This window comes from Crassostrea angulata, chromosome 6 (genome assembly GCF_025612915.1).
Source record: "Crassostrea angulata isolate pt1a10 chromosome 6, ASM2561291v2, whole genome shotgun sequence".
In the NCBI taxonomy this organism is placed as follows: Eukaryota; Metazoa; Mollusca; class Bivalvia; order Ostreida; family Ostreidae; genus Magallana; species Magallana angulata.
The window spans coordinates 38,592,932-38,655,932 of NC_069116.1; the positions used below are offsets into that span (position 1 = coordinate 38,592,932).

At 33.9% G+C, this 63,001-nt stretch overlaps 2 protein-coding genes across 4 annotated transcripts; both read left to right on the forward strand.

Annotated features, from left to right (window-relative positions):
* The first annotated feature begins 6,047 nt into the window (after positions 1–6,047).
* On the forward strand, positions 6,048–30,596 carry LOC128187902 (Golgi apparatus protein 1-like). Of its 2 annotated transcripts, none has more exons than XM_052858579.1 (25): positions 6,048–6,436; positions 8,656–8,688; positions 8,791–8,877; positions 9,435–9,650; positions 10,479–10,724; positions 10,958–11,141; positions 11,788–12,029; positions 12,372–12,493; positions 12,829–12,930; positions 15,403–15,559; positions 17,867–18,010; positions 18,775–18,927; positions 19,325–19,438; positions 19,834–19,922; positions 21,102–21,216; positions 21,621–21,713; positions 22,312–22,383; positions 23,002–23,061; positions 24,087–24,216; positions 24,520–24,662; positions 24,795–24,896; positions 25,744–25,908; positions 26,267–26,387; positions 26,779–26,885; positions 27,385–30,596. In XM_052858579.1, exons 1-25 carry the CDS (start codon positions 6,053–6,055, stop codon positions 27,550–27,552), a joined length of 3,549 nt encoding a protein of 1,182 aa, XP_052714539.1. In that variant the 5' UTR covers positions 6,048–6,052; the 3' UTR covers positions 27,553–30,596. The 2 variants fall into 2 exon arrangements, with proteins under 2 accessions (XP_052714539.1, XP_052714538.1); XM_052858578.1 differs by lacking the exon at positions 15,403–15,559 and adding an exon at positions 16,560–16,743.
* A 1,258-nt stretch (positions 30,597–31,854) lies between these two features.
* LOC128188869 (uncharacterized) lies at positions 31,855–53,861 on the forward strand. 2 transcript variants are annotated; one of them, XM_052860175.1, is made up of 25 exons: positions 31,855–31,956; positions 32,429–32,489; positions 32,775–32,832; positions 33,075–33,131; positions 33,481–33,563; positions 34,105–34,157; positions 34,615–34,636; positions 34,846–34,877; positions 35,494–35,552; positions 35,699–35,910; positions 36,032–38,103; positions 38,355–38,674; positions 39,199–39,327; positions 39,424–39,533; positions 39,685–39,775; positions 41,194–41,310; positions 42,751–42,838; positions 43,082–43,195; positions 45,990–46,029; positions 47,788–47,931; positions 48,393–48,532; positions 49,650–49,753; positions 51,210–51,310; positions 52,016–52,141; positions 53,005–53,861. In XM_052860175.1, exons 2-25 carry the CDS (start codon positions 32,446–32,448, stop codon positions 53,150–53,152), a joined length of 4,464 nt encoding a protein of 1,487 aa, XP_052716135.1. In that variant the 5' UTR covers positions 31,855–31,956; positions 32,429–32,445; the 3' UTR covers positions 53,153–53,861. The 2 variants fall into 2 exon arrangements, with proteins under 2 accessions (XP_052716135.1, XP_052716136.1); XM_052860176.1 differs by having other exon boundaries at positions 31,859–31,904.
* Positions 53,862–63,001: the final 9,140 nt, after the last annotated feature.

A 63,001-nucleotide genomic window follows, 5' to 3' on the forward strand; every position in this document is an offset into this window, starting at 1 on the left:
GAAGCTGTCAAATCTTTCCCGAAACCGAAAAATACAACTGACATCAGAGCATTTTTGGGACTTGCGAATTATTACTGCAAATTCATTCACAGTTTTGCAGACATTGCTACCCCCCTCAACAGGCTACTAGTTAAGGGAACAAAATTTTGTTGGGACGAACCGTGTCAAAAGGCATTTGACAAACTCAAACAACTACTTACTGAAGCACCCATTTTGGCATTCCCCGATTTCAATAAAACATTTATCTTGTACACGGATGCTTCAGGATTCTCAATTTCTTACATTTTGGGACAGAAAGATGCTAAAGGGCGAGAGACCGTTGTAGCTTACGGTGGACGCGCACTCAGACCGGCCGAGAGAAATTGGTCGATATCTGAAAGAGAGTGCCTGGCTTTAGTAGAGGGAATCAAACACTATAGAATTTATTTAGCAAATAAGAAATTTCAGGTTTTCACAGATCATAGTGCAATCACGTTTGTCAAGAAATTGAAAGAGGTAGAAACAAATAGCAGATTGGCTAGATGGGCTATATTCCTTCAGGGTTATCAGTTTGATATTACTCATAAGAAGGGTAGAATACACTCAAATGCAGATGCTCTCAGTAGACGTGAGTATCCACAGGAACAAAACATTGCAATGATCCAGGGTGAGATCAAGACAAAGAACATGCAGGTTCAGACAGAGGCCATTTACACAGATTTTGATCCACTGGCTTGTGTGAATGAAATATCAACAGTCTCGAAAGAGGAGTTGATAGAATTTCAAAAGAATGACTCTGATTTTGAAGACATTATTAGGTACATTGTAGACAAAGAACTTCCAAACAGAGGACGTGTTGACAGGAGAGTCGTCCTAGAGTCTCAAGACTATGTTTTAGATGAAGGTGTTCTATATCATTTCTATTACCCAAAAGGTAGAGGTCATTGCGTTGACAGACTGGTCAAACAGCTAGCTGTACCACATCAGCTGCGAGATGACGTGTTAAGGTCCTATCACGACTCCTTGCTCGGAGGTCATCAAGGCAAAGATAGAACATATCAGACAATACGCTACAAGTACTTTTGGCCTTCGCTACATGCAGATATTAGCACGTATGTTCAAACGTGCATTTCTTGTCAGCGTGCAAAGGATGACAAACATAAACACCCAGCTCCCCTCAGACCTCTACCAGTACACGATGTGTTTTCAAGGGTTCATCTTGACTTGCTAGGTCCATTAAAAACAAGTCCAGAGGGATACACGCACGTGTTAGTCATCACGTGTGCATTTTCAAAGTGGACAGAGGCATTTCCCCTCAAAGATATTTCGGCTATTGCAGTAGCAGATATTTTCTTTCGAAAAATTATTTGTAAATATGGCAGTCCCGACTCAATTCTTACAGATCGTGGACAACAATTTATGTCAAAAGTTTTGACCGAGATTTGCAAAATTTTTGAAATTACAAAATTAAAAACGTCGAGTTACAGACCTCAAACAAATGCAGCAGTAGAAAGAGCAAATGGTTCTATTTTGACTAAACTTAGAACTTACACTGATGCAGAACAAACAATTTGGCCAAAACTGCTAGACCCAATTACGTTTGCTATGAATACAACGATAGCTACAGAGTCCACCCAGTACAGCCCTTACTATCTAATGTTTGGACGAGAATGCAGAACACCCTTAGATACATCTTTAAACCCTGCAGAAGTTGTCGGCGAAAATGCCAAGGCGTACATTGACAGTTTACATGCCGAACTCAGAAAAGCTAGAGAATTAGCGGCGAAAAATATTGAGGAAGCTCAGGAAAAATACAAAGCGCAGCATGACAAGAGAGCGGTACCCCCAGAATTTAGCATACGCGATAAAGTATGGCTAAGGACTAAGAAGAAAAAGATTGGTCTGTCTCCTAAACTCTGTGACAAATGGATTGGTCCTTTCTACATTATGGCAGACAATAGAAACAACACGTACAATCTTAGATGGTGTGTGAATAACACTGAGTTAAAGTCTGCGGCGCACGCGGATGATCTGAAATCTTTTCATGATCCTGAAATCCGCCCGACAAACAGACTTGATCCGCTCCAAGAAGAGGATGAGGAGGTGAGTTCAAGCGATGATGAGTCGACATCGTCGGATAATGACCAGGATATCGAGAATAATTCCGACGCGAAAGACGAGAGTTCGGACGATGATGAGCGCCGATATAATGTAGAGAAAATCATTAATGACAAAATCATGCGCGGAAAAAGATATTTTCGAATAAAATGGGAAAATTTCAGTAGTAAAGATAATTCGTGGGAACCGGAAGAAAACATTCCGAATGCGTTAATACAAGAGTACTTTCGAGTCAAAAGTGAGCGTAGGAGGCAAAGACGGCATAGAAATTGATCAAGTCTAAATTCTGATTTATTAAAAATCCATAAATAATAAAATTTTTTTGTCAAACAGGCTTAGTATATGGACTCGTCACCCATATTCTGACTCTGTTAACGGTTTAGCGAGCAAGAAGTGACGAGCTTGGTCGTCTAAACTCAGACACAGCTTCAATAAACAAAAAGAAAAGTCTCACAATTTTTTTTATATAATTAAATACATGATGTATAGGCCAAACTAGAAAAATCAAATATTTCACAACTTACTGCAAGTGATGCACAGGTCCTATGTTGTTGACTTTTCTAATTAATAATGAGGTAATTTTAACTTCTATAAAAAAAAAAATCGTAGAATTGTTACTGTCTGTTGTCTCCCATTTCCAAGTTATTGATCTACATAGTCAATTCATGTCATCAGTCTTGAACATTTTTTTTTCTCAGGTTAAATATAGGTCAGTAATATTGATACTGTGACTTGAAGTGCTGGTGTTTTCTTTAGAAAATAAATTAAATTGTCATTGAATAACGGTTAAAGTGTCAGTCAAACAGCGACAGTGTTTATGCAAATGGTCATGCTTTCGTGTTATACATGTATTTTTTTGTCTTAGTATTGTCATAAAATATCAATTGCTGATTAGGGTGTTACTACAGAATATTTAAAATGTGTGGGATTTCATTGATTTCCGATAAAATTGAACGGTCATAACTACATGTATTACCAAGATTTATACTTTCTAATGGATCATTTTACGGAAGCTCCAGGACCTTGAAATTCCTACCGTGGACACATGCGACGTCACTGTGATACCTTCCACGCTTGTTTCCGGATAAAACTGTGAACTATGATATGTTCGAGCGGAAAATGCCTTCTTTAGATAGATGAAGAACGTGCAGTTTTTTTCTAAACGCATTTGAAATAAGAAGGCTTTATAGAATAATTGTTTTGAAACTGATTATGAACAATCTTTGAATAATATCAATCATTTGTAATCATATGCATTTTTTTTTCATGTTTATGCTCCACTCCGTTCCATACATTTTTTCTCCTTTACTCAATTTTTGTGACCCAATATGTTGCACCCACCCAATTTTTTTTTCTTTTAATAACTCAATTAATTTGCATTTTTTGTTCCTCTTTATTTAGTTTCATTCTCTACTACGATATATTTTGTATGGTTCTTTCTTTAATTTTTACGGATTCGGAGAATCCTTTGGGGACAAGAGGGTATTATCACCATGTAAAATGTATATTTTACATGTTCCGAATATTTTCTATAGTTTAGCTTGTTGGTAAATTAACGTTGTTTACTCTTCTTAATTATCGTGAAATTCCTCCTGACTGTGATGTGATAGAATGTAAATTAATGTTTATCAAACGCCTTAACTGTAACAAAGAAATAGGACATCAAAGTAATCAAGTGTAGCTTTGGGAAAGATACTTATTAGAAAGGCGGGATTGAAGGACAATGGTTTCAACTAAGAAATGTGTGTTTGACACTAATAGAGTTAATGCAATTACATAACAATTAGCGGATTAACGCAGGTGAATAAATGGGCGTTTACCTGGACGATGGTCACTTAAGATCAAGAAATATATTCTCTGATTGGGTGATTTATACATGTCAATTATTTAGAGGGTCACGCCAGTAATATAATATTATATGTTTTAGAGATGATTGTAAGTTAGTTGAATAGAGTCAGAGTTCGATAGATAGAGGTTAAGAGTCAAGATACAAGTCGTCCGTCTAATCCGTTACGTTTTCCCTCACTGTCATATGTAGGTTAACATTAAGTTAGAATTATTAATAAGCGAGTTCCCCCTTTTTAATGTGTACGGAGTGGAGAGTAACTGTTTGTATAATTGTGTTATTAACTGGAATAAATGTGGAAAATACAGCGAGTGTTGAGCTAATTCCCTAGTAATCGCCCGGTACAGAAAATACCCCATACGGTACAAACCCGGCGGTTATACTATTGACCGGCGGTCCAATAGATCGCAGTCTATTGACCGGCGGTCTAATAGATTGCAGTCTATTGACCGGCAGTTCAAAATAGACGCAAATATTTAATTTGTAATAATACAACAAAATCCCTTTGATAAGGTAATAATTCAAACTAACTTCACACCTATGGTGTTCCGATGGGGCCACTTCGACCTTCGCACTTTCGCCTATAGGGCGAAGATGCGAAGTTGCGACGGTGAAACCGACCGTATTTTATCACTTCATAATATACGGCTCCTTGTTTTCCTAAGAATAAGTTAAAAAAAAAATCGAGTTTAATGGGACAATGTCAATGAAGTTTAAAAAAAAAGATAACCATGTTAGTTTGTGTTATTATAAACATGGAAAAGTAGTTCAACACACTAGCTAGTATAACCAATTACTCAAAGGTGGTTGATAAATCACAAGCAAGACTAAATTTGGTTTCTGGGATTCATACGTTACACCATCATAGGCGTTGGAATTTACAATATTTTTGCAAAGCTAGACATAACTATCAGGGACGTAGTATCAGGGAGAGGCCAGTCCCACACTTTTTCTCGCAGCAAACATCATTTTTAAAATTTTAATTAAAAAATCAAAGTAGATTGAAGGTTGAAGCTATAGGTATACTACACTACGCTACACCACCCCCTCCCTCCCATGAAATAGTAATTTCATGATTTTTGATGCTACGCTCTACCCCCCCCCCTTTACTTTCAATTTTCTTCCGATGCCACTGACCATTGAACCAACTGGGTTTCATCATACTAGACCGTTGGAATCAGTCTATTGTAGAAAAATCTCACTCGTATCCAAAAACGTTGATATAAATAAAGACTCAGAAATTGCAATGTTTTCCTGTGCCAAAAGAAGTGTCATTCAGGCTGGCACCTTCAACATTTTTAGGAGGGATGCGAGCCCCCCCCCCCCCCCCCCCCTTTAAATCCGCCACCGAAAATGTACTGTAATATGCTGGCAAAAACATTTGTAAAACAACAACAACAAAGTTATTTACAAATGTGATATTATACGAATGGACATATATGTCATTGCCAGTAGCCGCATGAACTTCCTTTGAAAATCCCGACTCGTCTAGACTTTACTTGCATGTGCATTGTGTGCGGTCAAGCGGAAAATTATTTCTTATAGTATAGTGTTTGGTTGCATATTTCACCTTTGTAGCAACTGTTATTAATTAATTAATTCATTAATTAATTTATTTATTTTAGAAAATAATAGAGCGCCGGGGAATCGCGGGAGGGGTGGGGTAGAACGGTAACCGTTACCCCTCAACATATCCTCGTCGCATCCGCATTGCTATTAATGTGATCAATGTATCAACTAGAAAATATACCATTCAAATGATTACCACAGTTTGGCTTTAAAAAAATAAACTATTAAAAAAATTAATGGACGATGGATGAAAAAAAAAATGGAAAAATTATTTCGGGATTGTTCTTTCGCATGGTTATTATTTTAAGTTTTACAAACCGGAACTTATTTACTTTTGTATTATTGCGCAGTATATATTCCAAGTTTAAGGGGGTCCAAGAAAATTAAATAATTGATAAATTGCCAGTCATACTAAAATAAACGGCAACATAAATAATTCAGCATATAGCTATACAATTTTCACTTAATTCATTAACATATGACGATAGCCATCTGTGGAGTGATATTAGACACAATGACGTAAAAGGCACTTCCTCCAATATGGATGTTAGTGAGCGACGTGTAATGATGCTGAGGTTCACAGTGTTTGTATTTTTACTTATTCGTGTAAATGGACAAAATGTAGATGGAAGAGCTGCAAATATACACCCTGGTAATAAAATAGTCAATGAAATAGCAGGCGACATTCATAGAACAGGAGCGATTGACGAGAAACATGCTAGCTCTCTCCGTAGACAGACTCATCAACCAATTCCACCAGTGGATAAAAGTAAATTGAGTGCCGCTAAGCCCGAAGGTGTAAAACCTCCAGCTATTAGGCTTTCTGAGACTAAGGAGTGTGCAAACGATATTATAAAACACTGTAATCCGAAAATATATAAGAATAATTTCGCCATTCTGGATTGCTTACAAAATGACTTGAAGGTAAACACGCACTTCATAGGATTTTGCATGCTTAATTAAAAGAAAACAATGACATTTAATATGATAAATAGCGCATTTGATATTCATGAATATGATGCTCATGGTGTCATGAGTCAATTACAAAGTTGAATTTTGTGAATGGTGTATGCCATTTCACTTCTTGTAAAAAAAAAAAAAAAGATGTGAAATGTGTGATATTTTATACTTTGCAAATATCAGTTATAACAGCATTGTAAATGATAATGCAGTGACTTTTGGTATGGAGTAGAATTTAACTTAGACATATATGGATTCAATCATTTTGTCAACCTGATGTCAGAAAAGTTTCTTATAGCATACTACACTCACCCAAGTTTCTGCTTCCCCACTTTTTGGGTAATATCTCAATAATTAATATGTAAATGGTGTGACTGTTGGACCGAGCACAGGTTTAAAACAGTGCAATTTTATATTAATAAAACAAAATTTATTTGAAATACACACAGTAGGATTTGCCTGGTTGCCAACTCAAATCATTAGCCAAATTAAACTAAACATCCCATGCTCAGTCTACATTATGACGTCGTGTTTCATAAGTAACAGATACGTGATCTGAAATTTGTTTATTTCTTCTTTCATTGTTTATCAAAGATTTTTAGCCCCTGATTCAACTCTGATTTTCACTGATACCATTAATCCTTGCTTTGTCCACCTCTCGCTGCGCTTGGTATAAATACCTTTGTACCTAAATTATATTCTTCATTAGAATGAAAATAGTTCAGATTATCTGTTATGAAACACTCCCTCTACCACTCCAGGTTTCGATACAAAACCAAAAATGGAAAGTCTACAGGGAATTTGCATTGCAAAAGACATTAAATTAGCCCGAATGATAATATTAAAAAATTGTGCAAGGTGTCCTGAGTACTTTTGAATGGATATAAGATGTTAACATATCGTATTTTAAATATCCTAATGATGTTTTACCGTTCCTGTGAAATTCTCCATGTAAAAATGGATGATATATTGATGAAGAAATCTTGGATTTTTCCCCTTTTATCAATTTGAATTGTACTTCATTGACAGATATATTTATTTTAATAAAAAATCATTATAAGTGATGGAAGAAATCACTTCGGACTGACTATAAACATTTAATTTCAAATGTATTTGACACACCTTGTAAAACAAATGTTTCTATGAATATGAAAAATGCTGGACAATTTCACTACCAGTGTGCACAACTGAGGGAATGACAACAACTACCAGGGAATTTACAGTTTGAAAACATGTACAGTGTGCATCGCATAATTTCCTTGTCAAAATCTTTTACCTTTGATTTAGTCAAATTTTTTAAATATTCCCTTGCATATTTTATACAGGGTTATTTTCGCCCTGTGTAATTTTCGCCTATATACATTTGCAAACAGTTTTGCCTCGTCTTGAATTCACCCAGATGCAGTTGTGTTAACGGAAATATTATTTGTAATATAGAGTTCAACCAGTCTTATATTAGCCCTCTGACAATAAGGGCGAAAGGGGCGAAAATAAAACGGGGGCGAATATTTCCCTTTTTACAGTATTTGGGCATATGTTTACCCCCTTTTGTAAATTATAGATTTTTGAAACATAGTCACCAGTACTGAATTCTCCTTGTTTATTTAGGTTTACAATTAGAGTGAAATATATTCCAACAACTTACAAAAGTATTTTTTTTTTTAAATTTTACGTGTACCTTAATCAATTTTACTTTACATCTGACATAAAAGATCTTGTTTGTATATTTGGTATTGTGACCTGCCACCTGTTGAATACATTGGTGACTCATGTGTGGTCAATTATTTATATATTCGATTTCCAGTAACATGAATAAAGCATGCACATGTTTCATGTAAAAAAAAATTACAATTTATTAAGTTAACATAGAAAAGGTAATGAGGTAATGAAGAGAAAAATTTTATTACATGAAATTGTCCAAATGATATATTGACAAGTCAGGGTTATGGCAATTTTATGATTATAAGAATAAAGTAGGTAAGTTTTAAGATGACTGAATGAACTCATTATAGTTATAGTAATGACAACAGCCAATTAAAATGTCTACTATTCAGCTGAAAATCAAAGATAACCTAAAGTTCTTAAAGACTGATTATATATATTTTTTACATTATTTAATGTACAGTATAGTGTTCACACATTATGAATATGAAATTATTTCTATTTTTCTTGTTTATTTTTAGATTATGGATGATCTATCATCAGATTGTCAGCATGTAAGTTAAAAAACCCCAAAAAACCCAAAATACACAGATGTTATTAAAATGAATATTTTTATCCTTTTAAAATTACACATTAATCTAACCTTTCATTTTCAGTATATTTGGGTATACAAACGCAATTTAACAAAGGATGACAGATTTGATTACGCAGCTCAAGAAGTTTGTAAAAGCGAGTTAAGTCAGGTGAGGTTTTATTTTGTTCCTTAGATAGGTATATTTTTGCTGTGTTATTTTAAAGTATTGATCATGGTTTCTAGCTATATTGTAAAAGCTTCAAATAACTCTTTCATGCCTGTACTATATAATAATGATATAGTACAGGCATGAAAGACTATTAAAAAATTTCATTGCTGACAAGGTGTACTATTAATATTGTCTACATTCCAACAGATTTGATTAAGACTAAGTATGAAATACTATAATATGTAGTTAAACTTAATTTTCCAGTATTTCCCGGGAAATACCAGTAATTCCCCGGAATTCCCAGTATTTCCCACCGTCCTGGGAAATATGAGTATTTCCCGCTTTTTTGCCATGCATCAGAAACCTGATCAGAATATTCACACGTATTATGTAACGTCAGTCAACGTTATTATACCGATATGATCCTTAAAATGGATACAAAGTTTATGAATGTTAATTATGTTTATTCTACATTTGTCATTCAGTGGATAAAAAAAACCACCTGAATTTGAACATAAACAAAAAAATTGTCAATTTTTGTTCTTCTTGTGTTGAAGATCCGTGAATGCTCTCAGCTGGAGAAAGGGAAGGGTTTGATCATTCCATGCCTTGTCGATAACATTGAAAACGTAACAGGCAACTGCCACACTTATCTGGAGAAAATGGCCAGGATTGTTTTCAGTGACTATAGACTGATTTATCATTTTGTTGACCAATGTTCAGTAGACATTGAACAGCTTAAATGTGGAAGAATTGGCCCAGCAGATGAAAACGTAAGTCAAGTTTAGACTCTGGTTTGAAATTTTTAGGAAAAAATACAAATATTGGTTTGACTTCTGGCCTTTTGAATTTTTGGTAGAAGGTCAATGTCACATCATTTATTCTGATTATAATTCTATGATATTTATGTCATATAATTTATTCAGCCATCAATGCCATACACCATAATTACCGTTACCTTTTTATGAAGACATTTTCTGAGAGTCCTTGGTATTAAAAGGGCATGGTCATGCTTTTGGACAAAAATTATATTTCTGATTTTAATGTTTACAATGCTTAAAAAAGGCATATTTTTAATTATCTACCAGAATTTAAGTGTCATTCGTTGAGTTATAATTGAGGTACAGAGCTTACAATTCTTTACTAAATAAACAAAGCTTTTGTTTACATTTTGAATGTTGAAGTGAAAAATCCAATTTTAGACCTTAAATGAATGTGTTAAACATTAGGAACTGTTTATATAGGCTAAAAATGAATAAGAATATACATGTAGACAAATCAGCTTGAAAAAGATTTTTTTACTGGTATATTGAACCTATGTAAACAAAAACAGGGCACGAGCCTTGTTTACATAACAAAGAATTATGAGCTCTGTATCTTGCTTATAACTTAATGACTGACTCTTAAATTTCATTAGATCATTAAAAATGCATTTCTAAAGCATTGTAAAAAAATAGAATTTGACAAAAAATGGTGACCATGACCCTTTAAGACTTTACAGGACCTAATGGTAGGTAGATTGAAAAATCAAAGAAATTAAGATAATGTGTAAAAGAAAGTTTAAAAAAAAATTAACATTGAATATTTTCCTTCATGTTAAGGATGTGCATACCCAGGGGAAAACTTTAGAATGCCTGGCCAACAAAATTGGTGATTTGCATGATGGATGCAGGAAGCAGTTGCTACGAGTGGCTGAACTACAGGCGGACGACTACCATTTAGATCGTCAGCTGTACTACGCCTGTCGTGAGGACAGGGAGCGACTCTGCGCTGATGTCCCGGCCGGCGGAGGGAAGATTTACGAATGTTTATTCAAACACAAATTTGACAAGATGATGTCCACACAGGTTGGTACAGACCTTGTGGATAATTTTCTCTCTTGAAAGTTCTTTATATATATAATTTTTAAAAAAGAAACTTTACAACTCCTATTTGTTGGCACATTAACAAAGTCAATAGTTAATAAAATTAAAGCACAGATGATAGCTTGAAATTAAAAACAATTTTTTTTTGTAAAGAATATAGTGTGTTTAGACAGTCTTGAGAATTTTGTATGCTATTATTCTCTTTTTGATTCCAGTGCAAAGAAATGGTTACCATCAGACAGAGGTTAATAGCTGAAGACGTTAAAGTGGAGAAGACATTTTACAGTGCCTGTCATAAAGATATCAAAGAACATGGCTGCAATAAAAAGGACAAAGTGGCAGAAGGAGATTTCCGAAGAGCCAACATTTTACTATGTTTAGAAAATGCCATCAAAACAGGTAAAATTCCAAAAGCACAGAATTCCCACATCTTAAGTTTCAATGGCAACAGGGGTGCCATGGTGTATATTCAAAGGTTTCGTTGACATTTGGGGGCATAGATTTTCATTGATTGAGTAAATTTCTGTTTTGAGGATAAATGCCCTCTTTGACATTTCTTATACAAATGATTGATTTTGTCTTTAGACTTACAATATACTTCAATATACAATGTAATTTTGAATTTGTTGATGGACCCAACATAGAAACGCCCCAAAAATCTATGTTAAAAAAAATGATGAAACCGTGATCATAAAAAAAATTGAACAGCAGCTGGTTGAGTTTTGTTATGGTTGATGAATGATACAGCATTTTTGAAAGTCCGTATTGATTATACAAATTTTTGCAAAGAATTATGAATACAAATCACAATGGTTTAATTTGCTTGTAGAATATTTCTTTAGATTGGAAGATGGTCTATTATCATGGTCTATGTAAAGCAAACCCTGATTGTTATAGGGAATGTACATTGATTAAACAATTTGTTTAATTTCATAACAATCAAAGGGTTTAATATCGAATTACATTTGTTCTCGTTTTCAAACCTGTTTGTTTAATAAGGGATACATGTAGGAAATAATGGTACATTTTTTTCTTTTCAAACAAGAACAAGTAATCAGTAACGAATGCCAAATAGAAATGGCAGAACTACGGCAAGATTTGATGGAGGACTATTCGATCAGCCCAGAGATTTTGAACGACTGTCACGCAGAGATACTGGAATCTTGTGAAAATGGTCTCCAAAGAGGCGGCAAAACTATTCATTGTCTGATGAACCTCGCTCGCCCGGCAAGGGACCAAAGGAAACACGCGGCACAATCGGAGATGTCACCCAAGTGTAGGAGAGCTGTAAGTTTCTCTTTCAATCTTCCGTTAATTTGGTTTTAAATTTCTGATTACAACTAAGAAAAGGTTTTTATTTTGAAAGCAAGAAGAAAAATGCACTTGTTTGCTGTTTTTAAAAAATTGTTTGTTTGTTTGTCGTAAGTTCATAGCTTGAAGCAAACTGTTGCCCTGAAATGGCAAAGCTGAGACGGGATAAGCTGGCACTATCATTTATATGTTTGTTTTATAATGGATAACGCATGCATACTATTATGATTGATATCACATCAATGTGCAATTTTGTGGTGATGTTTTAGTGTGTGATTAACAGATCACTACATGACATGTTGATTTTTTCACACACAGTTGGAGGCGTTGATTCAAGAGGCTGACCCAGGCAGTGATTACAGAATGGACAAGGTCCTACACATGGCCTGTGAACCCGTCGTACAGTCAGGGTGTAAACACGTACAGCCGGGAGATGCCAGGTAACCTGGTGCTGAAACCAGAGAGAGAGAGAGAGAGAGAGAGAGTTTTGTATGTTTTTCTTTGATCGATCATATTAAAGATATTCAAAGCAAAGTTTTATTTTTCAAAAGACACATTTTCAAATAATTGAAAGTTTGTTAAGGAAAGCAAGCAGATAAGACCATTATTCTAGTCATGAATATTGAATATTCAGTTTAGAATATTATTACATGTAACTCTATCCACAGTATGAAAAACCAAGAGAGAGAAGTACTATGAGAGAGAGAGAGAGAGAGAGAGAGAGAGAGAGAGAGAGAAGTGTTACTAGATTTTAACCTGCTGGTGATGGTTGTAGAGTGATCAGCTGTCTGATGGACCACCTGGACTCGGAGATCATGACTGATGAGTGTGAGGAGAGACTGATGGAGATTCAGTACTTTGTAGCAAGGGACTTCAGGTAATGCAAACATCAAATAGGTCAAAAGAACTCAATATATACTTTGTTGCATTCCTTTTGAAACCATACAGTATGTCACTTACTGAGAAGACTTACACTGAAATATATGTCCTATTCTCCTCTCATAAAGCATTTCTTAGAAAAGCTGTTTATTAGATTTGACTTGATTGAGTTTCAATCTCACACTCATTTGTTTTTAAAGATTTGTTGATTTACATTTAAGTCTACTTAATGTCATATTTAGTATCACAATATGCACATCAGAATTTTTAGGAATGTGGAACTGAATTCAGAATTCAACATCATTCCATCCACTTATTAACAGTGTACCAAAGTACATGTATACCTACTTGTCATTCCTTTAAAAATTATTTTTCATTGATAACAACACATACATGTACATGTATAAGTAATCGTGTGGGGTTCAAATCTTTTATGACTATCTGTTGATTTCAGTGTATTTCTAATTAAAGTTACTGCAATACATGTGTATACTTATTGCCACGTATTCTTGTTGGAAAATTCTGAAGAAAAAATACAATAAAATCATGCCAGGAATGTCATAATGATGACTATTTGTGATCTAGTAGTGTCATTGTCTTGTTCATGCTATATCTTAATATAGATATTTATTTTGCTGAAATATTATGACCTTTTAATCTTTTTGTTCCTTTGATATGTTATCACTTAAATCTTCTCTTAATTCACAGTTTTACTAAAACAAATTTTAAAACAACATCAAAAATATATCCAGAAACAAAAATGTGCAATCTCTACAAAAAAAAAAAAAATTAATTGTGCAACTGACTGCATTTGTAAAAGACCTCCTCAGTAATGTTAGACAGTTATAGTCAATGCTGTTTTGATAAGCATTCTAAATTTTTGAATTTTGTAAATGACAAAAGATTAAAAATGCAGATCCATAATAAAATTCCGAAAGTTTGCATTACAGTTTGATAATGTCAGTAAAGTATGATTTTTGTTGAAATGCAAATGTGCTTTTATAGTTAACTATTATGTCGATGATAATGATAATTTATTTCATTAAGAACCTTCAAAAGTATAGCTAGTCTGCTCAGAATCTCAGTGATAAGTTTACATAGTTTAAAGTGGAGGGGGCCAGTAATGGAGAGATTAGAATTTTGTTGCTTTTGTAAAGTAGTCCATTAGCTGTTCCCTTCACTCTTTAATGGAATTGGGATTGAATAGTTGATAACTATGAGGAGGGAAATAATTGAAGCCCATGTTTATAATTTTGTGTGCTTGAGATTTTTTTGGGGGGGGTGGGGTGGGGGGGGGGGGTAACAGAATTGCCATTTATATACTAGTAATTGTATAATTCAGTGTGAGAGCTTCAATGCTTAGCTTTGTAGTTTGAAAAACATCATGCTTATACAATTTTTTGGGTGACATCCAGAAATGGAAAAAGAGACAAAAAAAAAATTGCCCACAATTGATGCTAGTTTGTTCACTCTTTGATTTTATGCATCCTTTTTCACAAAACTTTTATGAGTGACTCTTGGAGAATTAGGCTGTAGGACGTAAAAACTAATAAGAGAAAGATTCTTTGTACATTGCATACTGTGGAATCATATAAATTCATGGGTGTCAATTTTTAGTGGATTGTTGGTTATCAGATAACTCTTTCTAAATTTGTTTTTAATGAGGATGTCAATTCGTGGGGAGGGCTACCCACAAATACCACGAAAATTGAGCCACCATGAATTCTGATGATTCCACAGGAATTTTTTTGATACAGAATTTAATACATTCTCCTTATTTTACTTTTATGAATTACACAAAGTATTTACCTATCACTTTTGACATAACATTTACACTATTGTTTTTGGTTATACATGACATTTAGTACTCATCCTACTAGTAGACTTGTATTCTGATGGTCAAATTTAACACTTGACTGTTGTGTTCACAGTGTTTATACTAGATTTTTTCTGCTTCAGTGCACAGTTATCTGAAAGTAAAATAATTAAAAGATTTCAATTCTGAATGTCAAATGTTTTATAACAATAAAGAGCACTTTGGTATCCTGAACTTTTTCGCTACAGTAAATTTGTATTAGAAACAAATCTGCTCAACAAATAAGACACTTACCAAGCCATGCCAATTGGTTTAAAATTATCAGTCTTAAAATTTCCTATTGAAATCAAAACCTAGAGTGTGATCTTTTCTTCAGCTTGAAATAATGGCCCATGCATATGCTTGTTATAAATGCATAACTGGTACAGAACAATTTTTGATAATCTTTTAGTTTCTAAAACTGGTAACTTCCAATATATAGACCTGAAGGCCTAAAGAGAGAGTGTGATGTGTGTGTGTGTGTGTGGGGGGGGGGGGGGGGGGGATGGATTTGGAGGGGAAAACCTAGCATGGAGTAAGTCTCAAATTAGGGGTATAGAATATAAATTTGAAGGTGATTTACAATGAATTGAGTTGAAGGGGTATGTGTTCTAGGCTGGACGCAGCGTTATACAAGAGGTGTCATAAAGATGCGGAGAGACTCTGTCATGCCCCTGAGTGGGCTGAACCCAAGTCAATGCACCCTAACAATGGACCCCTAATACTGCCGTGTCTCTATCGCTTCATGAAGGAAAATGACTCTGGTCATAAGGTGAGGCCCCCCGACGACGATCAAAAAGGTCTCTGAGCAGTACCACACCATAGCAGTATGAATCTTGTGTTTGTGTTGATCAGAAGCTAACCAGATCTTGATACTGTGGAATCAGTATTGTTCATGTTGGACCAAAGTTTGTGGATTTCTTGGGGCACTCTAACCCATATTCAGCCTTGTGAAAAAAAATTATTTTGACATTGTAAATGATTCACTGAAACTTCCATATAAACAAGTTTCCCACAAAATTATGTCCCCACAAACCAGTTTACGAATGATTTACCAACGAAATGACGTCCCTATGAAACGGTCATTAATTGCTCCCCAAGGACACACTGACTCCCCCATGAATTGAATATGATTCCACAGTAATAAATCGTCAAAGCAGAACAAAAAATGGTCAAAGTAAATACAAAGACTCGGCCCAACAACACTAGACATTTGATGATATTGCTGTGGTGTGTCACTGTTCAGACCTGACTGCACTCTGCGTCTCTCTGCTGGCTAGTTGTGGTGTCTGTTCCGGTGCTTTTGGTGTTAGTACCGCTAATTTTTTACCAGGTATATTTACATTGCAGAGCAATTTATTGCCTTTCAAGCAAGTGGTAATAATACAAAGTGTCTCTTTGATATACAATTAGAGTACCGCAATGGTAAAGATGTGAAATTTAACGAAAAGTATTAAATCTCAGTGGTATTCAAATTGTTGAAGATGTTTATTATGGCATGATACTGTCTAAAATTAATGCTACTGGACACTTTTTTAAAATAAATACAGAGATACTTTTTATTACACCCTTGCATATTGTATTCTGGAACCTCTGTGTTAAATGCTTTTCCCTAACACTAACCTTTTTAACAGCCTGCATGCTTTGTTAACACAAATGGACTACCACATCACAAATCACAAGTCATTTTTGGCAAAGTGAAACAGGGAGGGCTAAAAACTGTCTTATAACAAGGGTCGGTAATGCAGAGTTACGGATCTTTTACCCCACAGATTAGACCAACATTTGTTCAGTAAATGTCGACGCAATGCCAAGGAGCTCTGTGGAGTCTCGGGTAACTGGATTCAGGATCGATTCAAAGACGATAAGAAAAAGGAATATACCGTCGCATGCTTGTACAGGAATATCAGACAAGAAAAGGCTGGGAGAAAGGATCAGGCTAATGAACAGAAAGGGGTATACACATCACCACTGTTTATACAAGTCTTTCAATCTATGTTTCTGTCTGATGTGAGTTTCATTTTGTTAAGGATGGAAGCATTTGAGCAACATGCAATTCAGGAATAAATATGAAGGCTCCAGCAAACTTATGGAAGAACTTGGAATTTCTTATTTAATATTCCTGCATGTCTAAGCTGCCTTTTCCTAAATTTCAGCAACCAGTATTCAATTACTTGATCAGTTGATTTCATTGTGTACTATTAAATAAGCACTTATAAAAGTTTTTTACATAATATATAAATCTAAATGTATTTCCTTCCATTGGAGATTCATTTTTAACTACTAGTCTTTTCAATAAAGTGCAGATAAATTTTGTACATGTATGCAAGAGATAAAGAATCAGGAAAATGCCTAAGTTTAGATACATAAATGTATTGCTAAATGGAAACATGTAGATGGATAAAGGACGTGATTGAGTGAACGTGCAGGGGGTACACAGGACAAGCACATTTTATAAAACTAAGGCTGAAGTACTGAGAGATCCTGTGTTTCACCACTGCCACATCACTAACATTACTGATGACCCTTTGAATATTTCTGAATCAAATAAAGTATTATGTTTATTTGAGGTTCCACAACTGTCATGTACATTCATTGATGATTTTTTACTAATTTATCACCACGCACTGCCAACCCATTATTTTACTCGGTTAAAATTAGTCTGAAAATTCCATGTGTAAATGGGTAATCCTTATTTTGGGAATGGAAACAATAAGAACCATAACTGACCAAATATTTTGTTTTTGCTAAAGATCTGTTGCATGTTGGTGATTCGTCTTAACCTGCATGCATGGCAGTGCTTTTGACAGGCGGAGGAAAATAAGTTGTTGTACTTGATGGAAATATCTGTGATACTGTGAAACCACTTAAATTTTATTTCTTTCTGCTGCTTATATAATATAATCAAGTTCTCAAAATAAATGTATTTTCTGTTCACTGCATTAACTTTTTTTTTACTGACAATTCTCTAATGGTTCAAGTTAACAGTTTGAAATGAATATAAAAACCTCTTGATGTAAATATGACATGAATTTTCATTTTGTCTCAAATGAGTAATCATCTGATGACGTACCTGTAGGTGTCTAAACAATGCAAAACCGAGATCATGCGAGTCATGAGACAGAGAGCTCACAGTGTGGATTTGAGGCCCGAGGTGGAGCGAGTCTGTCTCAAGGACCTGGGGATGTACTGTTCAGACATGGATAACCCAGGCCCAAACCAGGTAGGTTAACTGTTATCTATTCAACTATGCGGGTAAGAGATATAACTGTCACTTTGATGAAAAATAAACCTTTCTTAAGGTGGAATAACACATCATCACAAAATGGCTGACCTCTGATTTAACCATTTCGTTTTATTCAGAGGATTTTATCGACAGCAACATGCAACTCAACAGCCGAGTGGCTAAAGTGTTGGGTTTGTGATCTGTACATCCCAATTTCAATTCCCGCAGGGGCTTTTGTTGATACTTACTGATTTGCATTTTTTAGATATTTATTTTTTATCCTCAAACTGCAAGTTTTTTTTTATTATTCGACAGATCTACAGTGTATTTATCATTATATCTTTCATATTCAAATTATTTAATGTTAATGACATTTTCCAGGTGTGTTATTCCACCTTAATTACTGCCAAGTTTATTGAGATTAGAACCATTTTAACAAGAGCTTGGACTTTGGGTAGTTGAGTCAAACGGCAATGTGACGTAGTCCTGTCTATTTCATTGTAGGCTTCTCAGCCATGACTCTTTGAAATCAACAGGATTTGTCTGGCTTTTGAGCAAAGACTACGCAATCGGTGTATATTTCGCTTGAAACTAGCGTCATTTTAACTTGTTTTGACGCAAGAAATAGATTGTTACATCCTACTGAAAGTCCAAGGTCTTGTTAAAATGGTTCTAAATGAAAAAAAGGGACAAGTTTGATAAGATTTTAAGAAATACAAGTGTATTGCATTGTGTATTGTACATTGTATAACAATCTTTAGGAGATCCAGTGTTTACAAGAGCATTTAGACAGCTTGGAGGTTGAGTGCCAGGAAGTGATCGGGAACTTCACGGAGGATGAGGATGAGATGCCAGAACTAGATGTCATCCTGATGAAGGCCTGCACCCCCATGATCAACAAATTCTGTGACACGGTATGTGCCAGTCAGGCGGTCCTGATTTCATTGAAAATCGAAATGCTACTTGAGGGTCTTTGGTATTATATTTCATGCACAATGTTTGATTTTTTTAAAAGTTCAGTTCAGCATATTGAAGCATAAATAAAAATAATTAGAACTCATTCATTTTCTGAAAAAAGTGTGTTTTTTTTGCACACGTTGTTATGCCAAGTATAAGGATACGATAAAAAAAATGTATAGTTAAATTTATACAGTTCAATTTAGGCTTGATATTCTAACAAAACCGTTGTTAATACTGGGGTAAACTTAAAATCAGCCGTTGACTGTTACAGTCTATCTTCGTATCTACTTGTAAATGTCCTTGGTGCAGTGTAGAGGTACATGTTTGACCAGTGTTGTGTTACTGTAACAGGATGACGGACTGGAGGGAGATGACACAGACAACATCATGGACTGCCTGATCAGGAACAAGAATAAACCCAGAATGGACGAGAAATGTAGAGCTGGCATTGAACACCACCAGCTGGTTAGTCTCTGTGTAGCAGCAAGCTCTCTATTTTTTCTGTCTTGTCCAAAAGAGCTTGTTGGAATGTTTGATGAAAAACCAGAGTACCTTGTACTTAAAATCAGTACAATGTATTTGTATAGTCCTTAACATTGTAACACATGCAGGTTTAAAGATTCTAATTTAAAAGTAATGGGTAAATTGTAAATACCTATATCTTTTTTAAATGATAAATTGTTAGGCATTAATGAACTTTTAGTTCAGAATTTGACCATGTGATGCTGTAAGTTTGACTTAATTAAAGATCAGAAGGTTAGGATTTTAATAGGAAACATGGAGATTTATGGAAGTTAATTAACTTTATTATCGTATTGTTCATTTGTAACTACATGCATTAATGATATTGTCAATTTTAGATCTCCATGAAGAATTTCCGATTTGATCACAAGTTCAAGGAAGCTTGCAAGCGATCTGTTTCGAAGTTCTGTAAAAACAAAAAATCCAAGTAAGATTGAGTATAATCATTTTAATTACATGTATTTGTTTCTGAAGTTCATGTCATTGATTATTATGTCTCCCCTTTCAAAGGGGAGACATATTGTTTTTGTCGACTTTCTCATTCTTCTTATTCTTATTCTTCTTCATCCAAATTTGTCCAAGCTGTAACTTAGATACCCTTTGACATTAAGACTTCAAACTTGGAACATAAGTAGATGGTATTGGGAAGGAGTGCACGCCACCAAAAGTTTTGACCTTGACCTATTTTGTTCTTCAAGGTCAAGCTTTTCATAAAAAATATTGTCCGGACCATAACACAATACTCCTTTAACATACAGACTTTTAACTTGTATCATAGATAGATGGTATATAACTTAGTTCAACCTTACCAAAATTTTTGACTTTGACCTAGAATTTTTATTTCAAGGTCATATTAGAAAAAACTTCATTGTTCAACTCCTGAATATACTTTGACAGAAGGACTTCAAACTTTAAACAAAGAACAATAATAATACACTTAGGTGTACTATTGAATAATGTTTGACATTGACCTTGTTTTACTCAAGGTCAAATTAAGAAAAAAGTAATAAAATTTTGTCTGGGTCATAACTTTAATACCCTTTGACATTAAGACTTCAAACTTGGAACATAGGTATATGGTATTGAGAAGGAGTGCACGCCACCAAAAGTTTTGACCTTGACCTATTTTGTATTTCAAGGTCAAGCTTTTCATAAAAAATATTGTCCGGACCATAACACAAGACTCCTTTAACATACAGACTTTTAACTTGTATCATGAATAGATGGTATATAACCTAGTTGAACCTTACCAAAATTTTTGACCTTGACCTAAAATTTTTATTTCAAAGTCATATTAGAAAAAACTTCATTGTTCAACTCCTGAATATACTTTGACAGAAGGACTTCAAACTTTAAACAAAGAACAATAATAATACACTTAGGTGTACTGTTGAATAATATTTGTTAAATTTGCCCCATATTACAATCCTTCGGGAGAAGGGGAGACATGTGGTTTTTTTGTAAAAAAACAATACCCACTAGTTTAAACTGTTTTTGAAGTTCAAGGAGAAAAGACTTCATGATATTAGATTTGACCTCAGAATGGAATGCATGATTATGTTCATGATGCATGAATTATGTTTTTTTTTTTGTTTTTTTTTTACAGAATTGACGTGATTTCATGTCTCAGTGAACATGTCCGAAATGATACTTTGTTAGAAGAAAAACATCGAATTGATAAAGTATGCCGAAAGCAACTTCGAGCAGAAGTCTTGGAAAGGGTAAGATTCCATTACCTTATTCTACTTTACATTTATGTTAATACATACATGTATGTTGAAATGGAAAACACAACGACATAGGTTGGTTTGATTATTTTCGAAATGTTATGTATCCTTCTCGTAATGGTAATTGCATTTCATGGTGAAAGATCAGTTTTATATTTAAGTGTTCATGAAAGAAATGATTGCATTCTGAATTAGGGTATACAGAAATATAAATCTTCTTAAATTGAAAATAGTATACAAGTATACCTGAAATTAAGTATGAACCTGAATTTGTTGATTATTCATTTGGATGTTTTTGATACAGCAAGGGACAATGTTTTATTTGAAAAATAACACACAAAAAATCAAACTCTCATCCTGTGTAAAGCTGTGTTTTAGGCTTGACAAAAATTTTGTAGGGTGAGGATATTCGATTGGACGAAAAACTGGTTCAGGCCTGCCACAATGATATGGAGGACAGGTGTAAAGATGTGGAGAAAGGAAATGCAAAGGTGAGAAAACTGGTTTTGTCATTCGTTCAGTTAAATTGGAAAACAGGACAGTAAACATAAATTATTTACAGTTGAACTTTGGTATCTTGAACACCGATATCTCGAATACATTGGATATGTGGAAGTGATTTTTAGGTCCCAAAGACTTAAACTTTTAGTACTTTACCCTTAATATCTTGAATACTCGGATATCTTGAAGTTTTTAACCAGTCCCATTTAGTTCGAGATGACGAGGTTTGACTGTATTTTGTTTGATTTGTCTGGTTTGTTTTTATTATGTTAATAGTAAATGATTCTTTAAGATTACTATAGACAAATGTGTCCCATGTAGATTTTTTGAGAATTTTAATCTTACCAGTGCTTTATGAAAATTTTGGTTTAGATTGTACACTACTTGAAGATGCATATTGGATAACTGTCTGACATAAAATTTACATGTACATTGAATGTACTGGTAGTTAAATCATATTGTAGTACCTACTCATTCTTGAACAGAACAAATGAAAATGTTGGGAATCTTATCTTTTTATATGCATGACCATGTGGTTTAGGATTACAGATAAAGCTTTTTTCTGATGACTTTTCTATTCTTGCACAGATGTTGGAATGTTTAAAGAGAAATCAGAAGGTTTTATCAAAGCCCTGTCACAAGCTCCTGTTTAAAAGAGAGGTATGTAGAGGGAAATCATCAGAGTTGCTACATCAATGTTGCTACATGTAATGTATGGTGCAGTAAAATCTGTTTATTAAGAACACAGATAAAGCTAAATCTCAGATATAATGACATGTTGTAGAGTATTTAGCAACATCTTTAACAAATCCTTGCAAAATTTAATGGTTTTAACAAATTTTGGATGTAGCAAATTTACAGATATAACAATTGATTTTGAGCCCCATATTAAATGTGAAAAATGATCTAAAAAATAGAAACCTTTTTAATTAATTCTTTATATTTTTAATTGTTAGCAAAAGTTTTGTATGAATTTACTTTCACATGCATCCATCAATTTACAATCTAATTTTTTTAGGATTGAAAAGAATGTATTTTTATTTATTTTTTTGCCTTGATAAGCATTAATTGTAGTCTTATGGAAGAAAATATATGTACATTTATAGTAAATTTGCTATACTGATTATAATGAATTCCTTATACGGATATATCAAATTGGTTATAATCAAATGCAGTCCATTACTGATCCATAGGACTTTGCTATAACCAAATTTTACTGAGCATGTACATAGAATGCAGTCCTGATGATTTTAAAGTTGGTCATTATTAATTTTTTAGCAAGAAGAAGCAGTGATTGGTGACTACAAAGTCCATTCAGTTTGTAAAGCAATGATCAAAGTAAGAAAATTCAATGTTCAAGGTAGACATTTGCATGTTCATAAATGCATCGTTTTATAAATGGTAGAAAGAATTAGGTCATGTGAATCAGGTGTGCAGACTTAGAATAAAGCTATGCCTATGACCTGAGGGTAGGTCATGCATTTATTCTAAGGTCATTTAGGACATAATATCCCTTGCATGCAGGTCCTGTAAAGGGACCCATTCCCAATTGAAATTTTACTGTTTTTTCCCAAAATCTACCGATAATTCCCTAAATAACTGTGTTGTATTGTGTTTTAAAAGATAGGATGCTGAATTTGTAGCTATGCTGAGTGAGAAATCCTGGTATATGTCAATCAAAATTTCTGATGGTTCTGTTAAGTGTGGTTTATTATGATGAAAACATTAATTGAATGATTATAAGTGTAATATGCAAATGAAAACAAAGAAAACTGAATAGAATTTTGTTTTTTGCTAACTTGCATTTAGCCATATTTGTTAAACTTGTTTTCCCAAAAGAGCAATTTTCCGATAAAAAATTCCCAATTGAAAAAGGTCCAGGACTCTTTTCCAAAAAGGGTCATTTAATCCCTGTCATTGGTAAATGTCACGGTCACATTAGCTTATGTCCCCCATGGGTTACTCCTTCTTGTTGGAGAGTTAAGTGAAAAGGCGAATTACTCAGTCATAGAGGTTTTTAAGAATGATTTAAAGTAATCTAATATGCCCTACATAAAAATTTTAGTGTTTAATTCTAATCAATAAAATGCTAAAAATCACCTCCTGCCTCTCCTTAGTAAAGGCCACGATAAATTATGTACCGGTAATTTGATGTAGAAAATCTATACCATATAGATGATCTAGGCGTCATCATATCTATGTTTTGTGCATTTACATTTACTTGTGTACTTGTGCAAAAAAACGTATTTGTGACTACTAAGTACCCGGGAACAATGCAGATATAGAATTAAAATTGATTAGAACTGTAGCAAGAATTCATTTACCATATACAGTCCTTGCTCATTGCTCTTCGTTAATTTCAGACATACTGTGACGATGATGATATGAAGGAGGATGAGATTCTGCCCTGTCTGAGAAAGCATAAAGATAAGCAGGAATTTGACCATAAATGCCGCGAACTCATTGTTAAAAGAGAAATAGCCGAAAACAAAGGTATGTACTGGTATTTGAAAAAGAATTGATTAAGTAGCTTTACCATGTATATGGATATTTACCGGGAAATTGTTGTTAAAATCTTGCACTTAAATTCCTTTAACAACAACAACAGCATTAGATTAAGTTTAGAGTTAGTGCATGTATTACCCAGGAAATATCTGATTAAATGTTACAGCTGTGTAATGAAATAGTAACTGCATGTCAACTAAAAGAATCAAAGGATTGTTAAGAATGACTTTATTGCTGTGTGCAGTCTGTGTACGTTAATGTGGTGAATTCTTGGCAATTGCTTTTTTGTAGACTACAGGTTAAACCCAGAACTCCAGAAGAAGTGCCGAATGGACATACCTAAATTCTGTAAAAATGTCCTGCACACCCAGAAAAATGATGATGAGCTTCAGGGCAAAGTTGTCACATGTCTGAGGAAGCGATTCATAGAAAAGGTAGGAAATAACTCAAATGTCAAAGAACCTTTGTTAAAATAAATGTATGCAGAGATAAAGATATGCTTTCTATATTTATTTCAGCAATGTTTAAAAACACAGCAAATTATTTTTCTTTATATGATTCTGCAGAAACTGTCCCGGGATTGTAATGATGTGATCCGCAATGTCATCAAAGACTCGGCCCATAATTACATGGAAGATCCCGTATTGGCTTCAACTTGTGAAAAAGAGGTACTTGTATATTCATCAAGTATTGTGCTAAATCTTTTGTCATTTATTTTAGAGACATGAGATCACCAAGTCCATTCATTGACTTTCTGGATTATTCATCTATCAAAGGACTATGTGCAGTTTGGTCAAATATCTGCCCCTGACTTCAACCAATATTTAGATAGTATCATATAAAAATTAAATCTTCATAAATCATTGTACAGAGAATGCCTATCACTTTAATCTTGACTTTAGTCACCATTGCTCATTTGCTGTTTATCTATGACGTCACGTAAATGACCTTATTCCTGCAAATTAGCAAACAAATGAAAATATTCTCATTTTTGCTTTATATTTTGCATTCGGAAGTACTTGTATAGAGCGCAGGTCTGCTCAAGTGCGATTTTAACATATGTTTTTCTTCAGATTGTTATACACATTATACTAAAAAATGGTACTTGAGCAAGCCTGCGCTTGATGTTTCCCAGTCAAAAAACCATCGGAAAACACCCGTATTTAGGTACAAAACATCAATTTATCAAAATAAGGCAATCTTCATGACGTTATTTCTACATTATGACGTCACTGTGGTGATAACCTTTTACACCCATATTTTCAATATGATTTTAACTATCTTTCACCTTAGTTTTAAAGCTCTTTATAAAACTTTGATTTTGGGGGCAAAAAATGCATAATACTGCACATAGTCCTTTACTTTTGGTGACTCTCTCAGTAACATATTATACATTTACTTCTTTTAAGCTTAGCCTTGATAGCTTCCCTTAGTGAATGGTCCTCAACCCTAAGAATTAATTTAATAGTGCATAAACAAGACTGAATTTTTCAATGCATACTATGCTCTCGCTAGATCATCAAATACTGTGGAGATGAACATGAGATGGCAATGAAACAGAACTCCATGGGATTAAACAAGGTGGAAATGGTGCAGAGCAGCGATGGCAGTGGTAAAGTGGTGGAGTGTCTGAAGCAGAACTTCCTCAAGCGCATCATCACAAACGATGCTTGCAAACAGGTACTAGCTATCTCCAAACTTCCTAGTAGTTAGTACTCCTGCTGTGGATCAGCTGGTTTCTGTCTTGTGTTTCGGTGGATAAATTGTTACACTATCTACATGTATGTATTCCTCAGAAATTGAAAATTAAATGGTATAACAACAACAGAAGATTGTTAGAGGAGCAATACATTGTAGGGAATGTCTGTTTTTGCAAAACAAGTAAAAATCAGCAAATATGGCAAGATGACTTCAACCAAAGAGTTGTGTACACATGGTATCTTTTCTTTAATGTAAATGTATATATGTTCCTTCAGGGAAATGCTGTGCTATATGATGCCCTTGTTCCTCTGTGTAACTTTGTTGTGACTTTTTTTAGGAAATCCAGCGTGTGATACAGGAGGCCCAGATTGATATCAACATTGACCCCCTGCTTCACATGGCGTGTCAGCGCGACCTCCAAAAGTTCTGTGGTGACCTTGAACCAGGGGAGGGAAGGAGTAAGTGTCTGTGTACTGGTCAATGTTTGATATAGGTATATTAACTCATTGATTTATCGGCAGTGTTTGTTGAAAAAAGGAATCATCAAGTATCAATAGAAAGGGACTTGCTTGCTTAGAACTATTCAACCTATTATACAATTAGGGCTCCAATTTCAGTCCGATCTAAGTTTTATCTTCAATTCATTAATTTTGTCTCAGTTGAAACATCTGTGTTTTTTCCTCAGTTACTATTTAAGATTAACTACCGGTAGTAAAATATAAAGTGAATAATATCATAATCCACATATTAATTAATTTTAATAAACATTTGTATATCATTTGTGCTTTGTTTTTGTAGTGTATGGAAGGTCGGAGAAACAAAATTCTCACCTGTTTACTTTATTTTCAGGAATGGCTTGCTTATTAGCAGAGCTTGAAGATCATCCCAAACAAGTTTCCCAGGAGTGCAGAAAATTACTGGACAAGAGGAAACAGTTATGGGAGTTGGCAGCACAGGTTTGTTTGCCTGTAGATATTAAAACTCGAAAAGAAATTTATGCTATAAATTTTCAATTCCAAAAGCTATCAATGAAAGAATGCAACATGAACATGCACACTTGGGTTGAATATTTCAAGAGTTACAGTATTGAATCTAGAAAAGTTTTTGCCCTGTTATATTTTTATATGTATCTAAATAGGGACATAGAATTTTATCTAACGATAAAAATCTGTAGCATTTTCAAGTTAACATTTATATCTTTCATTGAATTTATTGTGTACGGTAAATATGATCTACATATAGATATATATGTTTGATATTTCCACACACAAAAAAAAATAACCAGTATGCTGATCTGAGTTTGTGTGCTAATGCTAGAACTCAGTCATTTCTTCTGATTTCTATTCTTCTTTTTGCACACCTCATTAATGATGGGATGCCGGTTCATATACTATACATGTACTTCAAAAGCCAATTTTAAAATAAAGCAGACAATATATATTTTGACTGCTTCAGGGCAAACCAGTAGAAGGCTTCCATGATGTGTACCAGCAGATAGTGGCCTCCCCCTCCAAGAACTACTTGCTCTTCGTCATCTGCAGCATCATCGGGGTTTTCTTCCTGGTCGGCATTACCTGTGGGAGGGTAAGCAAGCGAGTGGCCAAACAAAACAAGATGAAGTAGAGAGCCCCAAGTCAGCACATTCCAGTCCAAAGACCACACAGCAGCATCTGTTCAGATGAGGAGGAGGGGTGTCCTTGCTTGTGTTTTATTTTTTCTTTCCTTCTCTCCTTTTTTTTTTTTTAAGGCTCTTGTTTTACTATATTTCCTTGATACAGGGATCTTAGGTTGTTGCTCGAAGCTTGTCTATAAGGCAATATTCGGGAGAAATTCAGTTAAAAGTGCTGTTTGCATTTTGTCATATAAAATACATGTTTCTCTTTAGTTAAGTTATTACCAATGCTCATTTAAAGCCATCTTTGAACAAAGGGAGAAATGTTTGAGAAAAAATGATTTAAATTACTTGATTTTTTTTAATTGAGGACATGTACATTGTACTATCATATTCTAATCTGTACAAGTAAAGGGAGTGTGTAATTTGCAAAGTGGCTCATCACTGTGATTTTCATGTATGTACATGTATCATTATTATTGATTACAGACAGACAAATACTTGTATGTTATATGATAAACATGTACAGGTCTATCTGTTTTACAATTCTCCGAGATTACATACCGTACCTACAGATTCATAATAATGTTTATACAGTAAAACAAACTACCAACAGATAATTTGATAACAGTTATGATATCTAAATAATATGCTGGGAGAAACATTTCCTTTACCAGAAAAAACCCCATCTTTATGCATTGGTTTTATCCAATTTTGCTTGAAATTGAATATATGAATGATCACCAATAATAAACTTTTGCCAAGATGATCATTAACTTTGCATATAAAGCACGGGTTAAAGAAGAAATGAATAAATTAAAGGTATTTACCTCTATTTGTTTTCCTGTATTTACATTGATATATATATATATATAAATGTGTATGTGTGATCAAGTATATTTTGTACCTGATTTGTTGAGATGGAGTGAATGTGAAAAATGTTTATTTTTGTTAATGAGAGGTCCCATTTGTGCAAATACATATAAGTGTACAAACAAGTGGCATTGATAAATGTTACAGTATGTGTTGTTGGATATTAAATGTGTTTTCAATGATTTTTTACTGACATGAATGAAACGTGAGACTTCAATATTGATGTACAGCTTATATTTCTGAGGTTGGGAATTCATTAACTGTTAAGTTCCATTCTTAGTTGAATATATTTATATATGCATGTGTGTACTTCCATTGGATTTGGGAAAGATAAATGCTTCATAACCTGGGTGTTGCAGATACATGTTTATAATACCAGTACATTCTTATTTACGTGTAATTGTGGTTTACGTATGTCTTTAAAGGCTCTCCAAAGCTAATTGTATGTTTAATGTCACATAGGCAGGTAGGTTTATGAGGAATTTTTGTTTTAAAGGAAAGAAAAATTAACTCAAATATCGTCAATATCCTTTCCATTTTTTGTTTTAAATACTGCAGTCTTTAGAAATACAGGGCACATTATGGATTATATATGTAATACTCATTTTTATATGACAGGACAGATTATTGAACAGCTGATCTACAGGAAACTAGAATACTAACAGAATATATTTATTCATCATGTGAATTAACACATGTATGTTGGTAATATTTTTTGTTTATATTTTATTGCTCTCCCTCGTAGATTTTTTTACTTTGAAGGTGTTGATAAACATAGAATTAACTTTGTACAGCCTAACTAGCACAGCACAGTCAAAATATCTTTACTGGTTCTGTGAATTTGCAAATTGAAATTAATACTCAAGGTGCTTATTTGATGCATGTTTCAATAGTTATTTAATAACAGTGTTTGCAAGAATGCATAACTGGTAGCAGCTATCAATTACTCTCCACAAAAAGATGGCAGATAATGTATAAGAAATGGTGAGATGGTAGAATGGGGAGGGTGTCATGCATTGGGTATTACACATGTTTTATAGGTAAATACAGCTAACTTTTAAATAGGCATGTAAGCCTTGTCTGCCTGAGTTATTGCCATCTTTCTGTTTTGTTGATTCCATCCTGCATCAGTAAGTAAATGAACAAAACATTGTCATAGACAATTATATGAAAATCAATACAATTTCATACGACTAAGACCCTTTATTTTATGTCATTTATAAATGTACATGTACATATATTAATTAAGAGAATGATGCATGCACATATTATTTATTTTTTTTTCTCCCGTACTGTTGCTAGAATTCATATGTGATTGTTTAGCTTTTATGAACTTGTAGCTTTAAACAAATTGTCTCTTTAATATTAAAATCTTGCACATCTTTTATTTTTCTACTGAAAGATATGTATCATGTGTTAAAAGAGAAAAAAGTAGACATTGTGCATATCAACTAGTGTAAGATTAAAAAAAATAATAATAAATTTGAGAAGTGGTATTGAAACATTTTGTTGCTATTTGAAAAAAATACATGTGTAACTTGATGTACATGACTTATTTTTTATGGACAATCTGGCTCATGTAAAAATAGAAAAGAATGTTAGGAAGATGTTACTTTAAGCTGAATGCTGTGGATTTAAGTTAAAATAAATGAATATTTGAGTTCAAACAGGTATCAAAATGTGCATCTTGTGCTTTTAAACATTATACATGAAATGAATAGATGATCACAACAAACCATCTTCTTGAAAAAAACAAACCATTTGACATTAATTAGTTTTATACATTCATATATTAAAGGCTTGTGGTTTTATGGTGTTTGTGATTCATTTTGTTTATTTGCGTATTTAACTTACTTAGTCTGTTGACATGTGAAATGTTTAAAATTTTCTGTTTCTACATGTATATATTTATTTTTATGAAGACAGATTTTAAATCATTTTTCCTTCCAGAAAACTGGTTGAGGTTTCAGCATTTACAATATTGTATCTTTAATTAAATCACAAACTGATGATTCAGCTCAAATAAGAAACCAATGATGAAGAAATGTTTTTTTGTTCATGAATGTAAATCAGCTAGTAAATGTACTTGAAGTGTCAGGTACTAATGTAGCTATAAAATCATGCATTGTTCCATGAATGATACTAAATATATGTATATGAAATAAAAGTTATAATAGATTGATCTCTGTGATGACAGTACTTGTTATAATTTAATAATGACTTCTGTTGCAAAATAGGGCAACAGAAAACAAAACTATATATGTATATACCTGAAATACTGGTTAAGGTGGTATGGGACATATGTCGAATATTGATGTGGATTAAAGTACATCATAAAGTCCCATACCACCTTAATGTAGTGTATTAGTCTCAATCAAATTTAGATTTTACTTCAAATTTAGTCTTTTGTATGATAATGAGTAAACCTGATCTATGTTGAACTTTTAAAACAGAATGGTATGTATAGGTGTAAAGGTGTCTTTCATAATGAAGCAAAGCATATTTTGGCTGTTGAAGAACAATGCGCACATTGCCAAAATGGGGAGAATACTTTACAGAATAATCAAAATTGGTGTTAAATTACTTGAAATAATAATTTTGAGTACCATAACAATTACTTTATTTGAGATTCAGGGGACCCGGGTTCAAACCTCGGTCTGATCTGGTCCTTTATTATTTCTCCCATTCCCTAAATTTTATTTGGTGCAGTGCTAACTCCTGGAGTTGACAGAATAACTCCTGTCAAGGGAAAGAGCTAGGAGTGATCTTTGATGGTGAAAATCATATGAAAGGGGGGGGGGGGGGTGTGACAGTCAGACAGGTTTGAATACTGACCGAATTATTGGTTGGGGGGGGGGGCATTTTTCTAATTGTTATACACTGATGACATTCAGATACTTATGACAAGTATGTTGCAAGCTAGAACTTCAGTTAATTGATTTCATGGGATTATTTATTGAATGTAAGGTTAGACCCAATGGTTATGCTAAGAAAGAAAATATATTATGTGTATTAGGGCCTTAGATTGTAACGTTAGGTCCTAATTAATGCAATGTCATTTTAGGGGTAACGTTATACCAGTTACAATCTAAATGGAATACATTTCACTTTACTCTCTCTTCTATCTGTATTTTTCTTCTTGAAGAGGGGGGGGGGGGGGTCCCAGGGATAATTTTAATTTTGTTTACCAGGAGGTTCCGAGCCCCCTCCCTTGTTTTTACTGTTTGATTTTTTCAGGGGATGCCGTCTGATCCCCCCCCCCCCCCGTCTAGGTTTTTAAATTTAAATGAAAATGGCGAGTTACAGTAAAATTTAAACTAAAAATAAGTAAATGCAGTGTATGATGTTAGTATTTAAAGCATGAAGCCAACTCAAATTACAGAGTGAGACTAATGCTAGTGTGAGAAAAAGCGTCGATCAAGAGTTATCTTTCCAAATACGCCTCAACACGATAGGTGGCGCTACTTACAAGGCGGTCAGACTTGAAAGGGTAAACAATCGCTTTATTTGAAATAGATATATGTGGCGAATATTTTTGAAAGGTAAACTGCTTTTCATTATCTTTGAGAAATAAATACACCCGTTTAGTATTCTAAAGATTAACATGGCTCGAGGAAATTCGAGTAATTAGTATGATTAACGTAAACATAATGTGAATGTTTTTCCATACTTACTCTGACTCGACTAAAGCTATATTTCATGCCATGATGTAAAAGTTTAAATGTTTATTCAGGGTCGTAAAAGTAAGTACGTCTATATCGTATATACTTCCCTGGTTTATTTACTGTGTAACTTGATCATACATGTATTGCCAGAAATTCCTCTTTTTTTGTTTTATCGTCACTATAATGAAAGATTTATATCTCGGACGAGGTTCTGAAAGATATGCTATATACTAATTATTTCAATTCGCTTGATAATTTTACATTCCAATGCTTAATGATTTTCTTTTTCTTCTGTACAAATGAATATGATACAGTACAGTATCATCATGTTAGAATTGTTATGTTGCAGAGCTGTGAAGAGCCTGCATGGAATTCACTGACGAAAACGGGTTGTCAGTGTCAAAAATGAGGTAAACAATATCAATAGTAAAGCATTATTTTGCATTTGAAAGATTTCTCATCATCGTCTCGCCTTTTTTGTTATCATCAAGGCTTTTTGGGGGAAAAGTAGAAAATGCTTTTGTATCTCATTCATGAAAAGGTTAGGTTATTTCCCCATCTCTTAGAGAAAAAAAAAATCACAACTATTGATGTATATTATATTATTGCAGTAGAAGGTATGTTCTTTGGATATCAACTATTCTGTTTTCCAGAAAGAGGGTTGTGATGAAAAATAATTTTGTTTTTCTTTTCAGGAAGGAGGGTTCTGAAACGCGCAGTCATCATCGAAGACATCACAGAAGATCTTCCTCAGTAATTTGTGTCTTCTTATTTGTTTAATACATAGGGCGAGAGACACTGATAACTATGCTGAATTTTTATGATGTAGCTTTAAAAAATTATCAAAAAAAATGTAAACTATACATTCTGAATGTTTGTTCCTAAATTTCACATAGTTAAAAATCAAATTTGTTAATTCATTTCATCTGTAACTTTTTTGATTTTTATCTGTAAATGTAAGATAACCCTATATGATTGAATATTTTACTTTGCAGATTCTTAAAGTCCCTCAGTCAAAGTTACCCTTAACAGATCTAGATGTCAATCAACAGGTACATTTAGTGACTGCATGTATTGTAAACTCTACAGGCAGTCTGGATTTTCTGTAACTGTGTGTCTCTGACTCTCATCATCATTTTGTTATTTAGAGGAAATGATTCAACATTTGCTACCAAGGAGTTTTCGTTACTTCTATCTTCGTTGAATTTTATTCCCATTTGTTTCTTATGCATGTACCATATATCCGCAATTTTGATGATTTAATTATATCAGTAATTTTGTATATAAAAAAGCAAATAATGCAATAAAGATTGTCAGTTTAAAATTATTTGAACTTTTAACAATAGATTATTGGCAAATCATTTAATATTCTGAAATCACTTGACTTTTGAAACATTTTAGGATGATGTCAGAGTTCCTCCATTCAAAAAGGCCAGAAAATCAGAAAACAGAAGAGTCAGTTTTGCTGACACATGTCAAATCAAGTAAGTGTAAAAGTTATTACACCTTACTGGTTCACAGTCTGAGTCTGTAAGTCTGTTTAGTGTTTACTTGAAGGTACATGTACTGGGTATTAATAAAGAAGTTTATTTAATTTTCCTAGAGATTTGGTTTTTTTTTTGGGGGGGGGGGGGTTGTTCATAATTTTGGAATGAAAATGAAATTTCTAGATTCTGAAACAAGCATTTGCACTGCAATATGTGTTCAGAAAACCCTTAGTTTGTGCATTGAATCATTTTGTGCACACAATCCAATTCTGGTTGGATTTGGTGTAACATTATTGTGAATATTAAGTAGATTTTGCCTTTATTGAAATGAAGCAAAATATTGATGTTAAAAGTAAGATGTTCACAAAGAATAGGATTGATTTTAGAATCTCATTTGGGATCCACATTATCTATAAAGTTTATCTTAAAGATTTAGTGTTTTAAAAGACATAGATTGTACATGACTTTTATTATGAAAGTAGACCAGCAGATAAACTTTACATTCATTAAAAATGTAAAAACATATGTCCTTTTACAGAGAATTTCCTAAGGACTCTCCTGGAGCCTGGCATCAGGAAAACTCTAGTGCTGGTTAGTAAATGTTGATTAGTTTGCTGATTCTAGTGCTGGTTCGTAAATGTTGATTAGTTTGCTGATTCTAGTGCTGGTTAGTAAATGTTGATTACTTTGCTGATTCTAGTGCTGGTTCGTAAATGTTGATTAGTTTGCTGATTCTAGTGCTGGTTAGTAAATGTTGATTACTTTGCTGTTTCAAAGTCATAGTTAACACAAAGAGCAATTGCAGAACACAATGCTATGTTCATTAATGAAAAAAAAAAGATTTTCACAATTTGTGGATATCAGTACTATGATCCAGAAAAAAGAAATGATCAGGTGAACTTTCGAAACAATTTCTTCCCAAAAATAATCTTGTTAAATATCTTTTAAGTATAGATTTGATTATCATCATTAGTTCAATTTAGAATTAAGGATATTATATTTTTTATATGTCTTTTAAGCTAAGATGATAATTTTTTTTTTTTCGCAGAAAATTCCCCAAGCTTAGAAGAGTAAGTTTATTTTTGATTTTCTTCATACATGTACATGTATAACATGTATGTTCAATAAAACAAGATAAAGAATAAGTTTTTAGAATCTATTCTCTAGGCTGTTTTTACTTTTGTCATAATTTTTACAAAACAGGTAATTTTATGTACATGTAGGTCCACATACTGATACATGCAGTGTATGCTGTATATTATAAATTTTGATTTTTCAGAACAATAGAACAAGAAAAACCAGAAATCTCAGGTACTTTAATATATAAATATATATACATGTATGTATGCTCTGAATTTTACATCAAACCACACTGTGCCCACAATCTTTGAATGGCGTATTTTGTTGTTGTTGATTTATTAATGATCTCATGCTTTATCAAAGGGTACAATGCCGTGTAAAATTTTTCCTTCTTCATTTTACTTGAAAAATAACGCAGTTATACAAATATATATATAATATAATATAATAGTTTATTTCCAATTTTGGGCCCAGAGGGCATACAAGATTACAGATATTAGATAGAAATGCCTAAATAATAGATTCAACATATAAAAATAGTCCATACACATACATGAACTTGTAACAGCCGGGCAAATGTACATCAGTATGTCAAAACATATGAACAGTGTGCATATAATATATAGTCATAAAGGTAATTTATACAAATATAAAGATAGTATCATGATTTGTATAAGTAATTCACCGGTCATTTAGATCTCAAAGTATTCTGTCTTTTTTTGAAAGCATTGATCCAAATATATATACACTGTACATATACACACTTTCTTAAGAATATCTTGATTCCTTTGTGTATATGATATTATTATAAATGTAATTGATTTTCGTTTACTCTGCTTGATTATAGGGCTAGACAAACTACTGACTGGCAGTATACAGCATCCAGGTTTCTCCTATGCAGAAGAGGTAACAAGCCAATTCTTGGTGTTCATATTTAAACATTGCTATAGACAAAATGAAAGACTTTTGATTTTAAGAATCATTTAACAATTGATACTGTCACATTTGTAATGTATTATACATCACTAATACATGTTTTTATCCTTCCACAGGAAGTGCCTTTGGGGGAGGAGGGGCAGTCCCTTGGGGTCCAGGTGGATCCAGTCAATCACACCCTAATTGTGAACGATGAAATGGAACTGACTGGAGTACCTGGATTAGTGGACGAACCTCCGGGTGACTTTGGAGAATCACAAGGCCAGAATAACAAAGTGGATTATAATTTTCTTCGTAGTCTTGTCTCATCTGATAAAAAGGCCAACTGGTATGGTGCTTTCTTACAAACAAATATTTTTTCTAACAAGATTTTATTTGTCCTTTTAAATACTTTGTTGCTTTATAAAGTGATTCTTACGCTAATTTTTTTAATGAATTTCCTATGGCAGCGAGTTACACATAGAAAAACCAGAGAAGTTGTTTCATGTGAAATCTAAGGAGAGTCCAGAGACGTTCGTTTACACCACCATGAACCGCTACAGCTGTCTGTACGAGGAGAATATCCAGTCCACTTTGTCTGTCCTCACAAGCGGAACCACAACTCTGTCTGATCAGGTCAGCATGTCCAGTCGGGCACCTCTCATGGCCGTTCCATCTTCCCTGAAGCCAGGTCTCAACACTACAGTAAACGATGTAGATTCACTCGGAGAGCTGGAGAGCAATCTCCATGTTCAGACTGGAGCAGACAAGCCAAAGGCAACTGGATTCCTAAAATCGCTGTTGAAAAGTGAAAAGAAGGATTGGGATAATGCAGTTTTCTTTGCCCAGTCTTCTTCCTCTGTGTCCCAGCACGAGAGAACTCAGATATTTGGGTCAGGCGATGGAATGGACGAGACAGCGGTTCTTGATAACACGATCTGGACAACGGAGAAAAGAGACTTGCCCAGGACAGAGGGCTTACTGCAGAATCATGTAACTATGGAAAAAATCTCAGTGGAAAGCAACTGTGAAAAAACTCACGTGTTCCATAGCGGGGATGCCATGGAAGAAACTAAAGTGTTCACTGGCACAATTTGGACAAAGGAAGAAATCTCTGCACAAGAGGTAGAGAAGACTCAAATGTTTGATGGAAATGGGAAAATGGACATGATGGAGGAAACAAAAGTTTTATCTGGGGGAATTTGGATGGGGTCAGATGGAAAAGCAGATGTAGAGGTGGAAAAAACGAAAATATTTGGAATGGAAGATCAAATGGAAGAAACCAAAGTCTTGACTGGAGGAATTTGGACAGGTGAGACAAAAACTAATGACAAAACTAGAACTGTAGATTTGATGGAGGAGACTAAACCTTTGACTGGACTTACCATGTTTGAGCATCCAAACCAATCAAGCAACTCTGAGAGAGCTACAAAAATTGATGAATATTCTGATAAGACAAAAAATTTTGCTCAAGATAAAATGGATGACACAGAAGTGGTGTCATCATCAATACTGAAGACAGAAAAAGAAGATTCATTGACAGATATTGGAAATAACCAAAATTTGGATGTTTCAGTTTCAAAAGAAAATTCAAATGAATTGAAAGAGGATGATTCTGATGAAGAAGTTACCTTTAACATAAAGAAAACTTTTACAGGGAGTGAAACGCTATCCAATAAGGATAAAACCTTAAAAGAGGTTAGAGAGCAAGATCCAGACACAGAGCAGAGCGAGAAAGATAAACAGGTTGAAGTCACTGTCGGTGATAAAGATGATGGGAACACCAGGTCATTGGCAGATTTGAAGGCCCGGCTGAAAGAGCACACCTCTAGATTTGATGACACACTGCTGAAACCTGAGGAAAGACAATCCAAAACAAACAATGACTTTGTGATGTCCAGCCAAATACAAACCAATTTTGGTGTTTTAGACTTGGACAAAAAACCTCAGAATGAGACACTCATGTTTAGCAATAAAAGTGCCATGTTGGAAGAAACGAAGATGATGACTACAAGTATTGAAGCAGCATCTCAGCTTTCCAAAAAACCACAGAACCAGACTCTCATGTTCAGCAACAAAAGTGCCATGCTGGAAGAGACGAAGATGGTAACCACAAGCATTGAAACGGGATCCAGTAAGGAAGAGTTTGATATGCCCAAACCTGTAGAAAATCAAACTGTTATATTTGATGATGGGAATGCTATTATGGAAGAAACAAAGGCAGTCACATCTAACTTGATAATTGAACCAGAACTGCCATCTTCTGCTGGAGCATCCTCTAGTCTGGTGAAAGAAACATCTGAGATGGTGGACAAACTTCCAACAATGGCAGGCGGCAATATGACAGTTTTCTTTGGGAATGACACGGGGGCCATGGAGGAAACCAAGATGGCCACCACTACTGTTGGGTCTTTAACAACTAGCAGTGGAAAAAACAATGGGTTGCCTTTGATGGATATCCCCAAACTGCCAGATGAAGGTGTTATAAGTGGAAGGGTAATGAATACCACTAATACCACTAGAAGTGATGAGAAACTTGAAGGTAATGAATAAGAAATAAATTAGCCCTTGATAACAATACATTCACTTGTCAAATTATATCAATGATGAAAAATGAAGTCAACAATGCATGATATGGTCTATATAAATACATGTACCTAACAATTATTGTAAACAATAGCTTTGCAAGCCTATTGAATAATTCCAATCATCATCAAACAACAAGTTGATATACATATATACAGGTACATAATACTATAGCAATAGTTGTGAGCACTGGTATTTTATTTATAGGCCTGATGGAGATTAGCATGCAGGGACTGCTAGAACAGGCACCCCCGGAGAGCTTACTGACAGACCTCACCCTGAACTCCACAGCCCAGTCCTTCAGACCTCCCAGTACCTCCTCCCAAGGTGTGGCTGCCTCCCCCGTCGACTCTACCCAGGCCCTGCTTGGTAAGGACTGGGACAATGTGACCCTCCCCGGCAACAACTCAACCCTCCACGGGGACATGACCTTCCCCAGGGACAGCGTGATGGTGACAGGTGAGGGGGAGAAGTCCCTCATCTCCCAGCTGTCCATCAACAAGACGCTCGACTGTGATGTCACTCAGGTCAGTAGTCAACACAGCATCTTTTATGTTCCTCATATTTTTCTTCGTTTTTTTTTAATTGTTACTTGTAATCCTATAAACTACTGGTGCATGTATATTTTATTCACTTTGATTATCATTAGGGCTGTGAGAATTCAGTACATGTTCATGTACTGTTAACAAAATTAATGGATATTGATTTAAACCTTTGGGATTTATGTACCGACTACTGTACACACATTGTAAAGTGTATTTGAATTTTATGAAATTCCCCATAGATTAGCAGACTTTTGAGTTTTATGGGGTGGGTAAAGAACTTGTTGCAACGAGTTTGACAGACTGTGCTACAGTAATTCCTCTTTCTTCAGAGGAATGTGTTCTAAGATTAATATCTATAGGTATTGAGTCGATTGACACAAAATTGAACAAGCATTGTAAAAAGTGGTATGAAATTCATGAATTGTTAAGGTAGTTTTAATGGTAGGTTAAGCAAATTTTAGCAACCAGACTGCCTGCATCGTGTTTATTCTTCGATCACTTTGCAGGAAGATATCTGGGACGGACCAATGACAGCCCTGTCTCTATGTAACTACCTCCATGTGATCGTGCCGTCCTGTCTCAAGGTCTCTATCACCGAATTACGGAAGACCAGGTGTAGCTTCATTCAGGAGGAGGTAAGCCTTTCACTGGCAGGGCATACTAACATTGGTTTACACAAGGTCATATATTCATTTTTACTTGGGTCTTACTGTTAACGTCTCTTTGAACAGGACATTCCTTGTGAGGATCTCCGAAGCAAACTGTCTGCACTGCTAACAGTCCAGCCCCACATTGAGGCTCAGACGGAAATTAATGCTCAGTTGATGGCGGAAGTGGAAAAGTATATTTTAAATTTTTAAACATTGATTTCTTTGCCCTAGTTCTATCAAATTCAAAATTTAAGAGATCTCTGGATTATGGGTATTTAAGGATAACTGTCTCACGCTATTGTGGCCAGGCGAAACTCATCTTTTAAATTATTTTTTCTACAGAAAGAAATTGGAACTAGAAGCCTTGGAGGAGGCATGGTCAACTGAGCCTCCTGAAATATTTCAGTTTGCACAGACCTGTAGTCAGAGCCAGGTACAGCATGCAAATGCAATGTTTTATCATTGTAATTTTGTTGTGTTAAGTTTTAGTCTTTTGTAAAAAGAATTAAATGTGTAAAACAGTACAGTACATGGTAAGGCCAAACAAAAAATTATGTTTGTTTACTGTTACATGCTGAAAAAAAATAGGGTCAGTAGGTAGGATTTTTTTTTTATTTTAATTAACACAACTTCACAAAGGTCACATAAACTGATAATACAAAACTGTTTTGCCATTGTGTCATGCTTACTTTTGTAATGTTTGCCATATGCACCCCTGCGAATGTTATTGTCATTTAAATTTTAGACCACATGATTTTATTTGACCCTTTCAGTTTTGAAGTCAAAATCGTGCCTCGTATTATAGTCTATTTTATAGAATCTAGGTACTTGTAATCAAATATAAAATCTAGGGATTTATTGATTTTAAACTTTATCTTCATTAATTGGTGGATAAAATATGTTCTAGAAATAAATGTGACAATACGAAAAATTAGTTTTTGTCTGCTGTTGTAACAATTAACATGCTTAGTAGAGATCCCCCTGAGGATTAATTTTCGATCGCGCCTGACTTTGAAATAGTATCAATAGTGAAACAGACTATACTATTTTATGCAGAATGTTCCTTGAAAATGGCTCGATATGCTAAGTTTTTATACAAAACAGACACCCATTATTTTTTTAAAAAACATGATATTGCACACCACACGCATCAAACATGGCCATGATCAAGATGTGCAAAAATGGATTTAAAATGATTTTGAAGGATAAGTTTGGAAATAAATGCAGGGAATTGATAAGATTACACACCAGGGTTGATGTCTGGTGTTCAATATTGGTTGGATAGCGAAATAAAGAAAATCTAGAAAACTCGTTGCCATCCTGTCGATTCGCTCGTGACGTTCACGAAGCTCACTGGTAGGATTTTGCATGCTTTTTGCATGTTTTTCAAGAAATTCATAAAATCGCCGACTCCTGTGGTCAAAATTATTTTAACCTCCATGTTGTTTGCCTCGTACTTCAAAATCGGGAACCTTTTTATTTCCCCCATGATATCGATCGAACACCTACATGAATGTCATGTTATTCGGCAATGTCGATATCAACTTCATTTGCTTTACGTGTGTGTATTCTTCGAACTGCAGAGAACATGGACGTAGATATCAACATCATGTTTCTTTCTGTAATCGGCTTCACTTATGATTTCGATTTCAAACGCTTGACCGATTAAGATGAATATAAAAGTTAAACGTACCCACGTGTGACTTCCGGATTTCTAACGATGAAAAAAAACAATTAGGGTCGGCGATTTAATTTAGGGTCAGTCGGGTAACCCTAAACAAGCATATTTTTTTGTTAGGCCTAACTTACTTGAACCTTGCTGGAGATCTATTGTAATTTTTTATTTAATAGAAAGAGGAGTTGCGCGAGAAGATGATGACCATGAGTAATGCTTGCGCCAGGCGGGGAAAGATTGAGTGGAAGAGAGCCACCTTACAGGCGGCCAAACTGGAGCTAGAGAAAATTCAGGTGGGTTGTGTTAATTTTTTAGTACAGAAAGATAAGAATCTTTATGTTTTAACAATTCTTTTTTGATATGCACTGTAGAAACAGAAGAATACTTGGAATTAATAAATCAGGCATGGGGTAATCGTAATAAAGTAATCGTAATTGATTATAATGATAACTCTTTTTAAAGCAATCGACCGTAATCTGTAATCAAAGATATTTTCAATTATTATACCCCCGCTTGGAAGGAAAAGAGGGTATACTGTTTTACCCTTGTGTGTCTGTCTGTCCTTCTGTCTGTCTGTCCGTAACAAAAATTTCTGTCGCATTTTTCTCAGCAACTATTTATCGCAGATGCTTGAAATTTTAACACACTATTTGTTTAGGCATGCCAAATCGTGGGATATATTTTTGTACCAATCGGATATCAACTTCCTGTTAAATGACGACTTTGTTTATTTTTAGCCCAAATTTTCGTCATAGATTTCTCAGCAACTATTTATCGCAGATGCCAGATGCTTGAAATTTTAACACATTTTTTGTTTAGGCATGCCATATCGTGGGATATATTTTTGTACCAATCGGACGCCATCTTCCTGTTAAATGACGACTTTGCTTATTTTGCATATTCACATCAGAGCGCGGGTATCACTAGTGAGCATTGGCTCACAGATATCTTGTTTGTAGTTGTAAATTTCTTCAAAAGAAAAAATGATACTTTTAACATAAAATTTTGAACTTCATGAACCAGTCAGTTGTCATTTTGTTCAGGCACATCTTTAATAAATGTGTGAAATTTGCTCCAACAATTCAGGAAGAATTTAACACCTCCTCTTATCAGGAGGAGGTGTGAAAAAAAGCAGCAGATGCTGTATTGACCATGTTGACTTTGGACAAAATGTCAGTGGGATAGCTGTTAAATGCAAGTGTTAACAATGGCTTGTTTTTTTTGGTAATATTTGTGTAATAAATGAGTATCTTGGTTCATTTTATCAGAGTTCTTTTTTGTTTTCATTAAATTGCATGACATTTTATTCACACATGCCACTCCATATTTTCATTAGATTGCTATCCATTCACACGTGCTTCACCATCATGTACCCCTTTAAAAATGAAGTTCTCTATATGGATATTTTGATCCCTTTTATAGTGGGATAATTATCCAAAATCACAGTTCAAACCTTCACACGTGATGTTTTGTGTCCACTACACAAGTATCAAAACGTCACATGTCAAACACTGGTGAAGTTTTCCAGAATCTCTCCAGCAAGAATTTGAAGAGAATGACAGCATATATATAAAAAAAAAATCAAAATACTGGGCAAATTTTTTATTTCCAGTGAATTTGAGTGTCTGGCCTTGATCCTGTGAATGGGGTTGAAAATACAGTACATTTTGCATACAGTTGGTACATATTGCATTTACATGTATGTTAATACATTCTGCGTTCTGTTTGTACAGGAGAGAAACAGAAGACTAAATGTGGAAGTGGAGCTTACCCTCCAGATGGCCACAGAAGCTGTGCAAGACATGGAGCAAGTCAGTCAGGGTAACTGTCAACTCCTCAATGTCCATGTTCTACTCAGATAGCAACAAACTGGCCACAAAGTCTGTTCTGATGGCCATAGATGCTATAATAGCTGATCTATTTGATTACGGAAATATGTAACCATTTTGAACGTTTGGAAGAAGCATACAATTAATTATAAGACTAGATTCATGAAAATCATCTTGAATTAAAAAAAATCATTTGTGCATTTTAATACTTTGATTTTTTTTTTTTTAATTTCAGAATTAATTGCAATAGAAAAGGAAATCCAAGAAATGCGGAATACTCCATCTCTCTCAGAAGAAGAAATTCAGGAATATTGTGTAGAGAAAGCCTCTCTAGAAAGGAAACAATCAGGTGATTTATTATAAAGATTCATTCAACTTTTTGTCTTGTAAAACATGTACATGTTTATTCAGTTGTTTTTCAACGACTAACCGAAATGCACGAGGTAGGAAACAAAGACATTGTGTGTCATTGTTGTTTGCATGATTCATGAAAGGAAAGCCGATCGGACAGATTTTATACACAAGTTTGGCAGGAAACATTTAACATGGCAAAAATAGATGACCAAGGGATGTAAGAAGTTAACTGTCTATAGGACTAGTTTATCGAAGCTTGAAATGGCTAACTGTGATGTTAATAGATAAAATAAACTTTTGAAAAAGGTTGTTCTGAGGTGACCCTGAAAGAAGTGTTGTAAGATCTTGTATAGCATACTGTAAATTCCTTATATTACGCGAGTACTTAATTTCGCGATTCCCTTGTTTTTTGATTCATCATGAGAATATAAAATCGTAAATGCAGAACATTTATCAATATTTATACCCCGCTCCAAAGGAGAGGGGGTATACTGTTTTACCCTTGTGTGTGTGTCTGTCTGTCTGTCTGTCCGTCTTTAACAAAAATTTCTGTCGCATTTATCTCAGCAACTATTTATCGCAGATGCTTGAAATTTTTACACAGTGTTTGTTAAGGCATGCCATATCGTAGGATATATTTTTGTACCAATCGGACGTCAACTTCCTGTTAAACGACAACTTTGCTTATTTTTCAACCAAAATTTTCAAACATATTTTCGTCAAAGATTTCTCAGCAACTATTTATCGCAAATGCTTGAAATTTTTACACAATATTTGTATAAGCATACCATATCGTGAGATATATTTTTGTACCAATCAGACATCAACTTCCTGTTAAATGATAACTTTGTTTATTTTTAGCAAAAATTTTCAAACAAATTTTTGTCAAAGAATTCTCAGCAACTGTTTATTCGCAGATGCTTGAAAATTTTACACAGTACCGTAATGTCTCGTGTATAATACGCACTCGTGTATAATATGCACCCCCAAAGTTGATAAAAAAAATGGCGAAAAAACAGCAGGTCCTATGTACAACACGCACCCAAAAAATGGCGAAATGAGCGGCCGCCATTTCCACCAAAACTATCGATGTTGCATGTTAATTTTATAATCCATGGGCAATTTCTTTAATTTTGTGATCGGAACATAGCACAGACGATGAAAATCGATGGCCGCCATTTCCCCAAATAACTATCGATGTTTAGTGATAATTTTATAACCCTAAGCGTAATTACTGTAATTTCGTGATCGGAACATGGCCTAAGCGATATTAGAGTCAAAGTTCTTACAATCTTACTTTAAAAGAACGGCATGATTTACATGGGCGGTATCAAATATCATTTGACTCTTCGTAAAGAGTTTCTTATATAACATCGGAGAAGTAGAAGATATCATACGTAGAGAAGAACGGCAACCGAGCTTAGTGCTTAAAAGTAATAATGTTTGCAGATATAAACCAAAAAAACTTCAAAAGAAATGATTTAATTGATTAATTAAAGTCAAACCCTTTGATTGTTGTTTAAATAAACATTGTGAAGAAACGTATGTATGTCGTATATCGTCATTATCAAGTCGTACAAATGATCGATGTAATTTAAGCAGTATGTATGTAAAGCAATAATGTTTAAATGCATAACTGGACACAAAGTAATTAAGTTTAATAAAATCAGAATAATTGCCTATCTACATGCACTTGAAAACACCATGTGAAGTCCGACACTAGATAGGTGCATGCTTCTGACACCGGAAATTGTTAAACAAACATTGACCATGCGCCGAGTCAACAGGTGGCTGCTTACGTAATGGCGAATACTCTGGCGATATTTAAACTTGTTTGATGCAACAAATAGCATGCGCGGATCCAGAAAATTTTTCCAGGGGGGGTCCGAAGGATAATTGTGTTTGCCAGGGGGGGTCCGAGGCATATTTTCGCGATAATTTTACTATGTAAATTTAATAAATTTTCATTTTCCATCCAGGGGGGGTCGGGACCCCCCCGACCCCCCCTCTTGATCCGCGCATGAATAGTGTTAAGAGAAGATAAATATTTCAATACATGGAAAAAAAACCCTAAGAATAAGGTATTTCTGATGCAGTAAATTTAGTATACACTCATTCAATTTGCATAACACGCTATATCGGCAGTGCAGTCACTACTCCCGTGGTATCAAGAATTACGGCTTGAAAAATTGGGGTACAATTTTTGTCCTATGTACAACACGCACCCCCACTTTTGATCAAATTTTGGCTGAAAAAAAGTGCGTGTTATACACGCGACATTGCGGTATTTGTATAGGCATGCCATATCGTGGGATATATTTTTGTACCAATCAGACGTCAACTTCCTGTTTAATGAGTACTTTGTTTATTTTAGCCAAAATTTTCAAACAAATGGTCCTCAAAGATTTCTCAGCAGCTATTTATCGCAGATGCTTGGAATTTTAACACACTATTTGTTTAGGCATGCCATATTGTGAGATATTTTTCTGTACCAATCAGATGCCAGCTTTCTGTTAAATGTCGACTTTGCTTAGTTTGCATATTCACATCAGAGCGGGGGTATCACTAGTGAGCATTGGCTCACAGATATCTTGTTCTAATAAATAGTTCCCAACTCTCAGAAAATAATAGCTAGGTTTTAAAATCCGCAAGGCATGCTTCTTACGATTTTACGCGGATATAAATTCCTCGTGTTTAATTAGGAATTTACAGTATCATAATGGAGTACCATATTTAAGAAGTCTTTTTTGGGAAGATTTTATATATTTACCTATTTATTTTTTATTCAGAATTATTGAACATAAAGAATGAAGAATTGAATATAAATGAGTAAGTATGAAATTTTTCGATCATCTTTCAAAAGTTTTTTATTGCTTATTATGTGTATGTGGTTTTGTTAGTATTTATGTGCAAATTGGCAAGATTAAATCAAAAAATAACTCTTGGTGTTGGGCTAAAAAAAAATTATTGTTTGTTTGGAATTGCCTCCCGCCTGATTGAAATATCCCCTACTGGTAAAATTTTATGAACAAAAAATAAAGATTTTTTTTCTTATATGGAGATTTTTATACTTTACCAATTTTCAATTAGTTAAACTTCAAGTTTGAAAAATGAAAAAAAAAAGTTACCTCCCTCCTGAGTGTAGAAACCTCCAGGTGGCAATTCCAATCAAACATTTTTTTTAAGGATGGCCTCATTAAACTTTTTGTACATGTGAACTTGTTATAAGTCAAGCCTACTTTATTTCAAAGTTAAGGGTGAATTATAGCTCAGAAATAACTAATATTAAACACAGGTGAACTGCCTGGGGCAAATTACATTGTAAAGTAATGCATTATATTACCATTACTTCATTTTCTTGAAGTAATCCATTACATTACCATTACATCAGTAAAGTAATGCATTACCATTACTTTGTGAAAAGTCAATAAGTTATAAAAAAGTAATTTAAAAGCTGAATAAAAGTTTTTGCAAACGTTTCATATATGAAACACAATTAATTTTTATTTATCATAATACAAAGCAAAAGTAAAGAAAAATAGAAAAGATGAATACTCAATCTTGTGTTAAAGAAAACTAAACCCTGAGAAATGACACACTGCATCTGAATAAGGAAACGTGTATAAAGAAAATTAAACCCTGAGAAATGACACACTGCATCTGAATAAGGAAACGTATGTATGGCAAAAATCACAATCCCTGCAGACACCTGTCTGATCATTCATTTCCTATTAAATTTATCACCTGTATACTGCGTGTTCACCATGATTTCAAATAAACAAGTTTTGATAGTCTGTCACATTTTAATCCTGGCAATTTCTTATCAGCTTTTGGTATGTAAACAAAAAAATGACGCAAGATTTGTTAACGTCATTAAGAATTGTGAGTTCTGTATCTCTTTCATAACTCGACAAGTGACATTCAAATATACATGTAATTGGTCGACCATTGGATACACTTTAATGAAACATTGTAAACATCAAAAATGGAAAATAGAATTCGAAAAATTTCAGCTTAAATCATGACCATGTTCCTTTAATTAAAACATATTTCTGTGCATTTAGATATTGTGAATTTGTCCATGGCATTGACAGTTTTATATCATTGTAGCTTTCATCATTTTTTCAATATCCCATAAAAATTATTTTTGCCTGCAACCAAGGTCAAAACATGTATGATTGGTTATTTTTATAAACTTAGTTATTTTTTTATGTCTAAACATTCATTTTTTGGTACAGAAGAGCACAATATCCAATCTTTAGTTCCCTAACAGTGAAAAAGCTTCTTTGATGCCACGGTACAATGTCTAAATCATGAGGGATTTTAAACTTGAGCGCTGTGATTTTTACTGCAATAATGCATTGATTCATTATATGAGGGATGTAATGAGAGCAAAAGTTTTAAGAAAAAAACCTGGTTGTGAGCCTTTAGAACTGTACAAATTTCATCTCTGATTGGAATGATACAGGTTCTCTAATACTTATACCTCCATTCATGTTAATTGTTTGAGCTTTATCATCCCCAAGTTTACTCGCTCGTCACTTATAAAGATAACAATGCATTCTTGAATTTCTTGAATATCAACAGAGACAACAACAGAATGGCTGGGGAGTGTGAGGCTCTGGCTCAGAGACTGTCTGAGTCGGCCCAGCTGGAGTCGGAGAGGGACGACATCCAGGCCCTGGAGAACCAGTCGCAGAAAGTCGGCCAGGAGATCCAGCTGTTGTGTGGGTGAGTCAGAAGTGAAGGGGGCAGGGGTACGAGAAAAGTTTTGTAGTTTGTATTGTATTTTAGCCATAGTTGAATGTTTATCCTAAAATCTTTTTAGGATTTTGGTTGTTCAGATCATATGCTTATAAGGCAACAAAACTTTACATGCGTTAACATTTTTTGATTAGCCTTGATAAACATTATCAAAAACGTTTTGTTGTTCAGCATACTGTAAACGTACTACATTTGGCTGTGTATTCTTTAAGCGCTTTTGGCGGAATGCGGCAACCGCCTAATCAAGTACATTGCCAAATGTCATGCATATATGTATGGTAATAGTCACATTCAGGAATATGCTTATTCAAATCCATGTCAACTTGTAACTAATTTCCGCCATAAATCATACACACCAAATACAGTCGTTTACAGTATTTACTGCCAAATAACTATGTTAACTCATTAAACATTTTTATTTTTTGCAGAATGAGTGGGTGGCATTTAAATGAGGACAGTTTTAAAAGAAACCACAAAGTTTTTATGCTGGAGAGGAATAAGTTACAACTAGAAGTCAAACACAACAATGATTCAATATTGTCAATAGAAATGAGGACTTGCGATACAGGTACATTAAGTGTTTTTCTTATCATCGGGGGTTTTATTTTGGGAGAGCCTCCGGTGGACACATTGATAAATTTACTCACGGGTATAAATGAATGCCAATCACTTCATTTTGAACTGGACTTGTGGTTATATGTTTTATATATAAATCCTTATAATTGCTTTTCATATGCAAGTCATAGAAAACAATGTATAGTTTTATAGGCATTGAGGAAATAACTCAGTGACAGTTTGCTGGCTGATCCTCCGTAATAGTTGGATATTTCTTTTGAAATATCAGGGAATTAGTAGTTTTATAGCCTAGATTTTGATTTTATGTTACATGTACCGAATGTAATAATGTTAGAGACTGTATCTGACAAGAACTTTGTAATATGCTTAGATATCATTGTTAAATTTCTTTTGCTTATAGTGTATCTGGTATGTAAATTGAAGTGCACCTCAGAATAAAAAAAAGGGCAATTGAGTTGTTCCCATTCTCAAATGAAATTTTTTGACAGTACAAGGATATTTGCAATCTAATCAAGATTAGATCTTTGATCCGCTCCTAATAGATAGCTATATTTTTTTTATTAGATTGGGATATTTACTGCTTCAAATCAACAATATTGTAAGAGCAAATTAAAAAGACAAATTACAATACTGTATGAGCAAATAAAAGAAACAAATTACGAGATATATGAGATACAATATTTCAAGATGAAGATGTTTATATTTGCTGTATCTTTCCATGCTGATTTGCAACCATCTGTTCAAATAAATAAGAAAAATAAAGATCTACATTCATTTACATTAATATAGCATTAAGCATTTTTCAAAGTCCCTGCTAAGTGGAAGAATTTTGCTTTGATAACAAATATCCACATTCAAACTCTTTTTCAAAATTTATTTTTGAAATACATCATATTTATGTATGAAAACAGATTAAAATAACTTATCTGTCACACATGGTAGCTGGCTTTGTTTTTGTTTTTGAAAGAAAAGTTATTTTTTAGAAGAAATTCACGAACAGTTCCACAAAATAGGTAACTGCAGACAGATGAAAACTTTAAAAGTGTCATGTTACTATTTTCAAATAGACAGCCAAGTTAATGCCTGTCATCACTTTACTTTCTGAGCAGATGGACTTTCCTGTCGAGAACAGTTTTGTTACAAGTTAGTGACAGACGCAGTGAACGGACGGTACCTGGGACAGAAGTACCGACAACTCTCAAGTCTACCTAAGGTTTGTTGGATTTACTTTTAGAAACTCCAGTGTTTTTGGTTGGTCCTGCAAATGAAACAATGTCCCCCTACGGGAATGGAATATACTTCAAACTATCAAAACTTTATTGAACCAGCATTATTATTTATTGAAATGTCAGAGGGAAGACCTTGATAAAATGAGGCTACTAGTTTAGTGTTAGAATGGCATTCAATCTCTTGAGTGTGGATATTCTGAACAAACCACTGATTTTAAAATCCTTTTAAAAACTGTGCATCAACCTTAAACACAAGAGAAATGCCCAATTTTTCTGTCTGTGTAATGTGTGTATTATCATTTTGTGAAATAAAATTTTTAAATCTTCTTTCTAACTTCATTAATTTTGAATTTTGAAATTACTAAAATGTATAGTCAGAAAGTTCAACACATGATTGTCCATGGCAATAAAAAGGTTGATAGAACTTCAAATTTTTCATGAACAGAATACGAATACATGCACTTAATAAAAGAGATAGGCAGGTAACTGGTTGCTAATTATCAATTGATTGAGAACCCTATTTATAAAGTAGATCAGGATCCAGACTGTCTAGCTGCTCATTACAAGTAAACATACATGCATGATTCTAGGTTGTGATGTTTCAGTATTTCTCAATTAAATTTACACCAATGCACAGTTTCCATATCACTTACTGGGTAAGTTGAAAATATTTTCAAGCAAGGCAAAGTACTTAAATCCCAGACGTTAGCTGATTTTTCAATTAAATCCATGTTGTGATCAAAATTAGCTCAAAATGGGTAAACCCACCAGAATTTTACTTTATGTGGTTTGTTAATCACTGTCTACAGAATCGAATCAGGTTTATGTATGTTTATTCTACCTTTGTGAATATTTTCTATGTAAAATTACAATGAGTAAACATGTTATCTAGCTGTGAAATAGTTTCCTTGCTGTCTGCCAATGGTGAAAATTCATGAAAACTATTCACCAGCAGCATTCAATTTCCTTGTTTTTATACTCGGAACACTGCTGTAATACGAGTCTTTATGTTAAATTCTAAGTCTGATGACTTTTTTCATCGTTGAAAAAAGTTTTCAGCAATATAATAAAAAACCTATTACTTACTATTTGGATGTAGCATGTACATTTTCCACAGAGACAGAAACTGTTTTCTGAGGCAAAGCAATAAGCTTGCTGTTGCCAATAAATAGGTATTTAATATGTAAGGTACAAATATACATCTTAATATTGAAATTTGTTGAAATGTGCATTTCATGTGCATTATTGAAAAGTGATGACAGCAAGTTTGCTGGCAAAAGCTCTGATTTAGGGAACTTACACAGTATGCTATGAGTTTTACATTTAGTTTTCAGGTTACAGAGAGTTCAATGTTGATCAAATTTTCATTAAAAAAAATATTGTTGTAAATAAACCCATAAGTTGCTCTTTTTTCTTTTTTTCTTTTTTTTTACTTTACAGATTCTACAAGAAGTTGGGTCTGTGGTCTTGCATGCAAACAGTCTACAGTATAACTTGCTACAGCTGCAGTTGGACCACTGTATTGTATTCAAATACCCAAGGTACTCAGTTTGATATTGGTTATAGTTAAGAGTAAAAGAACTTATAAACTACAATGTACAAGACCTGTTGGAGTGCTGGAGATTGTCTTCTGATGAATTTGTAAAATATTTGAGTTTTTTTTTATTTTAATAAGAGTCAGATCATGCAATATCCCATCTTTTTTTCTGTCATATTTTGATAGAATCTGAGTTTTATTAGTATTTGAGATATGGAGGGTAAAATACTTAAAATATAAGTAACAAGTCACTTAAATATATCCATTATAATGGAGATTTCAGTGTTTGAGATAATGGAAGTTTAACTGTAGCTAACAACTGTCAGATTAAAGTAAGGTTTTAAAATCAACAACAGGTGCTTATTGCCAATTTATACATAGTCCAATATTAGGCCTATAAAAAAAAAATTGTGTGTTTAGGGTAACACTGATGAAAAAATTAGGTTAAGTAGGTAGGGATTTTTTTTTATTTTATCAGATTTTTTCTGCATGAATCCTAAGAATGTTTGCTTGTGTCATATTTTAAAACGAATTTTAAATAGAAATAATATAAAATTCACATTCGGATAAAAACAGACATCTAAAAATGGTAGGATCGGGGCATTTTTGTAGGTTAGGTGGGGTTACCCTAAACACACAACTTTTTTTTAGGCCTTAGTTCCTCATGTTTACTTAGGAATCCTACAATTTGTTACTTATTGTCTTGTAGTTTGCATCTAGAGGTTTGGTCTCCCAAGAAGAGATGTGTTGATGTCAGCTTCCTCTTTCTACACATGGCAGACTCTCTCTTATGGAGCATTGAACCTTCACTTAGTGTGATGCATGGAAACTTGAGGTACGCAACATTATATTCATCCTTATATTCCTAATAATGAGAGCATCAAATGATGTTCACTTCAAATCCTGTCAAGCTTGTATTAAGATCCTCTTTTAACCCTGGTTTAATGATAGATCTATATTATTATGTTGCCTGTATAATATTCTATTGTATGCTTTTCTTTGCAATATAAAAAAAAAAAATAAAGGAAAGGGAAACATATTGCTTGCATGTGTGATATTGCTGTGGTTTTAAATTACAATTAGAATTTAAAGAGTTGAAAGATCTTTTACTTAAAACTTTTTTATTCAAAGCATATTTGTTCCTTGAGTAGATTTTACAAAGGTGGCGTCAAGTTCGATTTGATGTACCGGTATAGTTGATAGAGTTCATTGTACATGTACTGGAATTGAAAATCGGGGTTTTATATATGCAATCTTAATTATTTATCATTTTAAAAAAGATGTGAAGCATTAGTTAAAGCATACAGATGTGTAAGTTTTAGTGCCCTAAGGACATTTGCAGGTATATTAATCCATGTTTTAATTATCAATATATTTACGCATAAACGAAAGCTTAATTGTTAATTCAGGGAGAAAGTGTTCTTGCAATTTACCGATTTATAAATTTGACGCCTTTATTTAGAAATCTACTATAGATATTTCATAGGGGAACATGTTTGTGGGACAGTATGTCTAAAGCCTTTGGTCCATATCCTGACTCAAAATCTTAGACATTTAAATATCTTGATTATTATTTAATGATGCCTACATCTTACCAGAGAACAATATCGGCCTTGTATATGTATTTAAAATGCATTTATGAGTGAGAAAATATTTTGGCATCTATCATTTTTTTTATTCTTATTTCCTCTTTTGCAGAATGGATGCTTTATTATCTCAGATAAGCCAGGTACATGTATCCCCAGTAAACTCCTACCTCAACAGAGTGTGTGCAGCAGTGGACCTAGATTCTATACAGGAGGAGACACATCCAAAATGTTCCCTGTGTGGGACAGTGCAAGCCTGAGGCCACAGTGCAGTGTTTTACGAAGTCTGTATAGTGTAACATTGTGTGCAGTAATTACTTAAGTCTGGATAGCTGTAACATTGTGTGCAGTAATTACTTAAGTCTGGATAGCTGTAACATTGTGTGCAGTAATTACTTAAGTCTGGATAGCTGTATCATTCTGTGCAGAGTTTTATCGCATCTGGTGTAATTTCGGTGTGGTGAAGATTTTTGAGGAAGGTGGTAAAGGGGAGGAACTTCTTGAGAGATGTTTTAAAGATGTCTTCATGTGAAATTGCATTCAGATCTTGTTTTCTTTCCTTTCTTAAGGCAGCTATTTTTTAAAGAACGTTATGAATATGTAATATGAAAAGCATAAAAATGTTGACAAAAACTTACATTTCATAATTTGCAGCAAAGACTCAACCTAAATAAGTACAGTACATTTAAAGAGACTTTATATGAGTACTAAGTTTATAATAGGGCTCTTTGAAAGAGGGATCGTATATGATAAAACATTTTCTTAATAGGTTGGTTTCATATCTTTTTTTGTTTCATATATATATGTACCGGGGTACTATATTTAAAGAACCTTAAATTCTGTGTGTAGTAAATTATTACATTTAGTAGTAGTCCTGACAGTCCTACATTGAAAGGCCTAGCAATGTACATTTACTTGTATACCATGCCCAGTTGCAAAAATTATCATTAAAATGTTACTGGAAATATCTTTGATTGTTGGATTTGTATTTCTCAGTTTAATTTCTATTACATCTAGGATAGATTGGCAACAATGGATGAATTGGATTAGATTGGATTTGACTTGCCTGTATAAATGTATATCCAGTAAATACCCAGACTTATCCACTTAAAACTAGTAACCAGAACTAAGGTTCTTTGGTCATTTTTAGCTCACCGAGATGAAGTCGGGGGGAGCTTATGCTATACCCCCGACGTCAGTGTCCGGACCTGGTTAAAGTTTTTGTTGCAGGTCCTGTATCTTACTTATCACTTGTCCTATCTTCATCAAACTTGCATGGATATGGATGATGCATCTGGACCTACTTGTGGACTTGTAAGACTTGGATGCTGAATCTGAATCCTGAATTTCAGATGCTGGAGGAGGTTAAGGTTTTTGGAGCAGGTTAAAGTTTTTGTTGCAGGTGCCCTTTGATAGCAATATCTAAGTTACTACTGGTCCTAACTTCACCAAAATTGCATGAATGGTGTGTCTTATGATACTGATGCAACAGAAAGGCTTGAACGCTGAATCTTAGCCATAGGTTTCGGATGCTGGAAGAGGTTAGGTTTTTAGACCTGGTTAAAGTTTTTGAAACAGGTGTGCTCTGATGATAATATTTTAGTTATTGCATGTACTGGTCCTAACTTCACTAAACGTGCATGGATGATGCGTCTTATGATACTGATGGACCTAACAGGCTTGAATGCTGAATCTGAGCCTTAGGTTTTGGATGCTGGATGAGGTTTAGTTTTTTGGAACAGGTCACATGTTTTATAGATAATAGCTTGCATAGTTTAAATATAATATAAATGATCCGTAGAGGTAGCTTCAGATCAGAGCCTGATCTCCATTATCAAGGATGCTAAAAAAATCTACCTCATTCAAACCTACTTGATAGATGTTTTGTTGTTAAATGATATAACATGATTCCTATGATATATTATTGTATGATATGATACACTATTATTTAATATGATACAATATTATATCATGTTATATTGTAAAAGGTTATATGATACGATAATGAAATTGTATCAATTTTTAGCTCACCGAGCTGAAAGCTCAAGTGAGCTATTCTGATCACATTTTGTCTGTCGTCCGTCTGTCTGTCTGTCTGTCTGTCCGTCCGTCCGTCCGTCTGTCTGTCCGTCTGTCCGTCTGTCTGTAAACTTTTCACATTTTCAACATCTTCTCAAGAACCACTGGGCCAATTTCAACCAAACTTGGCACAAAGCATCCTTAGCCTAAGGGGATTTAAATTTGTGAAAATTAAGGATCACGCCCTTTTGCAAAGGGAGATAATAAGGAATTTATGAAAATTTTCGAGAAATTTTCAAAAATCTTCTTCTCATGAACCATAAGACCAGGAAAGCTTTAACTTGTGTGGAAGCATCATCTGGTAGTGTAGATTCTAATTTGTGAAAATCATGACCCCCGGGGGTAGGATGGGGCCACAATGGGGGGTCGAAGTTTTACATAGGAATATACAGAGTAAATCTTTGAAAATCTTCTTCTCATGAACCATAAGACCAGGAAAGCTGAAACTTGTGTGGAAGCATCCTCAGGTAGTGTAAATTCTAATTTGTGAAAATCATGACCCCCGAGGGTTGGGTGGGGCCACAATGGGGGGTCGAAATTTAACATAGGAATATATAGGGTAAATCTTTAAAAATCTTCTTCTCATGAACCATAAGACCAGGAAAGCTGAAACTTGTGTGGAAGCATCCTCAGGTAGTGTAAATTCTAGTTTGTGAAAATCATGACCCTCGAGGGTAGGGTGGGGCCACAATGGGGGGTCAAAGTTTTACATAGGAATATATAGAGTAATTCTTAAAAAACTTCTTCTCATGAACCATAAGACCAGGAAAGCTGAAACTTGTGTGGAAGCATCCTCAGGTAGTGTAAATTCTAATTTGTGAAAATCATGACCCCCGGGGGTAGGGAGGGCCACAATTGGGGGTCGAAATTTAACGTAGGAATATATAGAGTAAATCTTTAAAAATCTTCTTCTCATGAACCATAAGACCAGGAAAGCTGAAACTTGTGTGGAAGCATCCTCAGGTAGTGTAGATTCAAAGTTGTGAAAATCATGACCCCCGGGGGTAGGGTTGGGCCACAATGGGGGATCGAAGTTTTACATAGGAATATATAGAGTAAATGTTTAAAAATCTTCTTCTCAGAAACTAATCAGCTAGGAAAGCTTAAACTTGTGTGGAAGCGTCCTCAGGTAGTGTAAATTCAAAGTTGTGAAAATCATGATCCCCAGGGGTAGGGTGGGGCCACAATGGGGGTTCAAAGTTTAACAAAGGAATATATATGGTAAATCTTTAAAAATCTTCTTCTCAGAAACTAATCAGCCAGATGATTCTTTATAATTGTTAAGACTTTGGCCCCAGGACAATTCTTTGGCCTCACAAGAAGGTTCAGAGTTTATGTACGTTTATATCCCATATATAAACAATTGTTAAGGATCTTTTTGAGAACTGCAATACTCAACATATGATATGACTATAAAATCGCCCTGTTAGAAAAGGGACTAATGATTATAAACATAAGAATATCCAGGGGAAAATGGATTTTATTTATACAGCATCAACATGTATTATTGTACATTGTCCAGGTAGTTTGTATTATGACTCCATTAAGCTGATTTTATAATACCTATTGTTCCTCAGGTGAGCGATGTGGCCCATGGGCCTCTTGTTTTATATTTTATGATATGATATTGTTTCATGATATTGTTATGTATAATATTGAATATTATGATACAATGTTATATCATATGATATTGTATCATAAATATATTTTTTTATCACATTCTACTGTTACATATAATATTGCATTATGTAATATTGTATTATATGATACGATATTGTATAATATGATATTAGTTTATATATTATATTATTTTTTGTGACATGGTATTGTATCATATAATACTATATTGTATCTTATATAATGTATTATGATATTAAATAATGTGATCAAATACAATAATGAAAAACACAATGCAATGTCATGTCATGTGTTACAATATTATATCTCATCGTTATTTATTACAGTATTTTATTTCATTATATGAGATTTATTGTAAGTATGATTGGATTCAATATTGTATTTTATATTATTGTATTGATAAACATCGTATCTTATAATACCGTATAAGATGAACATATGATTCTCATACAATTTCTTAACAGATGATATACGATATTGTGTCAAAACAGCATCCATGAATATCCAAGATCACAAAGTATATGATTTTCGTATAATATGATAAAGGGAGTCTCCTAAAGGTGATGTCTCAGAAGGGTGATGCCTTGTCTCGGCGAGCCTTGTAATCTGTGATTACCTATGTTTGTTGTTGAATTTCCCTTTTACATGTTCTAAAAGGTTTTGACTGAAAAGGCTTCAGATCCTTAATGGTACCCATGTCTTCCAAATAATTGAGCAGGTCAGAGTTTCAGTAGCAGGTCTTGTTCCCAGACATCCCTTAACCTGTCTGATCTATAGCAGCAAGGATAATGCATTATTGTACTGACTACTGAGTAATATCTCCTTTATTTATTAACTCACCTGAGCCAACTTTTCTTCTTCTCCAGAACCACGGCTGATTTCAACCAAAGAACTAGGTACAGTTCCATTCATATTTTGCCCTGTTTTAGAGTGAATTTAAAAATATCACCAAAAATGGAAATGAAACATTTATTTACAGAAAAAATACCCATAAACTAAGGATCTATAAATAGTTATCTGATTAGACTTTCACAAGAGTAATTGTGAAGTCACAAACAGTGCATTTTCCCGTAATTTTCATAAAACTGAACAGAAGTCACCAATTCCCGGGTTGATTTTTTTTAATAGAAAACTGTCCACAGTCATCGCCCACGATGAAACTCACATTATAACTTTATCATGTTAAAACACATAAAATATATTAATTTTGCTCTGGGTGATGGCTGCAGATACATTTTCCTTTTCAAAAAACTATGAGAAAATGTGCCATTTTTTACCAAATCTTAGAAATGTGCCAAAATGTTGAAGTCATTATTATTTTTTGAAACAAGATAAACGTGTATAACTTGGCATTTCATATACACACATGTTCAAGATAGTATATGTGTATTTTTTTTTAGATTTAAACAACTTTTGAATTTAAGGGCAAATATCAAAAGAAACTGTACCTTCTTTTGCACAAAGCATTATTGGCTGAAGAGAACTTCAAGTTTGTTCATATGAAGGGCCACATCCTATTTAAAGGGGGGATAATTTAGATTTATTGAGAATTTGCTTGTATATTTCCAAAATCTTCCCAAAAATTATTTTGCCAGAAAAACTGAAACTTGTGTTGAAGCATCCTTGGGTAGTGTAAATTCAAATTTGTTCAAATTATGGTCTTAGAGGTAGGATGTGGCCACAATGGGAAGGGGTTTGAAGTTGTACATAGGAATATATGGAGAAAATCATTTAAAATCTTAGTATTATTAACCTTTTGGCCAGAAAAGCTTAAATTTGTATGGAAGCTCCCTTGGGTAATGTAGATTCAAATTTGTTTAAATCATGGTCCCATGGGGTAGGGTGGTGCCTCAATGGGATTTTGAAATTTAACATTGAAACATTTAGAAAAAATATTTAGAATACTTCTTTTCAAAAACCAATCGGCCATAAATTATGTGGAAGCACGCTCGGGCAAAACCCTTAAGAAATATGATTTTTCTTGGGGGAATAAATCTTCATATCTCCCTCACCATCATGCAATAAATGTATAATGTTACCCGATTCCAAGTGTGTTGCTAATGCTATGGAAATTGAATGGATTATAAACTGCGTCTTAACCAAGCAGATTTTAATATTTAATATAGAAGTATAATTTAAAAAAATCTGTTCGTAAAAATTGGCAGATTTTAAAGTTTTTGTGCAAGATCAACCGTACTTATTTGTCAAGATATTTTGAATATGATACTGTAAAGTGCTGATTCAATCAGTTATGACTTTTGTTGCGGAGGCGAGCGATGCAACCCCTGGGCCTATTGAAAATTTGTTAAGAAAACCGATTGTGCATCATGGCTCTACATATTGTTAAATATTTATAATTCACTGTTCTGTAGAAACTGACAGGACTGAAATTTACACAACCCAATTCTTACCAATTTATTGATAGGTCGAAACCCTCAGCAGCCTAAGAAAATGAAATAGTGATGATGATGCCAGACTCAAATTTCCATATAAGACGAATTGGCTTTCTCTTTTATCTAATGTACTTATGTACATTAAAAATAATTAAGTTACTTTTACTTTTACCAATTCATTAATTTGATAAAAGAAAGATGTAAATATAAACAACAAAACGTGTTTGTTGATAATTCATGCGGGTTATGAAGGTAGCCATCATTGCAGAAAAATAGTATATAAAACCGTTAACGCGAAATATATAATTTTTTGCACAATATTTTTTCATGTGCAAATGTGACAATGTAGTCAGAGATTAACACTTTGACACTTAGCAAAAAGAGTTCGGAGATGAATGACCGACTCGATCATGGAATGAACTTGGCTAAGCTACATTATTTAAAGTCTTGCAGTAAACTTTTGCACCACGGTGCAGGAGTGGAATGAATCACACACTTTGGATTAACTGAGGCGAATGCCCCTTTATTTGTTTAATTGTGACTTGATTTATCGTCGCATCTTTCCCCACACAGACATATTTCAAATATTAGATATTTAATTAAAATTATTGAAATGTTGTGATTCGGTGAAAAACTGGTTTGATAATTTACTTTTGCACTACGGTTCAGGAGTGGAATGAATCACACACTTTGGATTAATTGAGGCGAATGCCCCGGTATTTGTTTATTTGTGACTTGATTTATCGGTTCAGGAGTGGAATGAATCACACACTTTGGATTAATTGAGGCGAATGCCCCGGTATTTGTTTATTTGTGACTTGATTTATCGTAAATCAAAATTTATGAAATGTTGTGATTCGGTGAAAAAGCTGGTTTGATAGTTGAGCTATGGGGTACATTCATATTGTGACGTACTGTCTATGGAAACGAACATTTCAAATTAAATCTATACTAGTACTGTTTAAATTTAATTCTCACTGACCTGTTTTTGAAAATATATTTCAAAATAGCACCTTCAATATAAGATTTCCATAATTAAGCGTAAGCGTGTGACTTCAAACCCCGTTATGGTCAAGTATTGTACAATTTTAGAATGGTTAATATGTACATTCGTTCGTGCCCAAGGCGATATCTCTCAAAGTGTCCATCAGAAACTAGCTATAATTGATTAAGTTTATTACTCAATCTCATGCGCGGATCTAGGGCGGGAGAGGGCCCGGACTCCCTTGATTAATTAACATTTATTGAATTTATATAGTTAACTTATCGAAAATATGCCTAGAGCCAAAAACACAACCGTGTGAGCATACATATACTTCCCTCGAACAACGACGTTGGCCTGTGTGTTTTCCCCTATAAGGGCTATTTCTGAGTTCGTGTGGGTGTTATCCTATTTAAACATGCAATATCGTGAATGACAAACGAATTACATGTACACTCATAATACATGTATTTGTTAATCAACAACATTGTTAAAAGCATATACAAAATCAAGACGAATATGTAATTTAGCAAACAATATTTACATCTAGCAAGTTATTCCCCTTATTTCTTACGGAAAATTATAGTTAATTCATAGCTCTATAGAAACAGTCAGACTGATATTTACACGCCCCGTTTATCGATTCGTCGATATATTACAGCGGCTAAAATAAATGAGAAACTAACAGGGTTGAAATTGACACGCCCTGTTTATCAATTGGTCAAAACCTACAGCGACCTAACAAAATCACGGACTGCACGAAATAATCTTGATGATGTCGGGCTCAAAGTCCCAATGGAGACGATTTGGCTGTTTCTTTTAGCTAACGTACTTATGTTCATTAACAGTATTTTAGTGAATTTTACTTACTTTTCATAATCAATTTATTAATTAGTTAAAAGAAAGATGTTAATATGAACAAAAAATGCTTTCTTTAGTGATTCATGCGGGTTATGAAGGTAGCGATAATTGCAGAAATTTTTTTTACTTAACCCGCTAACGCGGGTTATGTATTTTTTCTGCAATGAACCCTCAGTATCTATTAACTTTACTTTTGAGAATGCGCGCGAGTGTTATAATTTGTCTTACCTGTATAAAAAGAGGAGGTAGAAATTGTTTATTTATGTTCATGGAGAAATGTGTTATTAAGTCCAGTGACGAGCCTGTCGACGCCGGGTCAGAAAAATCTAAATAAAACGCTACTACTGACCACGGTGCGTCAGATTATTAGTATGCACTTAATCGCAATTACTTATTAGGAAGAGAATGTTGTAGCGCAGTGCCTGTACGTATATATATAAAATAGGGGTGCGGGAAACACAGCTCTCCAGTAGTCACCTGGAAGCTGTCTTTCTGCCTCCTCTTTTTATACAGGTAAGACAAATTATAACGCTTGCGCGCATTCTCAAAAGTAAAGTTAATAGATACTGAGGGTTCAATTAATATTTCATTTTCCGAGATTTTTGTAATGAATATTTTTTTTTTTTTTATGACTGTTTTTTTACCCCAGAACATGTAAGAGTATTCTTATAGCCGAGGTTGGGGAGCCTTGGAGTCTATAAGTTAACATTATTTATACTGAAAAAAATTTTGAAACGGGGTGTTTTTACAAATAACATCATTCATACACCCACTCATTCAGTTGCATGTATATGCACATTACTCTACATCATAATCAAGTACAAAAAATCAGCATTTTACAGTAAACAAAAATAAATTACTTTGTAATATCTAAGATCATAGGGGCAAAAGGCTTAAAATCAACAATCATTATTAAAGGACAACCTCGCCCATCTTACATGAAATTTCTCTAATTCACAATTTTTCGTGTAAATAAATTTTTCACATTTGTAATAATAAAGTATTTCACGTTTGATTCCAGTAAAGGAGGGTAATTCTTTTCTACTCCTTTTTCTATATATATGTCTCTTTACAATACATATTATTATATTGAAAATGTTATAATATTTGTAGTATCTACCAAATATAACATCTATTTTGTTCAATGGTATATCTAATTCAAATTCGTCTTTCATCCAAACTAGTAAATTATCCCAGATTTCACTCACATATTCACATTCCCAAAAAAGATGACAAATAGTTTCTGCATTACATCTACAAAATGTACATAACTCTGATTCCACTATTCCTATCTTACATAAATAAGTATTAGTCGCAATAATTCGATGTACAATCCTGTATTGAAACCATCTTAATTGTACGTCGTTAGTTATTTTGAAAAATAATAAGTTTTGTCTTTTCCACCATATGTTATTTACATTCATGTCTAGTTCCTTTTCCCATTTCAATTCTGATTTTGGTTTATTCCATTTCTCATCAATAAAAATATCATAAAAGTCTCTTGAGCCTTGTTTATTTTTCCTAATTATCCGTAAAAATTCTGGATAATATGGAATATTTTGAAGAATAATTTCTGTATCATAGTTTAACCGTAACTTTTTAATACAATCTACAATTCCTAAAAAATGTGTAAACGGAGGTTTAATATCATATTGGTTACAGAATTGTTCGTATTTCATTGTTGAAAAAATGTAGTATTTGATGTACACCTTTTAAAAACCATTGCTTATAAAAGACATATTTGTTATTAATACATATAGACTCATTAAACCATATCGGGCTTAAAATAGATGATTCACTGTCAGTACATTTTCTAAGTTCAAAAAATGACAAAAAAACATCTTTCCAAAATAGATTTTTACAAGTTTTTGACAGTTGATATAGTATTTGTCTTCCAACAATTGTCATATTTAAAATATTTGGAAAAGTACTTATTATCAAGTCTTTCCAACTTGACTGACAAGCATCATTGAAAAATCTGCGTATCCAGGTGATTTTCAAGCTTTTGCAAAAAGAGTCAAGACATATCATTCTTAGCCCACCCTTTTCATAACTTTGAATAATGTTACTTTTGGCTACTCTTGATGTTTTTGAATTCCATATGTAATTATAAAAAATTGTTTCAATTTCCTTTATGTTTTCTTGGAGGATTAGGA

Bases quoted from the DNA above. Each gene is read 5' to 3' on its own strand.
- LOC128187902 (XM_052858578.1), top strand. From the start codon at position 6,053: ATGGATGTTAGTGAGCGACGTGTAATGATGCTGAGGTTCACAGTGTTT. The intron at 11,142-11,787 runs GTAAAATTCCAA...TTTTCAAACAAG, and splicing joins AGAAAATGCCATCAAAACAG to AACAAGTAATCAGTAACGAA. The intron at 18,928-19,324 runs GTATGTGCCAGT...TTACTGTAACAG, and splicing joins TCAACAAATTCTGTGACACG to GATGACGGACTGGAGGGAGA.
- LOC128188869 (XM_052860175.1), top strand. From the start codon at position 32,446: ATGGAATTCACTGACGAAAACGGGTTGTCAGTGTCAAAAATGAG. The intron at 33,564-34,104 runs GTAAGTGTAAAA...GTCCTTTTACAG, and splicing joins GCTGACACATGTCAAATCAA to AGAATTTCCTAAGGACTCTC. The intron at 35,553-35,698 runs GTAACAAGCCAA...ATCCTTCCACAG, and splicing joins GTTTCTCCTATGCAGAAGAG to GAAGTGCCTTTGGGGGAGGA.